The 66826-nt window shown below is 35.7% G+C and overlaps 4 protein-coding genes across 5 annotated transcripts; 2 read left to right on the top strand and 2 right to left on the bottom strand.

Moving 5' to 3' along the window:
* Positions 1-6811: 6811 nt before the first annotated feature.
* LOC116029936 lies at positions 6812-9897 on the top strand. The gene is made up of 7 exons (XM_031271992.1): positions 6812-6930; positions 7639-7730; positions 7761-7985; positions 8739-8878; positions 8975-9055; positions 9382-9457; positions 9543-9897. Exons 2-7 carry the CDS (start codon positions 7649-7651, stop codon positions 9737-9739), a joined length of 801 nt encoding a protein of 266 aa, XP_031127852.1. The 5' UTR covers positions 6812-6930; positions 7639-7648; the 3' UTR covers positions 9740-9897.
* A 91-nt stretch (positions 9898-9988) lies between these two features.
* Positions 9989-13708, bottom strand: LOC116029929 (probable LRR receptor-like serine/threonine-protein kinase At1g34110). Its single transcript, XM_031271981.1, has 4 exons — positions 13192-13708; positions 12200-12460; positions 11044-11904; positions 9989-10513 (listed from the first exon to the last, which is right to left on the bottom strand). Exons 1-4 carry the CDS (start codon positions 13622-13624, stop codon positions 10038-10040), a joined length of 2031 nt encoding a protein of 676 aa, XP_031127841.1. The 5' UTR covers positions 13625-13708; the 3' UTR covers positions 9989-10037.
* Positions 13709-50916: 37208 nt separating this feature from the next.
* On the top strand, positions 50917-55115 carry LOC116029934 (tRNA 2'-phosphotransferase 1-like). Of its 2 annotated transcripts, none has more exons than XM_031271990.1 (9): positions 50917-51206; positions 51550-51852; positions 51958-52062; positions 52839-52986; positions 53372-53461; positions 53878-53932; positions 54033-54155; positions 54609-54665; positions 54761-55115. In XM_031271990.1, exons 2-9 carry the CDS (start codon positions 51659-51661, stop codon positions 54892-54894), a joined length of 906 nt encoding a protein of 301 aa, XP_031127850.1. In that variant the 5' UTR covers positions 50917-51206; positions 51550-51658; the 3' UTR covers positions 54895-55115. The 2 variants fall into 2 exon arrangements, with proteins under 2 accessions (XP_031127850.1, XP_031127848.1); XM_031271988.1 differs by having other exon boundaries at positions 51955-52062.
* Positions 55116-56133: 1018 nt separating this feature from the next.
* Positions 56134-58303, bottom strand: LOC116029931 (UDP-glucuronate 4-epimerase 3-like). Its single transcript, XM_031271984.1, has 2 exons — positions 56503-58303; positions 56134-56379 (listed from the first exon to the last, which is right to left on the bottom strand). The coding sequence occupies exon 1, from the start codon at positions 57860-57862 to the stop codon at positions 56564-56566; it is 1299 nt and encodes a 432-aa protein (XP_031127844.1). The 5' UTR covers positions 57863-58303; the 3' UTR covers positions 56134-56379; positions 56503-56563.
* Positions 58304-66826: the final 8523 nt, after the last annotated feature.

Here is a 66826-nt window from a genome sequence, read left to right as displayed (position 1 = left end):
CCCCCCTCTCTCTCTCTCTCTCCCACTTTACCGTAACCAAACCGATGACTTCACCGGTGACTGATGGCGCGATCACCCCCTCCGTCGCCGCTGCCACGCCGCCGGCGCCCTCACTGTCGGCGGCACACCATTTTCTTTCAATAAAACTTACTGCCTGTAACTATATCTACTGGAGAACTCAGATCATGCCGTTCCTCCGCAGCCAAGGTTTGATTGGCTACATCGACGGCACATTGCCATGTCCTTCTGCCACCCTTCCCTCCGCTGCTCCGACGTCCGCCGCCGCCACGCCGCCTCTCTCTCCTAATCCGGCGCATCTCCCATGGGTGCAGCAAGACCAGGCGATACTCTCGCTCATTGTTTCCTCCCTCACCAATAAGGTTATGTATTTGGCCGTCGGCAAGGAGACCTCCCGTGCCGTTTGGGATTCCATCACGGTCGCTCTTGCGTCGACGTCGCGTACCTGATGCCACAGTCTGCTCGGGCAATTCCAGACACTCCGGCAAGGAAGCTCCACGCCGGCGGAGTATCTAGGTCAAGCCCAAATGCTCGTGGAAGCCTTATCCCTCAACTGGCCGATCACCTCCGGGCCCAGGAGTTCATCCAATCGGATGATTTTGCTGCCGCAGATTCGACGCTCACACAGGGATCACCCTCGGCGTTTTATGCGGTTCGCGGCAGGAACAGCTCCGGAGCGGGTGGTCGCCATTTCTCCACTGGTCGCGGAGGTCGACAGTGGCGGGGTAGAGGCACTGGAACGCTAGGTCGCGGCAGAAGAGGTGGCGCACCGCGATGCCAAATCTGCAGATTGCATGGCCATACCGCGGTGAACTGCTTCAGACGTTATGACGATCGCCCAGCCGCCCAGGCGCATGCGGCATTTTCCGGTGATGCGGTGGCACCAACAACAGCCGAGACGTGTTACCCCGACACTGGCGCGTCCTCCCATGCCACGCCCGAGCACATCTACTGGATCATACCTAGCCTTACACCAGCAATGATGTCCTGAAAGTGGGCAATGGTGCAGGTTTGGACGTTTCTAGTGTGGGTCGCACGATTATTCACTCTAATTCGCACATATTAAAAATGTCAAATATACTCATGTGCTCCATCTCAACTAAAAGACTAAGCTGATAGTTGGACTGCACATATTATATTTATGCTCACAAGTCCAACTACTTAATTGATATTTTGAGCTATATAAATATCATGGAAAAGAGATTATTTTGAAAGGAGATTTGCAATCTTTATCACTCCAAGCAATAATATTCAATTTTCTCTAAGGCTATTCTTATCCCAGCAAGTGAACTCCTTTCAAGATGATGTGGAAGGTAATATGAATTTTTATTTTTATTTTTTTGTTTTATTTTGTTAGCTTATGTGGCTTGCAAGCTTGCTATAATAGCAAGTTTGCAATTGATTTTTATTTTATTTTTTTATTTGTTATTTTATTATTATATTTATAATATAAAAGGCAAGTAAGACTACTTTTGAAAGTGAGAGAGTATTGCAAGGATGTAGACAAAATAGTAGACAATTTACAAATTTGATGATGTGGAATTGAGATCCACTTTTGAGAGTGAGAGAGTATTGCATGGATAAGGATAGCCTAAGCATATACTTTGTTCCCCACTGGTTGCTTTAACCCGTCATGGACTGCTTTCGTTGTAAAACGACTAACAGTGGTATTTAATTTTTGTTATTAAAATAAAAAACAGAAATGCTGAAATGTTTTTATACCAGTTTGACTTCGTAAAATTTCTAATAAATTTGTCAACTTTTGTTTAAAACATTATTTACCATACAAGCCATTTAACATACATTAATTTATTATTAATTTATTATTATTTTTCTAATTTTTTTCTTTCTATCTAATGTATTTAAAATCTTAAATCTAAATTATCTATATTAATTTTAAACATGTATAAATAATAACCAACTTGGTTGGCGTTGCTTTAGACCAATCACTCTCCTTAACGTTGCTTTCAAGGTCATTTCTAAGGTGTTAGTGAACAGAATGAGGTTGATCATGTGCAACCTCATTAGCCCTCACCAGAATAGTTTTTTACCTAGTCGGTCTACTCAAGACAATGTGATCCTAATCCAAGAGGTGGTGCATACCATAAACAGAAAAAGAGGTAAAAAAAGTTACATGATAGTTAAAGTTGATCTTCAAAAAGCGTATGATAGCGTCTCCTGGACTTTCCTTGGAAACTACCTTGATCGATTTTGGTTTTCCAAGGAGGATGATTGACCTCATTTTGTTTTCGCTCCGTGAGAGTGACATTTCCATTCTCTGGAATGGGGGCCGCCTCACACCTTTCTGTCCCGGGCGTGGCCTCAGACAAGGTGACCCCCTTGCCCACTACCTCTTTAACCTGATTATGGAGAGATTGGCGTACGACATTTAATCTAGAGTCAATATGGGTCGGTTGAAACCAACGCACATATCAAAAGGGGGTATTGGCATCTCTCACCTCTTCTTTGCCGATGACCTTATGCTCTTTGGGGAAGCCTCTGAAAGACAAGCTAATATCATGATGAACTGCCTCACCAACTTCACAGCAAGGCCTCGGGTCTTCAGGTAAATCTCTCAAAGTCACTTGTGTTCTGTTCCCTAATGCCAATGCAGGTACGAAGAAGAACATTGGTGATACCCTGAATATTCCCCTTGCCGCCGAACTCGGCTCCTATCTGGGCATTCCGATACTCCAGCAACGGGTGACCAGAAGTACGTTCACAAACGTTCTTAACAAGATGAGAAGAAAATTGGCCACTTGGAAAGCCAGCTCCCTCAGCATAGCAGGGAGAAGAGTCCTGGTTCAGTCCTCCATGGCTACTATCCCAACCTACTCAATGCAGTCGATAGCTCTTCCAGTAAGTATTTGTAATGACATCGATAAGACCTACAGAAATTTTCTGTGGGGGCACAATGAAAGCATACAGAATATACACACCATCAGTTGGTCAGAGATCTGCAAGCCTCGGGCCTCAGGCGGCCTAGGTCTAAGACAGGCCCGGGATTTTACCTTGGCTTTTCTAACCAAACTGGCTTGGCAAGTGTTCTCAAACCAAGATAAACTCTAGGTCCGAGCCCTTCGTGAAAAGTATGTTAAAGAGATGGATTTTCTTCATATTCTGGCTTACTCGAACAGCTCTTGGGGGTGGAGAAGTGTCCTTAAAGGCAGAAATATTCTTTCTGAATGAGCTAGGTGGAAAATCGGCAAGGGAGACTCCATTAATTTCTAGCATGACCGGTGGTTTGGCGATAAGCCTCTTAGTCGCATTGATAACATCATCATACCAGCGAACACGGAGTCCCTCAAAGTTAGAGAGCTTATTACTCAACGTCACTGGGATATGCCGACCTTGACACGACTCCTCCCGGCTGCCCTTGTTGACAGCATTCGAGCAATTCCCATTCCCGCTACAGACAACTAGGAGGACTCGATTTTTTTGCCCCACTCCGATTAAGGTATGGTTTCTGTTGCTTCTACATTTTCCTTTGTTGTAGGTCTTGACGATGAAGACACCTCGCATGAGTGGATTTGGCAGCTTAATTGTGTGGAAAAATTAAAATCTTCCTTTGGAAAATCTCCAAGAATGGCTTGTTGGCCAATAGTGAACGTAAGAGACGTGGGCTGTCTATGGTGGGCAACTGCCCGTGCTGTGGAGCGGAAGAAGAGTCTCTTGATCACATTTTCAGGCAGTGCGATACGGCGGTGGAGTGCTGGCACATCGCCCATCCCCCGGCGAGGCTCTCTTCTACAAATCATCTCCCTCTCACAGATTGGATGGAATTGGCGTGCTCTCACAACCAGACGGCAGGCCAGGACGACAATGTTCCCCTACGTCCTTTGGAATATTTGGTTAGCAAGGAATGGTGTCGTCTTCAACAACATGTGTACTCCAGCTGGCGAAATTGTTAGGCGGGCATCCCGTGGTGCAGATGAGGCGAAAAAATTCCTCGTTAAACAGAAAGGCGGATGAACTTCCAGCTAATATGGGTCATGACGCTCCTTGGGGTACTACCATTTTGGAAGATCCTCCGGATGAACTGTGTGACCTTCTGGTTCGCGATTCTTAAGAGTGTTGCAACTTGTAGACGTCGCTAAATCTTGGGACTTGGGTCCCATCCCCTCACCAAAGAAGCTTGGTTGGCGTTGTATATTTGTAACATATATGATTATATGGTATCTTTTACTTATTCCATCATTTTATTTCATTCAACTCAAAGTGTATTTTTAAAAGAGAAAATACCAATTTTGGTCCTACGAATATTAGCAAAATGACAATTTTGATCCACATGTTTAATTTATATCAATTTTGGCATCACGACTATTGTTTCAATACCAATTTTGGTCCCACGACTACTGTTTCAGTGCCAAAATTCATCGCGCCGGTCACCCATCCGTTTAAAACGTGTCAAAATCTAATATTTTTAAAGGTACTTTCATCCTTTTCAACTCTATATCCCAATTTGAGCATTAATAAAGAGATTTAAACCCTAAGATCGATCACAATTCATAGTTCTCCTCCTCAAATTAAGGTAAAATGAGGAGGAAAACTGCGAATTTTGATCGATCTTAGGACTTAAATCTATTTATTCATGCTCAAATTGGGATATTAAGTTGAAAATAACAAAAATACCATTAGCAATTTTAGATTTTTGCACGTTTTAAACGGATGGGTGACCTGCGCGATGAATTTTGGCACTAAAACAGTAGTTGTGGATGAAAAATTGGTACTAAAATAATAGTTGTGGAACCAAAATTAGTAGAAATTAAACATGTGAATCAAAATTATCATTTTGCTAATAGTCGTGGGACTAAAATTGGTATTTGTTCATTTTTAAAACTTGAATTGACTTTCAAAAACAAAAGTATTATATAAAACATATAAAATAAATTTAAAAAGACCTAACTATTTTTTTTTTTTTAAACAAAAAGACCTAGCTCTAGTTTAAAAATAAATGAAAAAGTGCATTATTCACTTCTAAAGAAATAAATATTTAAAATATTCTATTTTGAGGTGAGGAACAAAAACCTCAATAGTTATTGGATGAGCTGTGTGAACTATGGTCCAAAAGCGATGTCGTTTTCTGTAATTTTTTTTCACACAGTCCACTACAATGTATAATTTTATGATTCATAATGTACATTATTCTAAAACATAATGTCTATTATTCTAAAGTATATTGTACATTATTCTAACTCATAAAATACATTATCTTACTCCAGAATTTTCATTATTCTAATACATAAACTACATTATATTATTCTAACATATAAAATACATTATTATAACTCATAATATATATTATTCTAACTAATAAAATTCAACGACGTCATTTTGGACCCCTCCATAATTTGCTCAAAAACCTCCGTACAAGTTTTTGTTTTTTTTTTGAAAACTCCATACAAGTATTTGATATTTTAAAAGAATGGAAAAATTACATTTTTCGTCCCTAAGTTATAGGGTAATTGTAGAATTTGCCCCTAAGTTTTGGTCATACTCACTTTTCGTCGTTAAGTTATCATTTGCATTACACTTTTCGTCCCTGAGTTGTACTAATTGCAAATTTCGTTCCTAAATTATTATTACGTTGCACTTTTCGTCCCTAACTTAATTGTGCAAACTTCAGTTAACCGAAGTTTCGAACCGAATTAACCGTTAACCAAAATTTTAAAAAAACATTTAACCATTAACCAAACCGAAAAATTTTGGCTAAAAATAGTTAACCGAAAATTTACCGAAGTTTGCACACTTAAGTTAGGGATGAAAAGTGCAACGTAATGATAACTTAGGGACAAAATTTGCGATTAGTATAACTCAGGGACGAAAAGTGCAACGCCAATGATAACTTAGGAACGAAAAGTGAGTATGACCAAAACTTATGGACGAATTCTACCATTACCATATAACTGAGGGACGAAAAGTGCAATTTTTCCTAAAAGAAAAATCAAAATTTAGTTTATTGAGCACGCAAATTTTACTGTGGACCATGTATCAAAACGAAGTCGTTTTGATTAATGAAAATAAACGGCTGAAACGACTCCGGTCCGCGCAGCTGTAGTTCCCTTTCAACACAGTTGCAGTTCCCTTTCAACCCAACTGCAATTCATTTTCAACACAACTACATTTCCCTTAGCTTTCAACACAATTGTAGTTCCTTTTCGAAATAACTACAGTTTCATTCGATATTATACACTCAAATATGTGAAATTGTTGTTCAGTTTCCTTTCAACACAACTGCAGTTCCTTTTCAACACATCTGCAGTTCCCTTTCAACACAACTGCAGTTCTTTTTTGATATAACTACAGTTTCATTATTGGACAATATACACCAAAAATATGAAACTGTTATTCAGTATTAGTTTATATACACCGCAGTTACATTTCAACACAACTACAGTTACAGTTCGATATAACTACAGTTTCATTCGATAATATAAAAACAAATGTGAGACAATATTTTTTTAGATGAATTGTAGTATCAGTTACGGAGCTCCATTACGACTTACGGCGCGGCAACCGTTTCTCTTACTTACTGAAACGACGTCGATTTGTGACCATCATCCACCGCATAACGACTGGATTGAGCATGTTACTTTGCGAACTGAGTAGAAGCATTTAGGTTCCATGCAAATTTTCTGGTTCAAAGAAGCCAAAAATAAAAAATAAAAATAAAAACCAAATTTTAATTAGTTGATTGAGCATGTTACTTCACGAACTGCGTAGAAGCATCTAGCTGGTTCCATGCAAATTTTCTGGTTCAAAGAAAGTTCCCTACAGGTGTCCCTTTTCCTAGTTTTCTTTCGAATTCATTGGTCCACTTTTCCCAGTTATAAATTTGTGTTGATTCTCTTCCCATCTCTTCTTCATCAGCATTCCAAATCCAAGGAAGCTTAGCTTGCTCAGCTAATTAAGGTAATCATTTCATATTCCTACAATCACCTTTGTCTCAATCGTGTGTCATAGTTACTGGATGGATAGGATAACATATTCTCCCAAACCCAACTTTCTGCTAATTCGTTTTCTTTTCATTCTCCGAGACTATTTGATTGGCAAATATACCAGAATTCACATCAAATTGTTGGTTTAAAAGTAAGAAAAGAGGAACCCAGAGAAAAAGTTTTGATCTTTGTGCAAGTTTTTGTGCTTTTATCTAATCTTCATAGCCTGCATATTTATGCCTAGAACCCCAAGCTATATGGGCTTACCACTACGCAACTTTATTTTTTGTTGGGGAGACTCGAATTCGTGACTTTGATATGATCAAATCTTTACTACTGCGCTAAAAACTAGAGTTAGTAGGAAAGGTAAAATTTATTTTTTTAATATTGTCACATATTTTCGAGATACTACTGGATGTTGGACTTGAATTCTTTATCGGCCTTTGCCAACAATCTCTCTCCACCGGGTATTAGACTTGGCTTTTATCGGTTTCCGGCCAATAGTACAGGTGTATGAATGGTATCTTGTAGTTCAGCATAGTTCGTTTTGCGAAAGAGAATTGGTATTGTGCCCCACTTGTTGTTCTACCATAGTGAGCAAGAAAGATTAGATTGGATTTAGTTATTTTTTGGAAGAATTTTCCATTTTGTTTCACTGATTGCTGATAATTTTGGGGGTCAGTGGAAACAATATGCAAAGGGGAAGAAGAGAGCAAGACGGTTCCAGCAGCTTAAGCAATACATTTGGAAAGCTAGGGGAAAAGATTTGCAGCATTTTTGGAAAATCTCTCTCATTTGGGAGCTTTTTTGGATCCAATAGCCCCCCTTCAAAAGCAACCCTTCCTGATGATTTGCCAGAAGCTAGTAGGTCCAATGGGCCAGTCATTGAGGAGCTAGATACTGATGATGATGATGGTGAAGTAGAAAGGAATGGAGAAGGGGATTTTGGGGAAAACAGGCAGAAAATTTGGTCCAGTTCTTGGGCTAACAGAAACCCGGTTGTTGAGCACCCTGAGGATCTAGCAGACGGTAAGTTTTTTTATTTTTTTTGGTTCATGGGATAAACTAATCTAAGTTGTCCATAATGTTGGCTAAGTAAATTTCACTTGTGACCATAGCCGACAAATGATCACAAGGAAGTAACCTAATTTGCTCATAGTGTGGGCTGGGTAAACCCGCCTTGTGACTTTAGTTGGTAAAGAACTACAAGGAGGTAAACCACAAATTATTCTGTGGATCCGAGTCCGCAAAATGGACCTATACACAATTTACCTTTTAAAAATTCACAATTTGTATACTACGAACACACAATGTTAACATATATGTAATTGATTACCTTATTTTGTATTCACAAGTTCCTTTCAAATATTGCAGTCAATTCTAATACTAAAAATACACAATTTAATCTTTTTTAAAAATTTAGTATAGTTGCTATGCATTTTGACTTAGAAACACAATTTACATCCTGAAAGTTCACAATTATTCAAATACTAAAAATAACAACTGGGAGTTTAGGTTGCTCATAGTGTGGGCTAGATAAATCTCTCATTGTGACCCTAGCTGACAAAGGACCACAATTAGGTAAATCAGTCTAAGTTGGATATAGTTGACCGGCTCATACCAAGAAGGTTGGGATTCAAACTCAAAACCTAGTAATTATAAGTTTGTATCTTTAACCAACTTGACATATGATAAATTTTGTTTCAGTGTTATGCAAGTTTGATTTCCTAATCACTGCTTGCCTATTATTGTGAATCACACCGGTTCCTATTCTTTTGATAGAGCACAACGAGCTCAAGAAATTAAGGAAAAATGTATCCTTTGAAGGAACTCAAAGTGTGGGGTACAGAAGAGTAACGTATGGTGGGATACATGGAGCCTATTTAACAGCCACAACAACTCGCCAGACTGGAAGTGATGGTGTAAGAAGCTGCTCTTTTGAATTTCTTTTAATTTAGGGAGTTTCTCTATTGTAGTATTTTCATTTGACCTAATGTTATGCTTGTATGGGAAATCAGAGGGTCTGGGAGGAGACCAAACATGCAGATGTTACAACTGGTGAAGCAACACACACAATCTCCAGAGGAATTCATGATAAGGTATTTGCTTATCTTGTGCTATAATGGCAATTTTAGTCCTACAATTGTAGGCCAATAATCAATTGAATCCTTCAGTTATATGGGTAATAACATTCGGTTCATTGGAATTTGTTGTAGTCACTTTAGCCACATAAACATTTCATGTCGAAATGAATGTACTTATGTACTTGTTAAGAGTCCACATTGAAAAAATAAGAGAGAATATATGAGTTCATAAGATTGGGTTAGACTAGTTAATTGATTGGATTTAATCTTTTTGTGTGGTTTGACCCATGTGCAACAGTACTCAAGTTAGTTGCAACTAAGATGTTTCATCATTTTGGTAGGGGCACACACTCACAAGGAAGCTTAAATCAGATGGCAAGGTGGATACTGTGGAGACTTTGCACAATTTGGAGGAAGGTATTGATTTTGGATACATGACTCTTGTCCCTTATCTTTCATTATAACCATGTGAATGAAGAACTTACTAATATTTTTATTATAGATGAATTAGTTGGTTTTGACCGGGAATGGAAATGTAATGCCAATAAGCATCTACCTGGATGGAATATCAGGCGCAACTACAATGCAGGGTCAACTAGCGATCGGGATTCTCCATTTAGAGAGGGGTTTGGCCTTGATGTCATGGCACGCTCATCTGGGGCGATACAAAAAAAGGTTGTAACAATTAACATTGAATGATATTTCGATAGTTTGGGCTTTGAATGAAGGTGGACATTTGGCTTAGTTAGCCGAGAATGCTGCCGTTAGTGATGTGTTTTCGATATGGCAGTAATGCAAAAGAAAGACCTTGCCTTGAGTGCTTGATTATATGGAATAAACAAGAATTGCATTTCCAATCATACTAGTCTTGATTACACTAAACATTCTACAATTCAAAGCTGTAGTGCATATATTCTCACAGGTAGAGAATAAGCTTCCTTGATATATGTCCTAGCAGAGCTGAAGAAATACCGGGGGTGAAAAGGTACCTACTTCGCTAATCCCTAATATCGTTTATTTCTTGCATTAGTGTTTCAATGCTTGGCCTCTGACTCGGAGATTCATGAATGCAAAGTAGAGCCATCTTTCCTAACTTGGCAGCCTCAGACTCCACGAAGTTCCTTTGCAGTTTTGCATCAATGAACTCTTCATATCTGCCCAATTCCGCCCCTTGATGATTCAAGTGGGTGACCATAATTTTCCCAGAGAGAATCTGAAATATGGTCACACCAAATGCATATATGTCACTCTTTTCAGTGAAGCGGCCGGTGGTTGTATACTCGGGAGCCAGGTAGCCCATCGCAGCACTTCCCTTGAGGGTTGAGAAGACGATGTCGTCTGCTAAAAGTTTGTGCAGGCCAGAATCGGAGAGCAATGGATTGTAGCGATGATCAATAAGTACCTTTTCAGCTGATATGTTTCTGTGAACTAGAGCAGGTTTGTTTCCTTTGTTTCCATGCAAATATTCAATACCTGTTGAACATATAGAGTGAGTATAACAAATCCAACAGAAAATAATATCCATTAAGCACCTTATAATCAAAGGTTGAACCAAAGTCACTCAATTGAGCTATAATGATTCAAACTACACTAAAAGATTGAATCCAAATAATCTAACCCATGACTTTATAAATCTATACGTTGTCTCATATTTTTTCTACCCTTTAAGTAGACAACCACGCCATTTTGAATCTAATCAGTTGACCACTTAAAATTGGATTGGATCCTCCCCTTAAAACGAAAGCTTAATACCACTAACAGACAACGGGTAAACACAAAGTGAACCGAACAGATTCAAATACCATGTTATATAATCTAAGGTTGGCACAAAATCATTCAACTGGACTATAATGCACATGGTCTAAATCACAATAAAAGATTGAGTCCAATCAATTAATTAGTTTAACTCATCACCTTATAAACACTATGTTCCCTTTTATGTTATCTCTAATTACTAATAAAGATCAAGAGACAAGTTGTATATACAATATTGATGCACTAACCTCTTGCAATGCCTTTGATTATAGATACTCTAGTAGACCAGTCCAGAACCCTATCTTTATTGTCCTTTACATCAAGGTACTGCAACAAACTTCCATTTGAGACAAAGTTGTAGATGAGAAAGCACTCTCCCCTGTCCTTTGAACAGCAAAATCCTCTCAACCTCAAGAGGTTTTCATGTTTCAACGAGGTTAATAACTTCAACCCTTTCCTAAACCCAGCCTCGTCGGACTTACAACTGCTCTTGGAAATACATTTAATAGCAACAGAAGAACCATCCCTTAGTATTCCTTTGTAGACAGCAGAGAAACCACTCTTGCCCAACAAATTCGTCTCCGAGAAGTAGTGTGTAGCGGACTCTACTTCATCCAGATTGAACGTAAAGCTTTCAAGTACTTCTTGAGAGAATGCTGCATTCCCATTTCGAGCCTTGGCCAGAGGATCCCATCCATTTGAATACTCGAGATTGATAAGAGGAGATGCACTTCTTCGGGACACTTCCTTGGCTTGGTCAGTACTGAGTCGACTATCTGAAGTATCAATAGTACTTCCGATTTTTTGCTTCCTTCGACGGTACCATGAGAATGTGAGGAGTCCAGTTGCAAAGAATGCAACAATTAGTCCAATGACACCGACAACAACAACAGAGGTTTGCAGTTTTCTTGGCTTGTTCAAAGCATGTGGCTGTACATTTGCTGATTCTGGGATGTCTTTGGTTGGAAGATGATTAGAACCTGGCCCAAATGGTTCAGGTTTGCTAGGGTTTAATGCAGAATTGGTGCAGAGTTTTAAAGAAGAAAACCCGATTCCACATAAACCCGGGTTATTTGTGTACTGGAATCCTTCATTCAGTCTCTTCAAAGCTTCATTCAATCATTTCCAATCAAACAAAGACAAAAAAGGTTGGAGTTAGGTGAGCTTCATTCCAATGACCTAGTAAGGCATACTATATGCAGATTAAGCATCTCAAGTATGTGACACTGGAGATGTTGAGCATATATAATATATAAACATAAATTTGCATTCCAACTATAAGCTTAGACTTTTAGTTGAGATAGAACACAGAGTCAATCCCAAGGTCATTGGCTTATGCATTTAGTTGAGATAGAACACAAGTTTCAATTGGAGAAAAAGAAAACGACGAGATCAAATAATTACCTAGAGGGACATTGCCAGAGAGGGTATTGTTTCTAATATCTAGAACTTGTAGCTTTTGAGCATTGGCAAGTTTAGCTGGAATTGAACCAAAAAGGTGATTAAAGCTCAAATCCAGCCTTGTTAACAGTGTCAAGTCTCCCAAGGTTGCAGGAATTGCTCCAGTCAAGTGATTAGATTGTAGGGCAAGAACAGTAAGATTCTTGAGAGACCCGAGCTGATTAGGGATGTTCCCACTTAACTTGTTGTAGCAGAGCTGCAAAACTGCAGGCACACAAAACCAACCAAATTGTCCAATTAATTTCTTTGACTGGAAAATGCAGAAAAGGTGTAAATAAAAGTTACACTAGTAATTATGTTAATCATACTTTAATAATCAGTAATCAACATGGCCCTAATGCCATACAGTTTGACATTAAAAGTTCATACACACAAGCTATATATCCTCTTAACTTAATACTTCAAAATTGTTGGGCAGAGACCCGTGAAAGGTCAAGTCCAGCAACCGTGGCTAGGGATTGTTGGGCAAGGCCAAAAAGCCAAATCTAAGCACTCTACCTTTTGAAAATGTGGTTGTACAAGGTAATAAAGTTAGGTTTTCATTATTAGTTATAACACGTTTTTGACTAATAATTATAATATGAGCATGATCTTAACAAAAATCAAAAGGTAAAGTTTCTTCAAGCCAAATAGTTGGTTTAGTAGGAAAAGGCAACAATTAAGCCCAGTATTACCTCTCATGTACTAACTTGGTAACATCCCATTTTACCTTCAACCAGCATTATTAGCCCTTTTGCATCATTATATGGGTATCTATTTAGTTACTGAGCCCTTCCCAAAAATGTAACAAAGACAAGGGCAATAAACCCTTATATATTCTACCCTTGAGAATATGCACATATGCAGCCACAGATCTGGGCCCAAAGGTTCCATTTATTCACAAATACATGAACAAGACTGCAACACCTAAATCATTGTATGAGAGAGAGAGAGACCTTGAAGAGTAGTGATGTTAGCAATCTCAGAAGGGATGGAGCCAGAGAGGTGGTTGACATTGAGGTACAAATCCAAGAGGTGAGTCAAGTTAGCTATCTCCCTGGGCACAACCCCATGAAGATGGTTGAAGTGGAGGTAGAGGCCAGACAAGGTGTTGATCTGGGCAATCTCTGGTGGTATCTTCCCATAAAGCCCTTTTCCCTGCAAGGAGATGTTGACCACCTGCCCAAGCTCATTGCAAGCAATGCCTTCAAAGTTGCATGGGTGAGTGGCATTGGGTGACCAAGAAGTGAGAACCAGGTTCTGCGGATCCAAAGCAGACTTGATAGCCATGAGGACAGAGATATCTGTGTCAGGATCCATGAGACAAGGGCTTGGGTGTGCCAGGAGCACTATGGACAACCAGAAGAACAAGTGAGAGAGGGAAGCCATGTCTGTATAGGCTTTCAAGAAAACAGAGTTAAGAGTGTTGTTTTTTACTAGAAAATGTTGAGACAATATTCTTCTCAGTCTTGGTTAGAGGGAACTTATGTGTAGGGGAGGGGAAGGGGGGGTTTGAAGAGGGCATAAATACTTCTCAGTAGACCAAAATGGCACTATAGTCGTGGACTGAAATTAACAGAATCACTATAATTAGTAGATCAAAATGACAATTTTCTCATCTACTTCTCAAAAAAGGTTGAATTCCAATCCAAGGCCTCACATCTTGTCCTATCATAGGATTTGAAATTATATAAATTATGGTGATTCAGTGACTGAATAAATAGGACTAAGAGGGCATAAATACTTCTCCAAAAAGGTTGAATTCCAATCAAGGCCTCACATCTTGTCCTATTATTGGATTTGAAATTATGTAAATTATGGTGATTCAGTGGCTAAATAAATAGGACTAAATGCTTTTGTGCACAAAAATTTAGCTACTTTGGATATAACTTTCACATTGTTACTGTCAAGTTTCAAATTTTGACATCTTCTTTCAAATATTACTTAGGGCATCTCCAATGGAAGAAAAAAGATGGGAGATTATGGGTTGGAGGGGAGAGAGAGAAGCATGTTGCTCCAGAGAGAGTTTTATCTTCGAAGCAACATTAAATGCTGATAGTGTGAATCGTATTTAATGATGTTTACACCCTCTTTTATTATTTAAAAAAATTTTAAAAAAAAAAAAAGAAAAAAGAATTACATTAGTCTCAACTAGGTAAAGAAAATAGAGAAGGGTTGAGGAGAAAATAGGATGGAAGATTATAAATTATCCGGAGATGAATTACAAAATAGAGAATATAAAGAGAGAGGTTAGTGATGTCTTAACTAAATCAGTGAGCAAAATTCATATTGACAAAAAAAAAACATAAAGAGTGTAAAAATGGGAAATGGATAGGAGGCAGAGTTAGAGTAGGAAGAGTGTGACTGTGTAGCAGCGTGGACTGTCAGAAAGAGAGAGAGAGAGAAGACTTGAATTTGAATCTATTATTAACAGGGAAAGCCGGTAGATGGTAGCAAGCTCGCATGAAAAGACGATACATTGGTTTGTTTGTTTTTTTGTGATTTAATGTGGTGTTGCGATTCGTGGAGAGGTTGTTTCTTTCTTTGTCTTTCTCTTTCTAGCCCTTTTCTAGCACTAAAACCAGCGGAAATCCAAATTTAAAAAGATGTCTTTATTGGCAATTTTTGGAAGTGGAGAGTTAACACATGTCACAACTCACATGATTGAATTGTTGTTGGAAATTTGGAATTATTAGAGCGTTTTATATGTTTTAATGGTAACAATTTAAATTAAAAAGATAATTTGATATAAATAAGACAATCTAATGCATATAATCTTAGAGGACGAAAGTTTTTAACTTTTCTGGGAATTTAAAAGATAGGCGATTCTCTGTCCACGAATAATCTCCATGGGGATAGAGATGGGAAGATTTTTTCCCTCAGCGGGGATAGAGACGGAAACATAAAATGGGGTAGAAAGTCAAGAGCGAGGATGGGGTATGCCCCGGGCCCGCCCCGCCTCGTTGACATCTCTACTACACACTACTTGGCAAGTTATTTCTTATTTAAAACAAATAAGAGAAGAAAAAAATACAAAAGGGACATAATTTCATTTGTACTATGCAATGATATAGAAAATTTTCAAATTTAAATCTCAATTCATTAAACACTTGTAAATTATTGAAGAGAAATTTATACATTGTATTATGTGTATGTTGTTCGGTATTTTTTATTTATAAAATTAAAAAAAAAAACTTAATAATGTCCTGAAGCATTAGAGAAATCTCATTATTCAAACTACAATTATGATGTATTATACAGTAATAATTTTTATATAAGGAGATAGTACAATGTTTGTCATACAAGATAGTGAGGAAGGCCAATGGTAGTTATAAATGTGAAAAGAAGTTGGTTGGTGTTCAAGTTTTGAGTTGGTATGTCAACATTAAATGCTAAATTCAAAATATAATATAATATAATGATGGTAAAATTTAAGAGGGGGGTGGGGGTGGGGGGTTAATTTTAAATAGGATTATTTTATAGGAGTGATGGAGTGGAGCCACACAGAGAAAAGTTGTGGGGAGGGAGGGATAGTCATTTTCAAGTCACAGTTAGAATGAGATTGTTTTGCACAGCCACTTTACGGGAAAACATAAATTTGGATTCACACATCTCTCTATCAAATCCAAAAAGTAAAAGGATAGGAGTTGCATCACTTTTTTTATTTACATTTTCAGTACTTCCTTTTTTCCCATGCTCTACTGCATTCTGCATATTTGCCTGCCACTATTCCCACTAAATTCAAAATGAATTTCGATTTAATTTTACATTTTTTCTTCTCAGGGTGGTTTGAAAATCAGAGAAAATGACTTCTGAAAAATATTTTTTGAATTTTTAATGTTAGGATATAATAGGAAAATTCAATCAATAAAAAATATTTTTCGTTGACGGGGAAAAAATGAAGACATTTTGGCAGAAAATGACTTCCGTCAAAATTTGACAAAAGTCATTTTTCGCCAACAACCAAAACATGGTTTCCGCCTGAAACTAGAACAGCCGAAAATCAGTGATGTTTTTTTTAAGTTTCCGGCGGAAATCAATGATTTGTTTTTTAATAAATAAAATTATATTTGTTTTTCAAAATAATAATAATAATAATAATAAATTATATTTAGTATTATTATAAATATTTTTATATTCTAAATAAAATAATTAAAATGTTTAATTATACAATTCTACTCATTTTTCAGAAAATGAACCAAACACAACAAAACAATTTTCCAGAACACAACCAAACACTGAAAAAGAAAATATTTTCTGGAAAATCACTCAGTTTTAAAAAATACATTTTTCAGAAGTCATTTTCCAACTTTCTAAACGGACCATAAGAGCATCCCCAATGGTATAGATTTTGAGGAGTTTTTGCAAGTGTGACTAGTACAGAGAAGATGAGAGTGAAGTGAAAAATCAAAAAAACAAGAAAAAAAACAAAAAAAAAACAAACAAACAAAACAAAATCAGAAAAACAAATTTGAAAAAATTAAATAAATTCTTCGCATTAACGTGCACAGCAGCACGCCACGCACCCGACTGGGCGCTCTGGGTCTGCCTCACGCGCACTAGTGATCTTCTTTGTTTTTCTGGTGGGGCCCACTATTCTTGCAAAAATCAAGGATCTTCTGCAAAAATCTTCAGTCGTTATACGGTGGACCATGGTCACAAACGACGCCGTTTCAGTAAGTGGGAGAAACGGCGGTCGTTAGTAGTAACGGAGCTTCGTAACTGATACTACAGTTCATCTCAAATGATACTGCCTCATATTTGTTTTTATATTATCGAATGAAACTGTAGCTATATCGAAAAGGAACTCCAGTTGTGTTGCACTGATACTGCAGTTGTGTTGAACTGATATTGAATAACAATTTCACATTTTTAGGTACTGCAATTTTATCGAAAAGGAACTGCAGTTGTGTTGAGCTAATAGTGCAGTTGTGTTGAACTGATACTGAATAACAATTTCACATTTTTGGGTACTACAGTTATATCGAAAAGAAACTGCAGTTGTGTTGAACTGATACTGAATAACTGTTTCACATTTTTGGGTACTGTAGTTATATCGAAAAGGAACTGCAGTTGTGTTGAAATGAAACTGCAGTTGTGTTCTCTGAATAACAGTTTCACACTTTTTAGTGTATATTGTTCAATGGAACTGTAGTTATATTGAAAAGGGAACTAATATTGCAGTTGTGTTGAACTGATACTATAGTTGTGTTGAACTGATACTGCAGTTGTGTTGAAAGGGAACTGCAGTTGTGTTGAAAGGGAACTGCAGTTGCGCGAAAGGGAGGCCGTTTCAACTGTTTGTTGTCATTAATCAAAACGACGTCGTTTTGATGCGCGGTCCACAATGCACAATAAAATTTGCAAAAAACCTTGAACACTATTTCTCATATTTCTCTTTCCTCCACCTAAGCTTTAAAACCTGCAAAAACCTTCCAGAATCCACTATTGTGGATGTCCTAAATATTTTTTTTTTTTAATACAACTAACCCTATTACATTGTAGTATCTGTGCATACATACTTTCTCAACCTGTTGAAGTACAAAGAGTTAGTATCGCCTCCACTGATACTCAATCTCGTGAATGTCCTAAATATAGAAAGCATATAATAATATTTTTTAAACAGTTAACAAGTATTTAATTTCATCTACTTGTTTTTACTATTAAAAAACACAACCACTTGAGTTATCCAAACTTTCACGTTCTCCTTATTATTTGATGTTAATATTCCTAAATAGATTAATCAATACAAGTACAAGATCTAACAAAGCTCTAAACAACAAATAAAGCACAAGAGATTTGTATTTTTGCTAAAGATGCTATACAGATTGTCTAATTATAATACGATGTCAAGAACCTTGTTTCTAAATACATAACCCTTTAGGTGTGTTTAATTCGCAGAATATGAGATTATCCTAATTAAGTAATAGGATTATGTTGATATTAACGAGAACAATAAACATTAATAATAGCAAAAAATAAATAAGACAAGATTTACGTGGTTCGATAATTATTTACGTCCATGGAAGGAAAGTTATTTTTTAATGAAAAAATAGTCAAATAAGTCTCTAAACATTACTTGAAAAGTTAATTAGGCCCCTAAACATTTAAAAAGTGCAATTAAGCCATTTAACATGTTAAATTTGGACAAAGAAGCCCAAAAACCAGTAAATGACCTACTATTGCAGGTCATTAACTGTTCAGAGGAAATCCTGGCGATTGGCGACGACAAAACCGTCGTTGGTCGCCAAACTTCGGCGGCGAAAGGCGACTAAATGGTTGCCTTCCGCCGAATGGTCGCCGAATTTTCCCTTGGACACAAGTCATTTACCAGTTTTTGGGCTTCTTTCCTCCCATTTAACATGTTAAAGAGTCTAATTGCACTTTTTAAATATTTAAGGGTCTAATTGACTTTATAGGGAATGTTAGGGCTTATTTGACCCGTTTTCCCTTTTTTAATTAATTGTGATGGTGATAATGATATAACATCCACGTGGCGTTTGATTCAAAGAATAAAAATAAAGGAAATAGAATAGCATTCTAACCAAACAATAAATTCAAACAATGTAATTAATATTTCAACTTTTTTTTTAACATGAATGGAATAAGAAAGGAACAAAATATGAATATTATTCTAATGTTTGATTTGCAAGGGGAATAAACATTTGATTATAAGAGAAATCATATTCTTGTGTTTGATTGGATATGATCAAAGAATAGAAAAGAAATAACATTTAAATAACTAAAATATCATTATTCAAAATAAAGCACATACAAATATATAGATACTCACTCATCATAAAATAACAAAATTTAAAACATAATAAAAAATAATATTATTTCAAAATCAATTCTAAATAAAAAGACAATGAAAAAAATACTACTTAAAAAATAAATAATATATTTTACACGAACTAGGTTTCTCTAGTTCGTGTACTACATGCGTGTGTGTCACACATGCATGTATACATACACAAAATTTGGAGAATATATATATATATAGAAAATTAATCAAATGCAGCATGTGCATTACATGCGGTCGTGTGGCCCAAGATATGCCGCTGGATGGCGGTGATTTGACGATGGAGGTTATATATTAGGATTTAGGAAGTTTAATCCGCGTAACTTAAGTGGGGCCTTTATGGTAATTGTAAGTGAGAAGGTAATTTTAGAGTACAGAATGCACCAACAAACGTATTATTAAAACACACCATTCAACATACTAAAATGCACTAGTTCTTAGATTAAAACACACCACTTAACCACCACACACCAAATGCCTTAGATTAAAACACACCACTTAACCACCACACACCAAATGCAACTACTCTAAACACACCACTTAACCACCACACACCAAATGCAACTACTCTCGTAAAACCACTTAACCACCACACACCAAATGCAACTACTCTCGTAAAATTCACCACCATGTGTATTAAAACGCACCATTCTACGTTATAAAATGCACCACTGGACAAATTAAAACACACCATTCCCCACCATACCGAAATACACCACTCAATTCAAATGCACCAACAAAATTAAAACACACCATTATACGTTATAAAATGCACCACTGGACAAATTAAAACACACCATTCCCCACCATACCGAAACACACCATTCCCCACCATACCGAAACACACCACTCAATTCAAATGCACCAACAAAATTAAAATACACCATTCTACGTTATAAAATGCACCACTTGACAAATTAAAACACACCATTCCCCACCATACCGCACCACTTGACAAATTAAAACACACCATTCCCCACCATACCGAAACACTTGACAAATTAAAACACACCATTCCCCACCATACCGAAATACACCACTCAATTCAAATGCACCAACAACACCATACCGAAATACACCACTCAATTCAAATGCACCAACAAAATTAAAACACAATACACCACTCAATTCAAATGCACCAACAAAATTAAAACACACTACACCACTCAATTCAAATGCACCAACAAAATTAAAACACACATTATACGTTATAAAATGCACTAGTTCTCAGATTAAAACACACCACTTAACCACCACACACCAAATACACATACTATTGCGAATTACAGCAATATTATCTCAAATATGAACCAGATTAATGTTGATAATGCACAGAGTATTGCGAATTACTCCATTCTCGTTTCTCTGTTGGAGTCGACCTATGCGTTTTGTTCAGAACGGAGCGCTCGTTGCTGGTGATGGAGTCCTTTCTACGCTCGTCTAGTGTTTGTTGCTCAGTGCTCGTCGACTTCAAGTCTCCGTCGTCGTCTGATCTGATCTGGTTTTGAAATTTTAGTGAATTGTCAACATTATCCTTCCCGTTCGAGTAGCTAAAGATCGGCGCCTGTATTGTTTGGATTAATATGAAGTCTTAGATCATGGGATCTAATGGTGCAAATATGGTCACACAGCCGCACGGGGGAGACTGGCCGCATCTGATGGGGACTCTATATATATATATATATATATATATATATACACACACACACACGAACGTATGGAATTGAAAAAATAGAAAAGAATAAAAATAGAAAGTATATACATACACACATATGAAACTGTAAAAAACAAAAACAAAAACAATAATAATAATAATAAACGAAACAAAAATAGAAACATATTATCATACCTAGTGATGATAGAAAGCTGACAAATTAATCATATGAGCTTGATAAAAGCATGGAAATATATGTATTATATGAAGGGGTTTTGAGGGTACTTTTGAAAAAAAAAATGAAAAGAAAGAAGAAGCTATTTTGAATGATGTTAGGAATAGCTAATACCAAATGGTGTCTTGAGGATGGCTATTCCCATTGAGGGTTTGTTTTGGGGAACGGGGGCGGGGATGGGGGAATTTCACACTGATTAAAATTAAAACCCAGGGTATAGTATATATATAACATTGTCTTCAATATAATTCTTCATGCATATATATATATATATATATATATATATATATATATATCTTATATATTTATTATTTCTTATAAAATTATGCAGAATTTTCAAGGAATTTTCTTATTTAGAAATAAGGTGCAAATTGGCCACTGACGCTTGACGCACGCACAGTGCACGCATGACGCACGCACAACGCATGCATGATGCAGGCACGCAAAACAAAGACACTATCAAATTTATTGTATTAAGACACTATCAAAAAAATGTTCATAATGCAAAGAAAACATATCATAAACCCAAAATAGCAAGGAATTTTGCTTTGGATATTAAAAAGTGATTGCATGTGAAGTTTTATCAACCAAAGAAAGGAGACATGGAGGACCAATACCTTTCTTTTCTTATTATTTTTTTTTGTTTTTTTTTCAAGGAAAACAAAAATCAATCTGAATACAAGATTTATTATATGGTTATATACTTTGATTTTCTCTCATGAAAACCTCCCATCCATAAATAACATTCATTCTGTAACTAGTTTTTTTGCTTTTTGATTTTGCTTTATGCTGCCACTCATTTAATTTTGGAAAATGGTGTATATTAAATGATTTTGTTTAATAAATTTCCCCTTTTTTGACCGATTAATTGAGGAGAGTATATTTAGCAGGGGTATTTTGGAGATCTGCGAAGTTAATGCACGCCTTATTTTAAGGGTTTTTTACGTTTTGATTTTATTATTCCATGGGTTTTGTTGCACACTTTTGGTTTGCACGCTTTATCTTGTATCGACAGTCTGTGTACGCCGTAGCCCGTAGCCAGTCCTCGACGTCGCCTTTCGCCTTTCGCCTTTCGCTTATCATCCTCTGCCATCAAAGACAGTCGTACTATCCTCCACCCTCGCCGTCTGCCCAAGCCTCGTTCGCATGTCGTTGTCCGACCTAGCATGCTTCGCCGTCGTCGTTTGCCCTACGCACACTAGCAACTTTTGCGGTCGCATCTTCTCCGGTTGTCCTCGCTGTTGCAATGTCGGACTGTCATTCGATCTAGACACGATGCCGGAATGCTCAAGGGGCTGGCGTGGTTCGAGGTAATTGTTGTTGTTGTTGTTTTTTTTTTTTTTTTGTTTTGTTTTACAAGATTGGTTTCAGTTTCTATTTTCGATCAAAAATTAAGTTTTTTGAACTGGGTTTTTCTTTGTTTAGTAGGGTAAAATAGGGCAAGGATTTTAGTTGTGAATGGTAATTTAGCATTGTCAAAGCTGTGAAAATCGGGGATGGGTGCAAAGAGCTTGATACCATCTAGTAAATGTTAGAGCCCGCTGCTAAATCTTTCTCTTGAATTTTCTATTTTGCTTGAACTTTGTGCTTTGACCAATTTCTTGAGAATAATTATAGTTGGTGCTGCTTATATCTATTCATTTATGTGTATATGTGCTAATCAGGTATAAATGTGTTCTATTCTATTTTGTTTCATTAATTAATGTTCTATTAATAGTCTGTGCAGACACAAATATATACAAGGCTGCACAAATGGGTGTTGCACAAGCGATTGGGTTGGAGGGGGGCATCGTGATATAGTAGTAATTTGACTTGTGTGTGCACAGAATAAAGTGTTGCACAACTTATTTGTAGTGGGTGCACAGAATGTCCCACTAGATAGTGCATAGGTGATTAATCCATAATGTTATAAGATTACTAAATGTTTTTGGGGTATTTTAGTACATTAGTAAACATACATATACGCATAGATAATATTGCGTTGTTGCATAGACAATATTCCGCGAAGACAGTACTGCGTTGTTGCATAGTCGGATTGTTTAATAACCATGATACAAAAATTGTTGCACAAATGAAAACAAAAACAACATGTTAGTTGCACAATACAACTCGTGAACATGCACAACTCATGAAGTTGCACAGTAACACACAAAGGGGGGTGCACAAATCAACCCCCAGCCAGCCATAAATGCATAGCTGCACAATACCAAACCTGGAACACATCTATGTAGTTGCACACAAATTTGCAGAAAAAAAAAACCTACATAATTGGCATCTAGCATGGAGTTGCACACATAAAACTCCACGGTGCATAGTTATTTGTAGCGAGTGCACAGAACGTCCCACTGGATAGTGCATAGGTTATTAATCCATAATGTTAATTATAAGATTAATACTCTATCTGTCTCATTTTACCTGTCATATTTACTATTCATTGGTCAAACCAACTCTTTCTTCATTGCTTATTTTCTTTAATAATTTTTAATTATTTTTAAATTTGATTTTTTGTGTTTAATAGTGCATTTAATGTAGTTTCTAAATATATAAATTTTATATACTAATACTAAACTTAATAGTATGAAAAATTGGATTAAAAATAACTTTAGTCAAGCCTCGTTAACCGAATCAGACAAACAAAATGGGACGGAGGTAGTAAATGTTTTTGGGGTATTTTAGTGCATTAGTAAACATACATATACGCACATACAATATTGCGTTATTGCACAGACAATATTTCGCAAACACATTACTAACGTTGTTGCACAGTCGGGTTGTTTAATAACCATGATACAAAATTTGTTGCACAGATAAAAAAAAACAGCACTGTTAGTCGCACAATACAACTCGTGAACATGCACAATTCATGAAGTTGCACAGTAGCTGACAAAGGGGTGCACAAATCAACTCCCAGCTAGCCATACACGCATAGTTGCACAATACCAACCTGGAACACATCTATGTAGTTGCACACAAATTTGTAGAAAAAAAAACCTACATAATTGACATTTACTATGGAGTTGCACATATTAAAACCTCACGGTGCACAGTTCAGAATCCCGCGCGATAAAATTTTTGAAATTCGATTTCCACGGTTAACGAATGATATGTTCCTAAAAACATGCAAATCAAGTATAATTAAATTTAATCCAAATAACTAACCATTCAAAAATTACAAATTAACCCTCAGAATTACAGCAGTAAAAAAAGTTTTTAAAATAATACCATTAAATCTTAGCAATAAGTAATTCCAAGATCAATGGATCAAGATTGTCCACACGAACTAATGAGGGAAGGTGAACTCACGGGAGTAGTGGACAAGCGAACTGGTGCAGTGGACTCAGAATTAGAATTCGGCGCTGATTGGGAGAAAAAATGGTGCAAACTGGACAATATTACCCCTCTTAAATTAATACACTATCTGTCATCCCAATATCTCATTGTCATCTCCATCGCTATTTTTCTCTCGCCTCTGCTTGTATTTGGCGCAGAAGAGAAGCAGAGCAAAGGACGACCAGCAATCTTCAGGGAGAAGGTGAAGCTTTTCTCTAGTTTTCCAGGTAAAATACTCTCTCCCTTCTAAATATCTTGTTTAACTTCATTATTTGGAATGTTTTTTATTTCAATTTGGACCTAGGGTTTTGCAAATTCTGAATTTTTCATTCAATTTTTTAGCTTGAGAATGAGATCTACTTGTTTTTTTTTTTGATCTGTTCTTCAATTTTTTAGCTTGAGAATGGAATTTACTTGTATTTTTTTAATTTTTTATTCATCAATTTTTCGGCTCTGGTTCTTGTTTTTTTTTTTGTGCAGTAGGCTATATGTGGATACTGTGTATATATGTATTATGGATTCTGTGTATTATGTATTCTATGTATTATATATTCTGTGTATATATGTATTATGTATTTTGTGAGAAATCATGTATAAAGAATTAGCAAGAAGAATAAAAACAAAAAAGAAAGATGCAGTAATATATGTTTATATATGTGTGGATTGAGTATATGTTTATAGAAGGCAATTAAGAATTATGCATATATAGCATGTGTGGATGGAGATGCAGTTTATATATGTGTGGATGGAGTATATGTTTATAGAAGGCAGTTAAGAATTATGCATATATAGCATGTGTGGATGGAGATGCAGTAATATGTTTATATGTGTGGATGGAGTATATGTTTATAGAGGCAATTTGAATTGAATAGTTTATTAAACTTGTTATATGGTAAAATTAGAATGTGAATAGGTTGTGTATTTTATGAAATATTCATATGGTAAATTATTATTATTATTATTATTATTATTATTATTATTATTATTTCTACTATACAAGGGCATTTTAGTCATTCTATCACTTATTACAATTCAATTCCCTGTACTTCTATTCCTGCATACCAAACATTGTAATTCCAATTCCTACGTTATTCATTGAATTGCAATTCCCACCGAATTACAATTCTTTTCCCCCCTAATTCCATACTCCCAACTAAACGGGCTGTTAAGGTTTGAGTAATATTGTAAAATATGGTAATACAATTCATATTCGTACTACAATTGTCTCCATTAAAATATGGTAATATAATTCCTAATAAAATATATTTTTCTTTACATTCCTATTCGTAATACAATTGTAGATTAAAATTACTAATCCTAATAATACAGTACATATATTTCCTTGCAACGCAATTTATCTATACTATTAATAAACACAAAATCCATACAATTTCTATTCGTACTACAATTGTATATTAAAAGAGAATTAAGAATTAAGAATACTTAGAAAAATTCAAACCAAAAGTAGTATTTATTTAGACTATCATTTTTAGACCAAGTATTTAGACTATCGATTTTACAAAGTTGTAAACATTTATTTTAGTGACAATTATAATGAATTTCATATATTATATTAGATTCATATACTTTGAGTTACATATTTAAATAAATAAATTCGATATTCAATTACCTATGTATAAACTTCTCCTATATAATTTTGCATTAATATACTTTCAAATATTTATTAAACTTTGCGTAATATTGTAAAATATGGTAATACAATTCCTATTCGTAATACAATTGTACATTAAAATATGGTAATAAAGTTCTATCCTAATAAAATATATATTCTTGCATAAGTTCCTATTCGTAACACAATTCTAGATTAAAATTACTAATCGTAATCATACAGTACATATATTTCCCTACAATGCAATCTATACTATTAATAAAAACAATATCCTCAACTTTAACTTCACGACCAAAACACTCATATTCTATTAAGGTTTGCGTAATATTGTAAAATATGGTAATACGACTCCTATTCGTAATACAATTGTACATTAAAATATGATAATACAATTTCTAATGAAATATATATACTTCCATACGTTCCTATTCGTAATACAATTCTAGATTAAAATTACTTATTGTAATAATATAGTACATATATTTCACTGCAATGCAATCTATACTTCTATACTATTAATAAAAACAATATCCTCAACTTTAACTGCCCGCCCAAAACACTCTTATACTATTCTATACTATTAATAAAAACAATATCCTCAACTTTAACTACCCGCCCAAAACACTTCTATACTATTATGGTTTGCGTAATATTGTAAAATATTGTAATACAATTCCTATTCGTAATACAATTGTACATTAAAATATGGTAATACAATTTTTAATAAAATATATTATTCCATACATTCCTATTCGTAATACAATTCTAGATTAAAATTACTTATCGTAATAATACAGTACATATATTTCTCTGCAATGCAATTTATACTATTAATAAAAACAATATGCTCAACTTTAACTACCCGCCCAAAACACTCATATACTATTATGGTTTGCATAATATTGTAAAATATGGTAATACAATTCCTATTCGTAATACAATTGTACATTAAAATATGGTAATACAATTCCTAATAAAATATATTATTCCATAAGTTCCTATTAGTAATATAATTTTAGATTAAAATTACTAATCGTAATAATACAGTACATATATTTCTCTGCAATGCAATCTATACTATCTATACTATTAATAAAAACAATATCCTCAACTTTACCTTCCCGTATAAAACACTCCTATACTATTAAGGTTTGCGTAATATTGTAAAATATGGTTATACAATTCCTCATGCCCAAAACACTCATATACTATTAAGGTTTGGATAAAAAAAAAAAAAAAGCCCTATGGTTGATGTTACGAAAATTTGGCATAATTTAACCCGCAAAGCCAACCAATTTTTTGAACGACATTCGTGTCAGCACACACGAGTCAAGCCTTTTGAAGTTCATTTTGGGATATATGATTTGCACCCCTTTCCCCCTGCGCGCGAGAGAGAGCCTCTATGCTATACAATTCAATATGCCTTAAAAAGACTCTTGTATAAGTAGTTGTGCAAACCCACTTCTCAAACCAATGTGGGACAAAAGCTACTTGAAAGCTTTTTCTCTCCATTTTTATAACTCAAATGGGTCAACTTTGAGGACCAATTTCTCATTCACCCATTATCCGTTTTGAGCGTACAGTATATCAATCTTTTCATCTAGCTATGAATAACCCGAATATACTTTGACCCGACCCAAATCAAAAGTGTACCCCACATATATTTGTACCACAATATAGCCACTAAAATGTCATTTTATGCTATTTTTTCAACAGTTATTTGTCTAGAGAATATCAACGCTCTACGGTCAACTAACAATCACTCAACTGATTATCCTATTACTCCTAGATGAATTTTTCTCTAATATAGTTATACTTACTGAATATCAAAATATAAGTGTACCTCAAGATCTTGCAATAATTAACCAACAAGTAATTATTTTAATAATATATAATGCAATGCAAATTATCTACATATTGCATTTATACACTTTTTTTTTTGCGAATATTTATACACTTATTTTAGAACATTGAATTTTGTGATATTTGGTGCATGCACGGAAGACTCATACTATAGTTTATTTTTCGATTCTTATATGTTATAAATCATAATATCATAAGAAACGGATATTTTGATGAAATATGAAGCATGAGTAGTTCCCCAATCAACGGTTATGGACATCGCATTTCAATAGTTTGGATGGACACATTCCAAAAAGCCATACACTCCATTTGGTAATCTAGAGTGAAGTTTGGATTAACAGTTTAATTAGATATATGATTCATACATTCTGATATATTTTTGTTTATTGCCTGATGCCAGTATGATGATTTGAATTTTAAGAGCATAGAAACAAGCTTGAAACATGCTTATATGCTTGAATGATCTTACCTCAAAGTTACTACCCGCTATCACACAATGCTTTATGTTGTATGTTATACTCAAGGTTACTAACTTCTCACAATAGTCAGAGACTTGCTTTATATGTATGAAATATTGACAAAAAAAAATTGGGCTTTAGATGTGAGTTTTACTTATATATACTTGGGAATCTAAAACATTTTGAAATTTAGTAATTGGTAAAATTAATGTGTTTTACAATTTGACTATCAAAACTAATTTTATGGAAAAAATCACAGAATATTACATGTAGATTATAAAATTAAAATTTCAGTGTCAATATTGTTATGACTTAATGCTTTGATTACATTAAAAGTGATTTTTTAAAATTTCAAGCTCAAGATATGGCACGCTTGACGAGTTGTAGCTGGAAGGTCAGTGATTCGCTCGCCGACTTTAGATGTCGTTGATCAAATTAATCAGTACATGTGCGACATGAATATTGCAAAATGAAGAACATATTTAAGTAGTAACTCTTTGTGTAAGGCAGAACCAGACGGTGAAAGTCTATTAGAAGTACACACTCCTAAATTCTTAAAAAATAGTTTGAGATTGTATGGTTTTCTTAATCATTCATTGACATTAATTAAATGCCGGTGCACCTGTTATGTTATTGCGGAAGATACCATCCTCTTAGTCTTTATAACGGTACGCGACTCATCATCACAAGATTGACAGATCACATTGTTGAAGCAAGAATAGTTAATGGGACACATGAAGGAACCAAAGTTCTTATCCCTCGAATGTCTCTCACTCTTTCTGATACGAGATTGCCCTTCAAGTTCCAATATAAATAATTCTCATTGATGCTTGCATATGCCATGACTATCAACAAAAGCCAGGGCCGAACACTAACTCACGTTGGGTTATTGCTGAAAAAATCAATTTTTAATCACGGTCAATTATACATGGCTTTGTCCCGGGTCACCCATCCTGATAGCCTGAAAGTGTTAATTAGTTCTAGACGAGGATGGACAAGATTGTGTTGCTACTACCGATGTTGTCTACAAAGAGGTTTTCAATAATGTGTAAATACAACAGGTGATATTATGTCTTTTTTTTCAAGATGGAAAAATTGCTATATATCTACACAAAAATATATCTTCCATACATATGAGTTACAATAGCAATTGATTCTCAAAATTGAGTTACTAGAGAACGAGCATATTTGCCTAATTTATAAAAATCCTAAACAATGATATATAAAATCTCTAAAATTTCAGCACCGCATGCGTACATCTACACATTAGCTATTAATTAAGCAATTATTTGCTGGAATTCAAACAATGATAATATCAAAAAACATAATCGATCCAAAACATATCTTCAATTGTACTATATAATATTTGATGTTATAATTTATATAATTATATATCGATCCAAATATTATTAATATATTATAACAAAACCATTTCGTGCATCGCACGGGTGAAAATACTAGTATATATAATGTCTATAAATTATTACCGTTGAAGAATATAAGAAAATATATGGTAGATATGATGCATGTTCATGGCAACAATAGTTGAAAAAGATAATGAAAATTATAATGGTAGGGGTACTTTTTACCAAAACATTGTATATTACAACTCTTATACTATAATGTATAAAAAAATGTAATGAAAAAATAAACAAAAATAAAAAATATAACTTCCATTCACACTTATTAGTTTTTAGATTAGATAAAACCGCACTAAATTAAAGTTGTACTTTTCTAATTGTGAATCTTGATCCAAAATGACATTTAGATTATGTACTTGCAGAGTTGCAGTAAATAACATATTTATAACTACACGATTGAATTTCAAAAAAAGAGGACTCCCTGACATGCACATCTGGCTATTTGCCAAAAGAATGAATATGGCAAATTCTGCTAACGAAATTGACGCCCTGATCTTAGATGAAATACCATACCCATATGTTGATGCCGAATACTATAACATTAAAGGTTAGTGCACATGTTATGTTATTGTGAAACATAGACCACTCTCTTGGTCTTTGCAACGGTACCGTCTCATCGTCACAAGATTGGTAGATCACATTGTCGAAGCAAGAATAGTTAATGGGACATATGAAAGAACCAAAAATTTTATCTACTGAATGTCTCTCACTCCTTCTGATACGAGATTTCCCTTCAAGTTCCAGCGTAAACAATTCTCATTGATGCTCGCATATGCCATGACTATTAATAAAGGCCAAGGCCAAACACTAACTCATGTTGGGTTATTGTTGAAAAAACCAATGTTTAATCACTGTCAATTGTACATAGCTTTTTCCCGAGTCACCCATTTTGATGGCCTAAAGGTGTTAGCTCTAGATGGGGATGGACAAGATTCTGTTACTATTACCAATGTCCTCTACAAAGAGGTTTTCAATAATCTGTAATTCGAACCATTGATATTATGTTTTTTTTTCAAAGAACATATTTGCCCAAGTTATACAAATCCTAAACACTGATATATAAAATCTCCACAATTTCAGCATTGGATGCTTACATCTACACATTAGCTATTAATTCAACATTTATTTGGTCGAATTCAAGCAAGGATAGCATCACAAAACATAATCGATCCAAACCATCTTTTCAATCGCACTATATAATATTTGATGTTATAATTTATATAATTATATATCGATCCAAATATTCTTAAAGGGAAAATTGTAAAAAATGCCCCTCTATAATATGCCACTTATCAATGTGGCTCCTGAATTATTAGGAGTGTAAATGTTGCCCCTCAATTATCATAACGTTACACATACTGCCCCTCCCGTAACGGATCCGTTAGTGTGTTCCGTTATGTGAGGATAAAAAAGTAATTTCATTATTTATTATTATTTTTTTCTTTTTTTCCCTTTGTTTTCTAGATTGCCATTCCCTTTAGATTACGTATAATCCCTTTCTTTTTATTTCCTTTTTATTCTGCTATTGAAAACAGAGGGAAACGACATTGGCATAGATTGTTCGAAGACTTCAACGGACTCCTGCGACGGCAACGACAGAGAGCTACTGTCTGAAGATGATAGATTCCTCTCCTACTGAAGACGATCAATGACATATTGGAACCGTTCGACATTCAATTCTCCCTGTTCAAAACCCTAACCCTACTCGAAAAAGACAGTTAATACAGAGCAAATTGGAACAAATTCGAAGCTTGGAGTATACAATAATGACTAGTCGAAGGCTATCTGGACTAACTGCTACACCCAAATGTAAGTACTAAATTGAATTGGTTTGTTGTTGTCTGACTTGTCATAAATGGTAGTAGTTTAATAGTTGAGCCTCTTAATAGTGTGTTGTTGTTTGAATTCTCCACATGTGTGTAGGTCCCAACATTGTGTGAAGTATGCTTTTCTTTTTCTACCCAGATTAGTACAATAGTTTTTTTTTTGTTTTTGTTTTTTACATAGATTAAAGCTACATGTGGTCCCCAATACTGTGTGTTGTCAAAAACATATCGGTTTAGTAAAATTGAGCTTTGTTGTTGTGGTCCCAAGTAGTTTGACTTGAAATTAATGTAGTTATTCTTCCATTTATTTACTGCCAGATGATGAGCCAGATATGTACACTCTGAAACTGTATTATGGTGGTGAATTAGTGCTAAAACCTAGAGTTCAATATAAGAATGGTAGAATTGAGTATTTTGACAACTTCTCTGCTGAAGAAGGTAGCATTTTAGAGCTAAGAAAAATGGTGAAAAGCTTAAAGTTCAGTGATAAGAAGATTCATTTTTGGTTTAAATTTGGTTCTAAGAGTTATCCAAAAGTTAGACAGATTAAAACAGATGCTGAATTGTTGAGTATCATGTATGAAATTCCCAAAAATAAAGAGGTTGAAATGTTAGTAGAACATGTAATAGAGGATCAGTGGGACTATGAAGTAGAGGTTGAGGGATATATTTCTGATAAGTTGTGGGTGGAATCTGAAACTAATTCTCCTTTAGAAGATTGGGAATTTGAAGTTGGTGACAATGTGAATGTGAATGCTTTTGTTGATGCTACTGTGAACGCTTCTGTTGATGCTACTGTGGATGCTAATGTCAATGCTACTGGAGTTGGGGTGTCTAAAATCAGGAAAAACAAAGAAAATGTGATAGATTATGATAAAGAAAAAGATTTTGTCCATTCTGAAGATGAGTTGAGGAGTTTGTGTTCATTTGACTCAGACTTAGACCTATCAAAACCATCAAATGTTTTTCATGAAAAGGATCTTGAAAAAGAAGGATTCCAGTTTGTTGTTGGAATGATATTTAATAGTAATGATGAGTTTAAATCGGCGGTAAAATGTAACCAAGCACTTAGGAAAAGAGAGATCAAATTTACTAAGATTGAACCTGCTAGAATTACTGTTGTATGTAAAGATGTGAACTGTAAATGGAAGATGTATGCTTCAAAGAGTAATTCTAACAGCCTACTGAGCATTAAAAGTTATAACCCAGACCATACATGTGCTGTTCAAAATGATATTAAGAATGTGAATGCTGGATTTCTTGCTAAGTACTATCAAGATGAGTTCAAAAGTGCTGATGATTCATGGAATAGAATTCAGTTTCAACAACAAGTGAAGAAGAAATTTAATTCTGTAATAAGTAAACACCAATCATGGAGGGCAAAGAGATTGGCACACAAGGAAAATAATGGGGATGATCACAAACAATTTGAACTGCTTTGGGACTACTGTGAAGAGTTGACGAAAAGCAACCCAGGAACCACTGCAAAAATGAAGGCTGATGGGGATTTCACAATCAGTGAAGGTCAAGGTTTATGAGGTTATATATTTGTTATGCAGCATGTAAAGAGGGATTTCTAGCAGGTTGTAGGCCTTTCATTGGGTTGGATGGGTGCCATTTAAAGGGATGTCAAAAGGGAGGCCAATTACTAACTACAGTTGGTGTTGATGCCAATAATGCAATGTTTCCAATTGCATTTGCCATTGTGGAAGGGGAACTTAAAGAGACATGGGCATGGTTTTTGGAGTTGTTAGACCAAGATTTGAACATTTCAGAAAATCCAAATGCTTGGACCATCATCTCAGACAAGCAAAAAAGGGTTGTTGCCTGCTGTGGAGGAACAACTATCAGGGGTAGAACATAGGTTTTGTGTGAGACATATGCATGCTAATTTTGTTAAAGATGGATTCCCTGGGCAGTTATTAAAGCATAAATTGTGGGCAATTTATAGAGCCACTACAGTACCTGAATACTTGACTAAAATGGAAGAGTTGAGGAAGCTCAATCCCAAAGCAGCTGATTGGGTTTCTGCCAGCGAATCGCACCATTGCTGCAGGGCTTTCTTTAGCTCTTTTCCCAACTGTGATATTCTTTTAAACAACCTGTGTGAATCATGGAATAGCTCAATCTTACAGTTTAGGGAGAATGGAATTATGACAATGTGTGAAAACATAAGGGTTTACCTAATGGTGAGGATGCAACAAAACAGAGACAACATGAAGAAACACCCTTTGAAGATCTGTCCCAAGATTATGAAGTTGGTAGAAGAGGCCAAAGACAAGTCCAATGACTGCACTGCATATAGGTCAAAGGATGATGTTTATGAAGTAGAGGATTGCTATGGAAGGAAATATAAAGTAGATTTAAGCCAATATCATTGCTCCTGTAGAAGATGGGATCTCACAGGTATGCCATTACTTAGTTTTCTACTTTTATTAACACATTATGATTATAAAGTACAACATTGTAGCCATTATATTTACACATAATGAATATACTTTCTACAGGTATCCCTTGCAGCCACAACATTGCAGCTATTAGGAGGAAATGTTGCATTCCTGAAGAATATGTTAACAACTGTTACACTGTGGAGTCTTACCTGAGATCTTATGAACCCGCTATTTTACCGGTTACTTCTTCAGAGTTATGGCACAAGACAGGTTTCCCACCCCCACTGCCACCAAAATATAAAGCACAACCAGGAAGGCCAAAAAGAAAAAGAAGAATGGGACTGACAGAATCAGCTACAGATCAAGCTGGAAACAAGGGAAAAGTTGGTGAATCAAAACGGTGTACTGTGTGTGGAATGAAAGGGCATAACAAAAGAAGGTGTAAGGCAAAAGACAAGCAGGTTAGATGCACATAAAACTGTTTAAAAAGTATGTTACTTAAACCAAATTACAAACATGTTTAATCTGATATTTTTTTTTGCAAATAAAACTGTGCAGGCAATTGAGGAAGAGGCAGATGTAGCAGAAGGAATAGAAGAGGAAGCAGAACTAACCATGGGAGTAGAAGAAGCAGAGCCAGAAGTAGAACTACAAGATGTTATTGTTGAAACTCAAGTGGCACCATCTGTATTACATGAAATGGTAAGATGAAATAGAGGATGTTATTACTGAAACTCCCTTGAATGCAAACATTTTTTGCTAAATGCCTACAAAATGTGCAGGACATGATGAATTCTCAACCCAGTCAGAATGTTGGAAATTAGGTGCCTCAAGTGTCATCTTTCATTTCATCACTCATGGAACAACTTCCAGCACCAGACAATGTCATTAGGAAGGGGGGAAAAGAATTTGTGACTTTATCAACTCTACAGAAGAAGAAGATGAAGGTGTCCAAGCATAACAAAAAAAAAAAAGCAGTCTTAAATTAGATGACTTTGCTAGTACTTTTGTATTTTGTGCTTAAATTAGATGAATGCACATCTTTTGATGAATTATGTCAAACTTTAGCAGTGTTTTGTGATTAGTTTAGATGAATGCACTGCTTTTGATGAATTATGCCAAATTGTGGTAGTTTTTTGTGATTAAAATAGATGAATTATGCCAAATTGTAGCAGGTTGTGCTTTTAATGAATTATGCCAAACTTTGACAGGATTATGTACTTTTGTATTTGGCAGTATCAACTCAACTTATGTATTTTCTGATTTTAATGAATTATGGCAGTACCCTTTGTGGCTTTTTGCTTTTGTACTTTGACTTTTTGCTTTTGCACTCTTGTCCCTTATGTGCATATGGACAACACATTATGCTTTATAACAAGAATTTTTTAAACAAGATTATTAGACAACATGAACAAGAAATAATAATATGCAAATCACCATAAACAACTTCAGTTTTTTCATTCAAATACAAAATAACTTACACCATCATCACCTACTACACTTTGATTTTGATCTAGTCTATATTTTGTAGCAAACAACCTCTAAGTTGATACAAAATACAAATACCACTTCATTTCAACTGTAAAACACCATCATGTGCAAAAAAAGATTCCCATATCCCTTTCCAAATTAAGGGAAGTATTAATCCTACACTTAATCCCCCCCAAAAAAGCATACTTCTCCCTCTTTGGTTATTCAAAGCAAATTCCAACCTACTAATCTTTACAGTCAGATGCTGCACCTCAACCTCTTTCTTTTCCATCTCAAGTTTCTGGATTTCATTTGATGCTTATCCAATCGTTTAAGTAGTCCCCTGATCAAATGTGATACTCGTTCAGTCACATCGAAATCTAGCCACTGAAAAAAATGACAACTGCCATGCCCCTGCAATTATCCCAACACACTTTATTTAGGGTTTATTCATAATTATTTAAAAATGAACATTTGCAATCAGAATTACTTACACCATATCTTTGACATGCTAGATATCTCTTTCCTGGATTCGCATAGCTCCAAGACATTTTGACGGGTGCCGGAAGACCACAATGACAACGTATCTCCTCCATTGGTGAACATGAAAAGCTTTGGCTTCCCCCAGACATATCTTTAGGATTTCATTAATTAGGGTTGTTTAAGGAGAAGAGAAGAAGAAAATAGGAAGAAGGGCAAACCTAGTTGACGATGGCCAGAGAACAGGAACGGAGAATAGAGGCTCCGGTCTTCAATCGTATTCTGTCGTAGCAGGAGCTAGGGTGTTCAATCAGAAAACTCAAATGAGGAGGGGAAAGGGAAAATATAAAAAGAAAAAGGAAAAACAAGTGAATTACATATTTACCCCAACATAACGGTGTACACTAATAGGGAATCACAGGTCCGTTACGGGGAGGGGCAGTATGTGTAACGTTATGATAATTGAGGGGCAACATTTACACTCCTAATAATTCAGGAGCCACATTGATAAGTGGCATATTATAGAGGGGCATTTTTTACAATTTTCCCTATTCTTAAATTATTATAGCAAATCAATTCCGTGCATCGAATGGATGAAAATACTAGGTTTTGTTAAAAGTGAAAATATTGTAATAAGCTTACTAATGTTGTGAAATACTCTACTTGTCCCTAATTCCTTATAACATTTGTTTTTTGCACGATTTTTAATGCACCAAAACAAATGTTTCTATTTTTTTTTTAAATTTTACCGTCAAAAGTATGTGTCAGTTGTATAATTGTCGTTGTGATGGAATAAACAATTGTCGCAAGTTCTGTCATTGACAAGGTATAGTTAGCAGTGAATGGAAAGCATGGGTGGAGAATGAAGATTCTCCCGGATGTCGTTCTCAAAGGATGACAAATTGAAGTTAATTAAGTGCAATGCTTTCAAATGGAGAGTTTCAATAAGAGATAACTAAGTGCAAGGAGAACATGTGTAAGCATGTGAAAGAGAGCAAATGTATAAAGAGAGCAAGGAAATAATTTGTTAAAGCAATTAACAAAGCAATTAAAGCGAGGAGTTGGATTCAATCACTAGAGCTTATGCATGCATTAGGCTATGGTGGATTTGATGTAATGCAAATCATGTCTAGACTTAAGGGAGACAAAGGCACCATCACTAAGTTGCGTAGAACTTGAACTCTTAGGTCCTCAATCGGCTAAGGCATTTTATCAAACACTTGGTCTACCACTCCTTCCGGACCTAGCCCTCTCTGATCGTAGGGCGGGAATGTAAATGAGTAAGACTACATGGAAGCACAATCTCTTGTCACTACCACTCTCTCAAACTCCTCACTCATCACGGCTGTACATGAGCAAAGGATCGATACTAAACATCATCCACACAAAAGCAATTAAGAAACAATTGCAAGAATCTCATCTCTTCAACATTAAAAGATCAAGCATGCTGATAAGCCTCCAAGATACCCATAATTTGAGTACATATTAGGGTGTTTTGCCACGTTTTTAGTATCCTTACATGATAAATTGTGATCAAATATGCTTTAAATTCATTAACCAACACGCAAAGCTACTTTTAGCATATATTGAGTCAATTCAGGAGTCCCGGGAGCCAATAGGAACAAAAATCGAGCTTAAGGAACGAACCAGGCAAAACCAGAGCCCCGAAGGACTCGAGAAGACCTCCATACGCATGGTGGTGTGCGTGGCCACGATCCAGTAGCCATCCACGCACGGCCACACGCGTGTGGAGTGGCGTGGAGACTGCAATGCACGAACTTTTCCCTAGGGCTACTTTTCGGAGACTATTTAAACTCCTTTGATAGATTTTCAGAGGAGGACCTTCTTTTCCCAATTTTAGTTTTTCCTTTCCCAATTTTGGGATTCACTTTAGATAATTTCTAGGAGTAGTTTTAGATAATTCTCATTGTAGAAGACAACAAGCTTGGATTGAAGGATCACTTCAACTCTAGGTGATTTCTATTACATTTCTAATCTATTTTACTATTTTGTTCTTAGATTGAATTGGCTATTATCTTGAATTTCTTATCATGAGTGGCTAGTTTAATCTAGGGATTTGGATTGTGTGAAGATATGTTGCTAGTGTGATGATCTTATATCTATTTTTGGATCTAAATGCTTTGATTGTTGGATTATCTATTCTTGTCTATTGATTGTTGTTTTGATGATATCTTGTTTGGATTTAGCCAATCTAGATGAGAGATTGAGCTCTTGACTCTTTCATGTCTTTGATTAGAGTTAGGATTGAAGCTTTGTAATAATCATAGATCCTATAGACTTTTTAAGAATAGTAGGAAAGTGTGTAGCTAAAGTGTTTGAGAAAATGTCTCTTAGAACTTTGGATGCTTGAAGGCATTCCTAAGTCCAAGAAGCCTTAGTACACAAAGGTGGAAAAGGACTAAGAACACACACTCTTGAATAGCCAACATCTTTGTCTTGTTTATCCAATACCTTAGACACACTAGGATGCAACATAGACGAGCACTATCCAATCCCTACCTCTTTACATACATTTCAATCTTATTTACTTTACCCCCTTTTCCTCTCACAAACCTTATGAATCCTTTCACTCACAAATCGTCATTCACCACTCTCAAATCTATTGCATGACTCAATCACGTGAACACTCAAACACTTGACACACCTCCACGTCCTTCCTTCGAGACCGACACTCGGGGAGTCATTGACTTTCCGTTTTGACACACACATATCTTTTGACGATTCAACCACTACCCACAAAACTGCATCTTCACATGCATAATTTCTAGATCATCAAATCCAACTCCTAGGGATTCTAGCTACAATTCACCATGTAATTGTATAGCAATTGCAAGAAATCAAATCTAGCAAGTATGAAAATGGAATGGAGATGAGGTAGAAGATGAATACCAAACTTGAATTCACAATTGCAATCTTCAAATACACAAATTGGAGTGTAGCTAGTTGAATCTAGTCTAGAGAGAGAAAAAACCTAATCTAAAAGCTCTTGGAAAGATGAAAAGAAAAGTAGATAGTCAATCCTGCCAGAAGCCTTTGTTTAAAATGTTGATTTTCTACCTAGATTCCCGTCCACGAGTGGTCCACTTTCGTGGACAGGTTCGTGGGACTTTTTGTTTCCTGTCCACAACCCATCCACGAACGTAGACAGCTTCGTGGACGGAGCACAATCCGAATTTGCCTTTTTGATCTTCATCAAAGTTGTAACCCATTAAGTTTCCATTCCAAAGCCACTTGAATCACCTTATTTGGACACTTCTAGCTCAAGATATGCTCAAATTATCGAACTGTCGCCGAAGTGCTCTGAAAATTACAGCTTTTGCTATTCTCCACAAATGCAACCAAAATTAGTCCTTGTTCCTATCTTTTATCAAAATAAGTTATTCTAAGCATGTAATAGGCTCAAAGGATTCCATTTATAGCACACTATGTCTCTCAAATACCCCATGGAAGGAAGCATCTTTGGCACTTATCAATCGGCAACCTCAAATGTCAAATCTCTCTTTGCACCAAACATCGCAACATAATTAATTTCTGTTGCCAATTCCATTGCCATATCACAACAAATATGTAGGGTTTCACATTTTCTATCGCCATTGTATCAACATATTTGGCGACAGAATTGATTTCGTCGTCTCATTCTGTGGCGAAAATAAACTTCATTTAAAAAATTAAATATTGTCGCGACGAAATAAACAATGCTTGTAAGTTCTGTAGCTAACCTCACAATGTAACTAAACTCCACATTACTCAATACTCAAATTCCTTAATTAAACATGAAAGCCACAAAACCTCTTTATCTACCTCAGTCACATCCACGTATTCTGCCTTAGTTGTAGACGAAGCTATAACGGACTGGACTGACAACCTCCAAAGAATAGAACCACCACTAAGAGTAAAGACATGCCCCATAGTAAAACATTTGTTATTCATATCACCAACATAATTCAATGATTCAACATGTAAATAGCATACCAAGTACATCATGCAAACATTCACATGGAAAATTTACTTATACACTATAAATGACAGGCCAATAAATTATTTATGTCATTCTCCCATCAGCAAATTCAAAATCTCAATTCGACATTGTCAGTGCAACGAGAAAACTAATTTTCATGCCTGAAATCTTATCTTCAAAATTTTCTAGGCAAGATCAACAATCACATGCTTGTATTAGAGTTATAGATTGTTGGAAGGAGGATTGAGGAAAGTGAGGGAATAAAACTAGATCATCTGACATCTTTAGGCATGTAATCACTTTCTTATAAGTCTTTAACTTTTCATCTCTAAGACTTCTCTCTTAGACTTTTATCTTTATTAGACCTATTTCCAAAACTGAATGCATACATACATACAGACATACATACATACATACACACACACACATACACACACACACACACACACATATGGTTGCAGTAGGCGCTAGTCGGACGGTAGACTAACGCCTAGCGCCTAGGCGGCGACATATTAAGAAAAAAAAGTGCATGTGTGTGGGTGTATGTCATATATATATATATTACTTCTCTTATTTATATTAAATAAATTTAAATATATATAAATCTAATTAAAAAAAATTAACAAGACCGACTCGTTTGAGTTAGCTTGGCTAACTCTCCTGAGTTGGACAAGTTAACTTGGTCGAATTCGGACGAGTCGGCCGAGTTAGGAGCTAGGCGGTCGGCCACCTAGACAGCCGCCTAGGGAGCAATTCGCCTCAGCCTAGGAGCGCCTAGTCCCCAGGAGAGAACCTATGGTTTAATCCAGCTATCCATTAGACAAGATCTGATAACTACGATTTTATATTTTTAAACCTTTTTTTTCTTAATTTAAGTGGCGGGGGTATGGGTATAATTTTGTTCAGTTTTTCTTTGCATGGAGTTTCCAAATACGCTATGTTCCTTGATTTCAGGCCATTTTAAGGATTTTTCTTGTCATTTTTCTTCGTTCTTCTTTTGGTTTTTTTCGGCGCTAGTAATGACTGCTCAACATGGCTTTATGTTTCTTTTCTGTATGTTTTTTTGGTTCGTAAGTGTATGCTTTTGATTAGGTTTGTTTATAAATATGTTATTTAGGATGGGATGCATCGTAGGATGTTGAGTTGTGTATTGGGGCGCTAAGTCTGGTGCATCATGAGACTATGAGTTATACATTGATTAGGTATTACTGCTAGTGTGATGTTATGCATCATTGGATTATATTGTACACCTTTGTGTGTTTTCAAAGTAAAAGTTCTGCATTGCTAGTAGTTAATATGTACATTCTGTGAGGTAATGTTGTGCATTTTGTGTTAGTATATGATGGGCAATTTTGTGGGGTTTAGGGTTTAGGGGTTTAAAGTGTGCACTTACAAAATGTTGTAGGCTTTTGTGCACTCAAAGTAAAAGTTATGCATTGTTAATAGTAAATGTGTGCATTCTGTGGGACAATGTTGTGCATTCTATGTTAGTATGACGGTGGTTAATTTTGTGTGCATTGCAGTGGTGGTTGTGGATTGTAGTTGTAGTATTTGTGCATTAGTGTTATAGTACTAGCGCATCGTTGTTGTAGTTGTGGTGCATCCTAGTGTTAGTTGTTGTGAATTATACTGTTGTTAGAGTTTTTTTTGTCATATGGAATTTTATTTTTTGACTTTTGGGTGTGGGTATTAATATTATTAATTAAAAATACTTGTTTGTTTCAATCAATATTGTTAGAGAAGAAATAGGTTAGGGAATTGTAGTGTGGAAAGAATGTTTTCTTTTCTTTTTTTTTTACTCGGTTGGCTTTGCTTAGAAAATTAATTTGTCCTTGAACAAATATTCTTTACTATTTTATTCTCATAACTAGTGTTTTACTCGGGTGATGCACGAAAAAAATTATATTATTATGAATTTAAATACAAATTTTTAAAAAATGAATTTATGCCCTAATATAATCTGCTGGTCAAAATTGCTGATTGCCAAATAACGTCCACTGTGAGAATATAATTTAGAGCAAACTGGAGGGCTATATTGGAAATAAGCGCCTTAAAACTCTGAAGGGCAAAGCTCTGCAATTTTGAAACCCTCCCGTTCTTCTTCTTCAGTTCTTCTATTGTATATACTAGTATTTGCCCCCGTGGGATGTACGACATAAAATTTAAGTAATTTTATTGTTGATAATGCTTTTAAAATGATAAAATCAAACATTAATCATGGAAATTCATTCTGAAATGTATTTTTCTTTAGAAATACTAAATTGGTTGTTATATTGAACACATTACATACTATTAGCATATATTATAAAGCATTGTGTTATTAGATATCACATGAGATAGTTATGAACATATATTACATCGTAACAGAGTCGGTAATACTAAAAAAAAAAAGAAGATATCACATGAAGTTTGCAAATTTTATATTTAAATAATTCAAACTATATACAACAAATTAGCAAATCAAACTATATACAACAAATAAAGGATTCTTTATTTTTTCCATTTGAAAAATATAAATGATGTTCCAAAATTTCAACTTGAAATTTCAAAATTAGAATAGTATGTACTCATGTCCTTTTGCAACCATTTAATGAAATTGGATGTTGTAAGAAACATTAAAGTTTCTTATATACAAAAACATCAATGATTATTATGTGAATATGTGGTATCAAAATGATCTACAAAATAACATTTTTAAGCTATAAGTTTAGTTTATAATTATTTGGATATTACTTTAGATATAAATATATACAAAAAATTAAAAAATTTATTCTATTTTTATTGTTAACACATTCAAAATATGTTCAAATATTATAATTATTAGTATGACACTTATGTGATACACATACTAGAAATTTAAAATATTAAATTATACAATATTAAAATTTTTATATAAAAATGTGATATGAGTTTATTCATTTTCACACACACACACACACACACACACACACACATATATATATATATATAATCTTGTAATTTAATAATTATGTTGATTTGATATTTAATAATTATTAATATAGATATTAAAGGTATATTCTTATATACTTGAGTGCGTGTGTATATATGTTTAAAATAATAGCTATAATAATAAATTTAATTAAAATAATATATATAATAATAATAATTTATAAGAAAATATACAAACACAACACTACAAATATAAAATCACAAATTATAAAGTTCAAATATCATATTCATATTCATATTTAATTATATATATATATTTACTATCTACTATACTAATAAGAGCAGAGTTATGCCTAAAATAGGTAGAAAAAATGGCGGTCAAATTATTTAATCAAATGGATGGTTCAGATTAATTATTTAATCGAATAGATGGTTCAGATAAATTATTTAATCGAATAGATGGTTAAGATAATTCAGATTAATATTATTAATAGAGATTACCTAATTTAACCTTACTTTTATGATTATCCATTAAGTTTTCCGTTAAATATTCTCTTCTCCGTTAATATTCCGTTAACTTTTAAGTTACCCATTAATTTCTATAAGAAATGTCTTAGGTTCGAACCCCATCTCAATCAAATTTGATATAATTAAGTTTCCCACTCTATTTTACTCTTATTAAATTAAATAAATTAGTAGCTACAACAAAAAATGATGCATATGTATTTCTTTAATTTAGAATTATGTGTCTACAATACCTTTATTTGAAAAATTATTCATTATAAAAAAATTAAATTAAATAAGAGAAATAATTTCATTAGTTATATTGTCTTTATTTTCTCTCATGCAAAGATTCTTTACATTCAAATTTATCAATTGATATTCATTACATTGTCCATTATCTTATTTTTACAATATCTTGTAATTAAATATCAAAGTTATAGTACAAAATAATGTTATATATTTATTTACCGAGTATTTTATTAATACAACGAAAAAAAATTTAAAATAATTTGAAGCTAATTATATTAACTACTTGGGGATTGGTTGACAAAAAGAGTACTCAAATAATAACCCAACAAATTGAAGCGGAATCACTCTATTTTACTCTTATTCAATTAAATAAATTAATAGTTACACCAAAAAATGATACATATGTATTTCTTTAATACCTTGAAAAAAATAAAAAAGAATAGTTTGAAACCAATCATATTAACTACTTGGGGGATTTGTTGACAATGAAAGTACTCAAATAACCTATTACACAGCAAATTGAAGCGAAAAACTACATTTTAATATCTTTAGAATACATAATATTTTAAATTTTCAAATTTTTATTAATTTATTTAATCTTTTTTCTTAAACTAGGGATTTCTTTATCCAGAATAACTCATTCAACAATAATGGTTAAACCAAATGAACTCCAAGCAGAACATCTAAAGGAAAGTCCATAGCTCCTATATCATAATCTCATTGCATGACGTTGTCATCTATGCTACCAACAATAACCGAATTGCAAATAACACACTACCAACAAAAAGGAAGAGAACAAATAGTAAAGATGAAGACAATGACAATGTTACTCAAAAGAGAATTAAGAATACTTAGAAAAATTTAAATTAAAAGTAGTATTTATTTAGACTATCATTTTTAGACTATCGATTTTACAAGTGATATGGAATAAATTGCCACGCATGTGTATACCCATATGCGTAAAGTATGAAGTAAAATGCCAGAATTTAGGTTAAACCATCTCCTGTCTTTATTAATCTCGAGTCCTCTAGAGAGAAGAGAGAGCTACGCTTCTTAGAGTGTTTTTAGAGAGAAGGAGAGAAATGGCCAAAAGTCCTCCACCTAAAGGGCTAGGGCCCTTTTTATAGGCTAGTACCCGTATAATATACTGAACATACGTATAGAGTACACAGGACCGTATACTCGGGGTATAATCCCTATCAACAAGGTTGCTGATGGGTAAATACCCCCAGGGACTACTGTAGAAATGTAATGTATAGTCCGTGTATTGTTATACCCTTAAAAGGTTGGGTGTCGCTTAGAAATTGTTAAGGGTCAAATGTAATATTATATTCCTGAAGGGTCAGGTCCTATTTCTATATAAAGGACCTGACCTTCCATTGTATTGGCATCCTGAAATGCATGGATCTCTTTGATCCTTTCATCATGTCCATCCCTCACTCTCTTTCTTCTTGGCTATTCTTCTCCAGGAAGAAGCCATGGCTTCCTTTCCCCTTTACTCCATACACTACATCATACACAATCAAACACACGTGGTGTAAATCCGTACCCCCGTTTACATTTACACCATCATTGGCGCCGTCTGTGGGAATGCGACAAAATGCCGTGTTCCTCTAATCAACCGGATGGTATTCACCATCCTCATCACCATTAACAATAACTTCATCGACCAGTTCCACCGGAGTCGCTGACAACTGCGCCGATTTCTACCCGGCCGGAGTCGTTGCTGCCACCACTGGAGAGCTCCATGATGCCGCCGCTCCATCACCACGGCCCCCTCCACCGCAGCCACGATGTCTCTCTCTCCCTCCCTCGCTGGAGCAAAATGCCGAAGTCACCATAGCTTCCGCCGTCATCCTTCGCGCAGCTATCACCACCATAGCATCAGTAGAACTCCGGTAGCCGTTGCCGGATTTGGATTTCGTTGGCAAGCTCATTTCCTCCGGCCACCTTCGCCACCCTCTCGGCCATTGCTCCAAACCGCCACCCTCTCGAACATTGCTCCAAACCACCAGGATCTATAATCCTTTTTTATTGTTTTCCCTGGTAGTGGAACATGTAAAAAAAAAAAAAAGGAGAAAATTATGGGGGGTGTCGGTCAAAAAGAAGCAATAGAATGGGGGGAAATGTTGTTGTCAGAAGTGGAAAAATAAAGAAATAAAAAGAAGACAAAAGAATTGGTGGCAAAAAGTCAAAAAGCAAGGAGGAAATGGTAGAAGCATTTACTGGGGATAATAAAAAAAAATGGTGGGAGGAAAGAGAGAGTGACAAAAACAAAAGATAAAAAAAAAAAAAAAGGTGGCGGAAATTAAAAAAAAAAAATGGTGGAGGAAAATGGCAACTCACTTTCATAACAACAACTGATTAACGTTGGAGACGCACGCCACAACCACCGCGACTGCCATAGAAGTGCTCCACCATGCCGCCATGCCACCAGCAAAGCTTCCGTCTCCACTGTCGTCTCTCTCTCACTTGCTCATGGTCACCACCACCCGTCGCGAATGTCGCCTCCAAGCTCAGAAAATACGTTGGCTCAAGGAACACCCGATCCAACAAACCGCCGGAAAGAGATGCGGTCGTCGGTGACGTCTCTTTCTCTCCGGCAAAGAAGACAGCGAAGAAGAAGATGATGAAGCTGGTTTCTTCTTTCTTCTTCTTAATCCATATAATATTATTATGTATTATTATTATTATAATGTAAAAAAAAAAATGTATGGGCCTATGGGGTAGCACGGCTACCCCATGTGATTTTCATAAAGTGGGGGACTTTGTCCCCCACATTGCATTTTTATATATATTAAAAAAAAAAAAGGGGCAAAAGTAGCAACAGCCAAAAGCTGCTGCTACTTTGCATAAAGTGGGGGACTTTGTCCCCCACGTTACTTTTTTAAGTAAAATATATATATATATATATATATATTATAATATTTTATAGGTTATAATATAATTATATAATTGATTATGTTTATTTGAATGATTATGTTAATCATTAACAATATTTTTAGAATTTTTAAGTTCACAGGTTCTCTATCAGATTGATCAGAATGCTGTGGAGTATTTACAAGAACCTAGTAGCATATGTTGCTTGAGAAATTGAAGATGCTCCAGCAATTATTCAGGAGGCCAGCTTCTTCAACATGCTGCTCGGAAATAAAACTACAATGTTCCTAGATTTGTCTAGAGATTGAAAATTGTAGCCGTTGCAAATTCTATAGGGCCATTGTATTAAAAAGAAAAAAAAAAGAAAAAAAAACTGCACGAAACTTTCGTTTGGGGTTTGTTCAGCCTGCACGAAACTTTCGTTTGGGGTTCTGTTCAACCTGCACGAATTTTCGTTTGGGATTGTGTTCAACCTGCACGAGTCTTCGTTTGGGGTTTGTTCAAACTGCACGAGTCTTCGTTTGGGGTGCGTTCGACCTGCACGAGTCTTCGTTTGGGGTGCGTTCGACCTGCACGAGTCTTCGTTTGGGGTTGCGTACCTGCACGAGTCTTCGTTTGGGGTGCGTTCGACCTGCACGAGTCTTCGTTTGGGGTTGCNGGCGGAAATTAAAAAAAAAAAATGGTGGAGGAAAATGGCAACTCACTTTCATAACAACAACTGATTAACGTTGGAGACGCACGCCACAACCACCGCGACTGCCATAGAAGTGCTCCACCATGCCGCCATGCCACCAGCAAAGCTTCCGTCTCCACTGTCGTCTCTCTCTCACTTGCTCATGGTCACCACCACCCGTCGCGAATGTCGCCTCCAAGCTCAGAAAATACGTTGGCTCAAGGAACACCCGATCCAACAAACCGCCGGAAAGAGATGCGGTCGTCGGTGACGTCTCTTTCTCTCCGGCAAAGAAGACAGCGAAGAAGAAGATGATGAAGCTGGTTTCTTCTTTCTTCTTCTTAATCCATATAATATTATTATGTATTATTATTATTATAATGTAAAAAAAAAAATGTATGGGCCTATGGGGTAGCACGGCTACCCCATGTGATTTTCATAAAGTGGGGGACTTTGTCCCCCACATTGCATTTTTATATATATTAAAAAAAAAAAAGGGGCAAAAGTAGCAACAGCCAAAAGCTGCTGCTACTTTGCATAAAGTGGGGGACTTTGTCCCCCACGTTACTTTTTTAAGTAAAATATATATATATATATATATATATTATAATATTTTATAGGTTATAATATAATTATATAATTGATTATGTTTATTTGAATGATTATGTTAATCATTAACAATATTTTTAGAATTTTTAAGTTCACAGGTTCTCTATCAGATTGATCAGAATGCTGTGGAGTATTTACAAGAACCTAGTAGCATATGTTGCTTGAGAAATTGAAGATGCTCCAGCAATTATTCAGGAGGCCAGCTTCTTCAACATGCTGCTCGGAAATAAAACTACAATGTTCCTAGATTTGTCTAGAGATTGAAAATTGTAGCCGTTGCAAATTCTATAGGGCCATTGTATTAAAAAGAAAAAAAAAAGAAAAAAAAACTGCACGAAACTTTCGTTTGGGGTTTGTTCAGCCTGCACGAAACTTTCGTTTGGGGTTCTGTTCAACCTGCACGAATTTTCGTTTGGGATTGTGTTCAACCTGCACGAGTCTTCGTTTGGGGTTTGTTCAAACTGCACGAGTCTTCGTTTGGGGTGCGTTCGACCTGCACGAGTCTTCGTTTGGGGTGCGTTCGACCTGCACGAGTCTTCGTTTGGGGTTGCGTTCGACCTGCACGAGTCTTCGTTTGGGGTTGCATCCGACCTGCACGAATCTTCGTTTGGGGTTTTGTTCAACCTGCACGAAACTTTCGTTTGGGGTTTTGTTCAACCTGCACAAATTTTTCGTTTGGGTTTTTTTTGTTTGACCTGCATGCATATTTGCATTTTTTATCTCAACTTTTTGCAGGAAGCTATTTACTCCATACCCGTGAAAATGAAGTTCTGAAAAGCTCACTGGACAATGGATATGAAGAATTACTCGAGATTCAACCTAGAAAAGCTAATCAAGCTGCATAAAACCAATACAGCCCCTTTTATAGTCTTTAAATGATTACGCCTTTTTTGTTGTACTCTTTTTCCCTTAGCTAGGTTTTTTCCCATAGGGTTTTTTCTTAGTCTAAGGTTTTTAACGAGGCAACCAGCGTAAATCACGCCCTCATGCTCAACTCAGACTTGAGGGGTTCATCACAGACTATTAAGGCATTCAGACCGGGAGACTTTGCTTGTAACAAGTTGGCCGCCCGGAGCACATTTTACTTCTCGAACCTGACGACTCTCGCAGATTCAAGAAGTGGGGGACTTGTGATGGGTAAATACCCCAGGGACTACTGTAGAAATGTAATGTATAGTCCGTGTATTGTTATACCCTTAAAAGGTTGGGTGTCGCTTAGAAATTGTTAAGGGTCAAATGTAATATTATATTCCTGAAGGGTCAGGTCCTATTTCTATATAAAGGACCTGACCTTCCATTGTATTGGCATCCTGAAATGCATGGATCTCTTTGATCCTTTCATCATGTCCATCCCTCACTCTCTTTCTTCTGGCTCTTCTTCTCCAGGGAGGAAACCATAGCTTTCCTCCCCAAGCATACACACTCCATACACTACATCATACACAATCAAACAACACACGTGGTGTAAATCCGTACCATCGTTTACATTTACACCATCAGTTGCAAACATTTATTTTAGTAATAATTATAATGAATTTTCTATATTATCTTGGATTCATATACTTTGAGTTAGATATTTAAATAAAAAAATTCGACATTCAATTACCCATGTATAAACTTCTCCTATATAATCTTGCATTGATATACTTTNCTGCACGAATTTTCGTTTGGGATTGTGTTCAACCTGCACGAGTCTTCGTTTGGGGTTTGTTCAACCTGCACGAGTCTTCGTTTGGGGTGCGTTCGACCTGCACGAGTCTTCGTTTGGGGTTGCGTACCTGCACGAGTCTTCGTTTGGGGTGCGTTCGACCTGCACGAGTCTTCGTTTGGGGTTGCGTTCGACCTGCACGAGTCTTCGTTTGGGGTTGCATCCGACCTGCACGAATCTTCGTTTGGGGTTTTGTTCAACCTGCACGAAACTTTCGTTTGGGGTTTTGTTCAACCTGCACGAATTTTTCGTTTGGGTTTTTTTTGTTTGACCTGCATGCATATTTGCATTTTTTATCTCAACTTTTTGCAGGAAGCTATTTACTCCATACCCGTGAAAATGAAGTTCTGAAAAGCTCACTGGACAATGGATATGAAGAATTACTCGAGATTCAACCTAGAAAAGCTAATCAAGCTGCATAAAACCAATACAGCCCCTTTTATAGTCTTTAAATGATTACGCCTTTTTTGTTGTACTCTTTTTCCCTTAGCTAGGTTTTTTCCCATAGGGTTTTTTCTTAGTCTAAGGTTTTTAACGAGGCAACCAGCGTAAATCACGCCCTCATGCTCAACTCAGACTTGAGGGGTTCATCACAGACTATTAAGGCATTCAGACCGGGAGACTTTGCTTGTAACAAGTTGGCCGCCCGGAGCACATTTTACTTCTCGAACCTGACGACTCTCGCAGATTCAAGAAGTGGGGGACTTGTGATGGGTAAATACCCCAGGGACTACTGTAGAAATGTAATGTATAGTCCGTGTATTGTTATACCCTTAAAAGGTTGGGTGTCGCTTAGAAATTGTTAAGGGTCAAATGTAATATTATATTCCTGAAGGGTCAGGTCCTATTTCTATATAAAGGACCTGACCTTCCATTGTATTGGCATCCTGAAATGCATGGATCTCTTTGATCCTTTCATCATGTCCATCCCTCACTCTCTTTCTTCTGGCTCTTCTTCTCCAGGGAGGAAACCATAGCTTTCCTCCCCAAGCATACACACTCCATACACTACATCATACACAATCAAACAACACACGTGGTGTAAATCCGTACCATCGTTTACATTTACACCATCAGTTGCAAACATTTATTTTAGTAATAATTATAATGAATTTTCTATATTATCTTGGATTCATATACTTTGAGTTAGATATTTAAATAAAAAAATTCGACATTCAACTACCCATGTATAAACTTCTCCTATATAATCTTGCATTGATATACTTTCAAATATTTATTTAAATATAAATATTAGGCACTAACCCATTCGCGCAATGCGCGTATAAAACTAGTATATATATATATATATATATATATATATATATATATATATATATATGTATATAAAATTTTAGTTAACATTTTGGTTAATTCGTTTAACATTTTCGTCAATAGACTAATTTTTCACTAAAACTTGTACACCTTTAAGAACAATAAATAATAAATTCGAATAAAATCAAATTATTCTAAAATATTACAAATAATTAAATTCTCATATATTTATTTAAATTTAAACCTTTAAAGATGGTTCAAAAAATAATTTAAACACAAATTATTACTAAATACTCCCAGAACCAACATAATTTATCCTATTTTTTAAAACAAATTTTTATACACACAAAACACACCCAGAACAACCTAACCCCCGCCATCACCGTCTCTCTCAGCCTCTCACTTCTCTCATCGTCGCTGTCTTGCAGCCTCGGCGTCACCGCTTCTCCTCCTTCGGCGGCTCCAACACTCTGGCTCGGCGCTCACAACGTCTGTCTCTATCTCGCAGCTTGTCCGGTTCCGATTCTTCGCCCTAGGCGCCTTAGGTTCTCTACCCTCAGCGCCTTCAAGTTCGAATAACATCTCTCAGCATACCTGTGAAGCAACCCATCGATCGCTTTATTGTAAGGTACGTGTTAGGGTTTGGGTTTCACCTTTCAATTTCCGTTCCATCGCTCTTTTCTCCCTTCATCTATGTATTCTTCTCCCAGTTCAGCAAATTTGTTTTCCAATGTCAGAAATTAGCAAATTTGTTTTCCAATGCCAGAAATTAGTAGGTAAATGCTAGTGTTTCAAATGCCATATCTTATATTTGAATGATCTGTGTGCATTTCTACTTAACAATAAATCACGTTTTTGGGATATCGAAAAAACAACAATAGCTGATGATTGATTGTTTCTTTGTTAGGATTTGGTAATAGTATGTAAATGTGTGGACTATTTAATACAGAATATGTAAATGTTATCTACAGATATAGGGCCCAAAACGACATCACTTTGTATGGGCTGGAAAATGCTTCATGGCTTTATTGTATAGAGAGATTGCTTTACCGCCATAACCCAGCATCCTCAGGTTCCCTTATGTTGGCCGCTTCTTTACTGAACAACACTGGATTTCGAATTCTTCGAAGCTGCCTCGTTGCTCTTCCCCAATTTCCTTGCGCTTCCTCTACACCATCCTCTCTGCTATCTGCCTTTCGTGCATCAACTTCAATGGATTCATACAAAAATTCACCCTCTTCTTCTTTCTCTGCTTTTGCACATTCAAATCGCAGGTAACTTCAATGACAATTTTATGTAAATGCAACGCATTGTTTTTTCTGTTATTATTATTATTATTATTATTATTATTATTATTTTATTATATGAATTTACAGCAGCGGTGGTAGAGGAAGAGGATTGGATACAAAGGATAAGAGGGAAAGGTCGAGAGGTGGAGGTGGTGGCTCTGGAAAAGATAAAATTGATGCTCTTGGTCGATTATTGTATGCTCTATTCTTACCTTTTGCATGCTATGTATATTAGTAGTTTTTTGCACTTTTGGTGCTATGAGTATTGTGGCACTATCCACAACTTTTCGCCCTATGAAGGGAAATTTTCCGGTGAAAAATTGTCAAGATTTCACAGGAAGGACCATTTGCGCAAAGAAATACGTTTTGAAAGTTGTAGATAAACATTGTTAGTGTCACTATACTCGTGGGACCAAAAGTGCGAAAAACTCCTTTGTATATCTCCGCAAAAGTATTTGAAGTGCTGATGATAATGATAGTAGGACTGATTTACTCTTAAAACTGTCCACTGGAACTGGTCATTGCCTTCAATGAGAAGTCAGTGGAAATTAGTTTTTAAAAAATGAACCAAAAAAAACATAAAAGATTTAGTCTTGATCTAACTCAAGCAATTTTTGATTGTTTGGCATGAAATTTGAACCTTTTCTAAAGGGGATTAGGGTATGGAACAAGTTAGAAGTTGTATTCCACATTTTCCAAGGGGAAGGAAGGTGAAAAATTAAAAAATTATACTCTTTGCTTGTAGACTAGCATTGAAATTTCTCAGGTTCTGTCTAAAATGCTTTACATTCATAATCTTTGTCAAGGTTGTGTTTGCTTGGATTCCAACGATTGGAAGTGGATAATCTGTAAAGGACCACTATGTTTGAACACATTCTCTTTTCTTTGCACTTAAGCACCTAAGTACTTGCTAATTAACACAAGCAGGTTGCCAACATCTTAATTTGTTTGTTTGTTGGCAATTACCTCAGAACAAGAATTTTGCGTCATATGACTTCCGAGCTAAATTTGAATATGAGGAGTGATGGATTTGTCAAGGTCCAAGATCTATTGAAACTAGATTTAAAAACTTTTGCGAATATACCATTGAGGTTGCACACAGTTGACGATATCAAAGAGGTTAGTTCTAGAATCAGTTTCTCCATTTATTGTTGTCTAGTGTTTTTGTATAAACCCATGGAGTGATATGCAAAGATTAATTTGCTTGTTTTTTTTTGTGTCAATAACTTCTATCACGGACTCTAATCCATTTTTACATTTTGAAAAATTCTATTCTTTTTCATTTACTAGCAATGATGTGTGACTAAGTAGTTGACAGTTTTATTGAAAATATAACACTATTGCAATTCTAGCACAAAAAATTTCATAATTGTACTTTTTTTTTTTCTCCTTTGTCTCATTTACTATGAAATATTTTGTTCAGAGCCTCATAAATTGCTTGTTGGTGGTGGCTTTAATTTTTGCAAAATAATTGAAACTTCTTTTTGCTCTTTGTATGTTTTAGGCAGTCAGGAAGGACAACAAGCAAAGGTTTAGCTTGTTGGAGGAAAACGGAGAGCTTTGGGTACGTGCAAACCAAGGGCACACAGTAACGGTAATCCATCTGTCAAAAGAGTAGTATTATTTATATAGTAGTTTCTGATAGAACAAGCTGTCTTCATTCTCCTGGACCTATTTCCTCTACCAGAAAATGGTCAATAATTAAAAAAAAAAAAATCATAGCCTTAAAGGTATCATTGGATATTGCCAACACATTGGCAATGTTTGAAACATTTATTCCAGTTTTCAACATGTTGGGAAATTGTTTGCCATTGCATTCCCATTCTACTTCATAAGTTCACAGTATCTTTTTTACTCCAACGAATTATAACACAATGATGCCATGATGGTGGTGTCAGTAATTATGGGTATATGCAATTTTAAATTCTTATTCCCTCTGGTGTGCATTTAAATTAATGTTTTATGCAAGATTGAGTTACCCTTCTCCTCTGCTGGATTGACATGTAATAGACGGTTGAAACAGAAAGCTTGTTGAAACCAATCCTTTCAGCTGAAGAAGTTCCAGGTAAAGATATGTTTGCAATGTGCTAGGATTTAGGAAGCTTCACACTCTTATGCTGTGTAGTAGTCCATTTTTATTATGGTTGTTTGTGTGTATGATGCAGTGTGCGTGCATGGGACCTACAAGAAGAATTTGGAACTGATTTTGGAGCAAGGCCTCAAACGCATGAAAAGGTTACATGTTCACTTCTCATGTGGCATACCAACAGATGGTGAAGTAATTAGTGGTAAGATGATAGGATTTTTAAGAGTGTATGGGGTTGCAACTGATAACTTCAATTGATAATAAAACTTTAAGGGTTTAAATCATGTTCATGATACAGGTGATGGGGGCATTGATTCTTTGGGCTGAAAAAGATTGAGAAAGTATAGAACATATATTAACTTGTAAAGAATCATGAGTGTTTAAAAAATCATGTTCATGATACAGGCTGAAAATTTTTTAGTAAAGAAGACAGTACTTTGGTGAATGGTTATAAGAAGCCTTGATTTGAAGTTTGCCTTAGCAATTCATTAAATTGTGACCACCCACCTATATACACTTCTGTCCTAATGTTTTCTAATATGTACTTTTCTTAAGGGCCATCTTTCTTGACTTCTAGGTGGCAGCTACCTTAATGGTGTTAAATTAGGTGTGACTATATTCTCAATGATGAGGGCCATGTTTCTTATTCTTGCAGGAATGAGGCGAGATGTCAATATCCTAATCTTTCTGGATGTCAAAAAAGCTCTACAAGGTAAAATTTTGTATTACTACTAACTACGCAATTAAGGTTGGACCACTTGGCAATCCTATGAATCTAATACCTTGTTATGATTTCTCTTACTTCAGAAGGAATGAAGCTTTACATCTCTGATAATAAGGTCATATTGACAGAGGGTTTTGATGGTGTAGTGCCGGTGAAGTACTTCAAGAAAGTAGAATCATGGCCAGATAGAAAATCGATCTCATTTCCAGTTGATTAACCTTGGATTCCTCTTCTTTTTTAAGTTTGACTTTTTATCTTTTACTGTTTATTGAAGTTGAGACATTCAATCAAGAGTCACAAGTTTAGACAACTATAGTAAAAGGTCTTTGACATCTGTTCTCAACAATGATGTTTGTCATACTTGTATAAAAAGCCTGCCTTGTATACTGCTTTAGACCAATTACATAAACCATATAGAAGAAATGTAGAGTTTGGTAACTGGCATTTTCAAGACAACAAAGGATTAACTACATAATGTAAAAAACTAATCTATGGGTAATCAACAAACAAAATAAACATTCATCGGGGATAATCCCAACCAAGATAGTTAAAGATACAAACTTGTAATCACAAGGTAATGAGTTCAAATTTCAGCTTTATTGGTTTAAGCCGATCAACTATAGACAACTTAAGTTAGTTTACTTGTTGTCCTTTGTTGGCTAATGTCATAATGTGGGATTTACTAGCGTACATCCTTGTTGTCGCTAAGCTCAGCAGAGGTGTGTTTTACCCAATGCACATCTTCAGATAGTGACTGCGCGTTTTTCTTATTACCTCTCTCACAGAAAAGAAAAAATGAGTAAACATTCATCCAGTCTCAGAAACCCTATATTAGGGAAGCTACCCAATCAGGGTGACATGATATACCAGATCCATATAATCACAAAACTGAATTAGGAAGTCAAAATACTACACAATATCTTGGAGAAAAAACCTCAAAACTTAAAACATCAGGACATTTTTCAGAAGCCAATCTTAATTTCAGCCATATACAAATCAGATTTACTCCATCTCTTGATATTTATTTTTACATTCTACCAAAAGCTAAAGTTTAATAAATACTTACAAAAAGAAAAAAGAACTATTATAGGCACAAACAAAATGGTTATAGTGAAAAAAAATGATATGTGCTTATACTCCTTTCTGTTTCTGCAAACTTCAGTTACACTTCGGATCGAATTCCATCTAAGATTCTCTCCTAAAATAGTCACATTCATTCCAAAACAATCAACTTTAGCAGAAACAGTAGGAAATCAAATTAATCTTTGGTTACCAAATCCATAAATTCTTGCACATCTACTGAGATTGACCAGATAGGTTCATATATCAGAAAGATAAAGTAGTTTTGGCAATAATAAGGTGGAATAACAAATATCATGGTACAGAAAAGGTGGATTACAAGCATAAGAACAAAAGATGCACTCCATGCTAAGAATAGCAATCAAAACAATTCATGTGAAAGCCGAAAATTATTGTACTATATAATATGCCTCTTTATTTGAGTTTGACAATGATTACACATGTTTTAATCAGCAACTGGCCTGAGTAAAAAAAAAATAATTGTACAATGAATTAAGCTACAACACTTACACTCACAGAGTACTAAAACTTGGTCCCTGGTTCCATTTGACATTTGATAAACAGATGAGATGCCCCCCCAGCAAACATAAGTTTCTTCATGGTGAGAATTGAAGCACTCCTTCTATGGCAGGCGTGATTAAGATAAACAAAAACAAGATATAGGAGCAATGAAATGGAAATCGAATAGGCTAAAAACAATAATAAGAATGAAAATTAAATGAGCAAAAATTGAATCTTGTCCTACCACACACACACAATCAACGAAGAATGGCACGAATGTATGTATGTATATATGTATGTATGTATCACTGGTCGCTCTTCTTTCCATCGCCATAGTAACTAAGGTACCACCGAACGAATTTCTTTAAACCTGTCTGCAAATCGGTAGTAGGCTCATACCCAAACTCCCTCTGTGCATAGCTGATATTCGCGTGTGTATACTGCACATCCCCGTTTCTTGGAAGCTTCATTATTTGCCTCTTCGCCTTCACCTTTAGCAACCTCTCAAGAATGCTCACAAGATCAGAAACGGGCACGGGGGACTTATTCCCCAGATTAAACACCCGCAACTGAGCAGGCCCCTTCTTCTTCCCACCACTACCAGTACTCTTCTCAGCAGTATCCAATGCCCCCAAACACCCCTTCACTATGTCATCAATGTAGGTGAAATCCCTTGCAACAGTCCCGTGATCCGGGGCCTCAAATATGGGAATTGACTTCCCTTTCAAGATATCCCTAGTGAAAAAGAAGTAAGCCATGTCTGGTCTCCCCCAGGGTCCATAAACAGTGAAAAACCTTAATCCAGTTAAGGAAAGGCCATAGATATGGTTATAAGTATGGGCAATTTCCTCCCCAGCTTTCTTAGTAGCAGCATAGAGACTAGCAGGCTGGTCTGTCCTATCCTCCTCTGAGAATGGGACCTTAGTGTTCAACCCATAAACAGAACTAGAAGAAGCCCAGACTATAGCCGGCTGGGGATTAACACCCTTGCAAACCTCAAGAAGACTAACAAATCCTGCAATGTTGCTATGTACATAGGAGCCGGGATTTTCCATAGCATACCGCACCCCAGCTTGAGCGGCCAAATGCATTACGTGGGTGAACTGAACAATCTCGAAAAGCTTCTTCAAAAGCTCCACATCGTTAATGTCGGCTTCCACAATGTACACCCCTGTGCGCTCTAGAAGGGCTTGGCGGGCTCTTTTCAATGAAGGGTCATAGTAATCGTTGAAATTATCAAGGCCCAAGACGCCATCTCCGCGTCTCTTGAGGGCAGCTGAGACGTGGGTGCCAACGAAGCCAGCAGCCCCAGTAAGCAAAACAGAGATGCCATTTCTTGACCTAACCTTTGCAGAGGACCTAACCCTCTTCTCCCAAGCTGGGCCGCTGTAGGAGCTGGTCCTCAGAGACCTCCTAGAGAGATCTGAAGAAGAAGAAGAAGAAGAAGAAGAAGGTGATCTGAAGAAGAAAAAATAAATCAACCCCAGAAAAACAAAGGACCAGAAAGTGAGCTTGGCCACGGAAGAATGGAGCCTAGACCTATTGTACTTGAACTTCCCAGGGGTTGATGGAATGTTGTCAATGTGCTTCATCTGGGACATCATATATAATTATTCGCAATCTTTGAGATTTGGGTAACGCCCACTTCTGCCCTTTCTCTCAATCTAAAAACTTTCCCTGAAATTTCTGGGCAAACTAGGGCAAGGGGGATAGGTAAAAGAAACAAAAGACACCCAAAAAATCCTATCTTTTTCTTATATTCTTGTGATTTCCATGAATGAATGGTTGATGGAGATGAGGAAATGGAAGCAATGATGGGGGCTAGAGGAGGGTGTATGAAACTTTTGGGTGCTTTATTTGTGGGAATCTTCTGGTTTCTTGGAGGGACTGGTTAACGGTTGTTGTTGGTGGAATTCGGTGGTGGTTTTTGCTTTGTGGGGTTTTCTTTCTTTTGGTTCTACAGACTAAAACACAAAGGGAAGGAATGGGTGATTGGGGAGAAAAAGAAGGGAGTGGGAGAGAGAGATTTGAGGAGTGGACTAATGGGTGGGAGAAACTAGTTTGAAGAATTTGGAATTTTTTTAACAAAATAACAATAATATCAACATGTACAAAGATTAAGAATTGAGTCAAAACAGATTTCCAAAATATTATTTTATGGCCTCAAATATCAAATTAGTTTATTTTTTGATAACCAAGTTAGTTAGACTGTTGACTTGGTAACCATAAGATTACATGTTTGACTCCCAACGGAAGTGGCCTATTAACTTCTTTAGTTTGAGTCGATCAAATATGTGTAACCTAAGCTAGTGTACCTTTTTTTAGTTTGAGTCGGTCAGCTATTTGTAACCTAAGCTGGTTTACTTTCTTGTGATCCTATGCCGGCTAGCATCACAAGATGAGGTTTACATAGTGCACACCATTGAATAGAGGCTATGGGTACCTCTTTGATGACGAGCTTGTATGTTACTCACTCTATTCCATTTTATTTGTCCTACTTACTATTCATTGGTCAAACCAACTATTTCTTCTTTATTATTATCGTTAGTATTTTTACTTATTTTTAAATTTGGTTTTTGTGTGTGTGTGTGTGTGTATGTTTAATAGTACTATTAGTGTAGTTTCTAAATATATAAATTTTGTATATTAATACTAAACCTAATATTATGAAAAATTGGATTAAAAACATCTTCAATCAAGCCTCGTTAACCGAACCAGACACATAAAATGGGACGAAGAGAGTATACTAAAGGTTACGACTTTGAGTCTCACAGCTTAGAGTCTCAGACATTCATATTTTGCTCCTGAGACTTAGCGTAGTTAGTTCGTCGTTTGATTTAAAGGTCCTGACTATAAGACACACTGCGAGGGTTCGAATCCCATTGCAAACATGTAGGGGAAAAAAGCTCACTGGTGCTGGAAGATTTAGATTGGATCCCTTGTGTGCACATGAAGACTAGGATATGGCGGTGAGCGAATTGCATGAATCGTTATTTACTTCCACAGTGGCTCTAGGGGCAGGTCCTGTGGGCTTAGGATTAGTCTTGCGAAGTTAGGATCACCTAAGTTTTAAAATAAAATAACCGAGTCAAAACATATTTCCATATTATTTTATGTGTCCTCAAATATCAAATTAGTTTATTTTTTGGACAACCAAATTGGTCAGACTTTTGACTTAGTAATCTTAAGGTTACAAATTCGACTCTCAATGGAAGTGGCCTATTGGCCTCTTTAATTTGAGTCGATCAGTTATGGATAACTTAAATTGGTTTACTTCATTGTGGTATTATCACCTATGCCTATTACGGTCACAGCACGAGATTTATCTAGTGTATATTCTTGAATAGTAGCTGTAAGTTTTTCTTGTAAAGCAAAGTAAAAATAAGTTTATTTTGTTAAAAAAGAAAATTCAACTCTACTAAGAAAAAAAATGCAATTTTTCTTGTATTATAATATATTTTTTAAACAGTAATAACAAATGAATAGCATTGCCCTTTTCTTGGTACATGAGTACGTGATTATCCTTTAAGTAGAAGCCAGTCAAAGGATTTTATTGAATACTTTTTATTAAATTTAAAATAAAGAAATCCAGGCCATGTGTTTTAAAGGAGCTGAGAATAGGAAATTTTTGGGGGTTGGAGTATTTTTGAAATCAAATTTTTATGAAATATATCCCTAGGATCACTCAAATATAAATTAGCGTATAATAATGATAAATGCACAATTTGGTTTGCATTTATATTAATTATTATATGAAAGACATTAAATGTTACATAGCATGGTGGCAGGTATGCAAGTAGGCCAAGTACTATTATCTAAGGATGTTCGCACAAGCTTAATTCATTGGTTAATAGGTAATATTTAAAAAAAGAGATTAAGACTCAAACCTCAATAGCAACAGTGTAGACTTGTAGAGATTATGCCCAAAGTTGACAGATTCTTATGTGCACCCTGTCTACTGAGTTATTACGTTACTGTGATTTATATCTTCCTAAATACTCTATCGAGTTGGGGATTCAAACTTGTTGGGAGAAGCATTGAATGGAGGTAAGAGTTAATGCAAAGAGCATTAAAGGAAACAAAGCCATGTGAGAGTCACATTTTGTTTGTGGAATTGAGTAAACGGAGTTTGGGAGCAAGGCAAAAACATCTTTCTCTTTCTCAAGGAGGACCCTTTCATGCGACATTTTATGTCCCAAGTTGGTAGGTGCATTGTATGACTGGACTGTATGACTCCATCTACTAAGCATCACAAATATTTGTTTCAAAGTCACAAATGTCAATAGTTGACAGCTGTTTGCACTAATTCCTAATGTAGGTTATTTTAACACATAATGTACATTATCTTATCTCAAAATTTTTATTATTCTAACACATAAAATACATTATTCTAACACAACATTCTTACCCTAAAAATTTCATTATTCTAACACATAATGTACATTATTCTAACTTATAATTTACATTATTCTAACTCATAAAATTCAGCGATTTTATTTTGGACCGTGGTCCACACAACCATAATGGGATGAAAATGAGAAAACTCATGAACAAATAGAGAAAATTTGCGTTGTTAAGGTCAAGCCGAACCCATAATTTTTTTTTGAAAGATAGAACGTTCTTGATCCTTCCTTTTACTTACTAGTATTTTTCTAGAACCATAAATGAGTTGTTTCCCCCTAATAAAGCGAACTGAGCTTCCGGTCGGCTATTCTTGACGAAGGAAGGAATAGAGTAAAGGGCTGATCAATGCTTGTTCCGTTGCTTGTTGCATGAGTTTTCTTGGTCTGACGTAAACTCACATGTTTCTTACATATTCTTCCATCGGATAGTTACGTAAGCTCACATGTTATGTCCGTAAGCTGGACGCTGCAACGAAACTAAAGAGGTAGCAAGGCTGACTGTAATTGCAAGAATATGTTTACTTTCTTTCATTTTTGTTATGGAGAGAGTGAAAGTCATTTTGTTTAGTACGAGATCGCTTCACACCTCGCGGTGCTTACACCTCTCGCCTATCGAAGTTCTGTTTAAAAACCTTGTCCGAGAACTTGTATAGAGAAGGATTTCCCACGGCACAGCAGTTCTTCTTTACCAACTTAGCTACCAGACGTTGTTATTGGCATAACAATCGGTACACCATAAGTTGGCCCAACCTAGTCATCTCGTACTAGGGTTAGCTCATCGCAGTTCTCCCTTTAACACCAACGGTAGATAGGAATCGAATTGTGTCACGACATTCTAAACCCAACTCGTGTACCACTTGAATCAGTGAACAACCGAACCCTTGGGACCTTCTTCAACCCAGGATGTGATGAGCTGGCATCGAGGTGCCAAACGACTCCGTCGCTAAAAACTGTTGGGAGTCATCAGATTGTTATCCTCAGCGTACCTTTGATTCGTTGAGCGAGAGCCCTTCCACACGGGACTCCTGGATCACTCTGGCCGACTTTCGTCAACTAGCCAGTCTCACAGTTTGGTAGACTTATACCATTATGCTCACGAGCAGAATCTTAGCTTGAGCCTACCTTCGCACACCTCCGTTACTCTTTAAGAGGCATCTACCCCATATAAACTACCCACCTCGCAGTGTCCCGCCTCTCCCGAATGATCGGTGCGGCGGTTAGGCATCCTTAGACAAAACAGTGATATATCAGGATTGGTCCGCATCTTCACGGAGAATTCAATTTCATCGGGTCTATGTGGGAGACAACGGGGCAGTCGTTACACCATTCATATAGGTCACTACTTATGCGACAATGAATTTCGCTACCTTAGGACTGTTAGAGTTACTACCGCCATTTACCGAGGCTTCCATTCAAAGCTTATAACATTTCTCCTTCCGAGCTTCGAGCACCGGGCATGTGTCAGACTCTATACATTGTGTTACCACTTAGCGGAGTCCCGTGTTTTTAATAAACAATCGCCACCCTTGCTATGTGCTGCTTTCCTAAGCAAAAGATTGGAGGGAACCCCTTCTCCCAAAGTTACGGGGTCATTTTGCCAAGCTCCTTCGACATGGTTCTCTCAAGCGCCCTAGTTTACTCTATTTGTTCACCTGTGTTGGTTTGGGGTACGGTCAGTTCACCAGGGGGATTGCCCTCCCAATTCGAAGTTTTTTCTTGAAAGTTTAAACCTTGTTGACTATGACAACAGTCGCGACTATAAACAGACTCGTGACTATGGCAGGGTAGTACGCTCTACTCTCTCGCGACCCCTATTCTAATAAAAAAAAACTAAAGGTCCTTACTAAAGATAGGTCGCCAAACTGGACGAGAGTTTCGCCTTTTGAAGCGCTACTGGCACTTCAAAAAGCAACTTTCAAGGTCTCATCGCTTCAGTGAATCACTTGAGCCCTTATACATTTTCAGTGCCATGGAGTTAGACCTGTGTGCTATTACACTTTCTTTAAAGGATGGCTGCTTCCAAGCCCACCTCTTGGTTGTCATCGCTCGATCACTTTCTTTTCCACTAAGTGATTGCTTAGGGACCTTAGCACCCAAAAAAGTCTATCTGTACAAACGATCTAGGCATGTATTTGGAGTTTCCCTAGGGTTGGTAAGGCGAAATGGGGCCACCCTAGCCCATTGAGTGCTCTACCTCGGGCCATCGACATCATACGCTTTACTAAAATAGATTTTGCGTAAAACTAACTATACCCGATCTTGGTTGGCCTTTCACCTCTAGCCACAAGTCATCCCCGTATTTTGCCACATACGTGGGTTCGACCCTCCAAGCTCTGTTAGAGCTCTCTTCAACCTGCTGATGGCTAGATTTATTGGTTTCAGGTCAAATATGAAGAACTAGAAGATTCCACCTCTAGAAAGCTCCTACACCTAATGGCTTAAGCCGCTGTTCCCATTTCCTCGCTGACCCATCATGCAAAAGGTACGCCCGTTAGAGTGCCTACACTTTACATAAATTAAAGGCTCTAAGTTCCACTCATTCGACTGATTGTTCGCATCAGATCTTAGGTTCTCTATTGCACTCCCTAAATAAGGTTCTTTTCACATTTCCCTCACGATACTTGTATGCTATCGGTCATTGAGAAATACTTAGGCTTAGAGGGTGGTACCCATGGTTGCAGCAGGCGCTAGGCGCTAGTCGGGCGGTAGACTAGCGCCTAGCGCCTAAGCGGTCTAGGCGGCGCCTAGGCGGTACCTAGGTGGTTCTAGGTGATTATCTATAAAAACAAAAAATTAATTCATGTGTATGGGTGTATATCATATATTATATTATATATATTAATTATTATATATATATATCTCTTACTTCTCTTACTTATATAAATAAATAAATTTAAATATATATAAATATAATAATAAAATTAACAAGGCCGACTCGCTTGAGTTAACTCGGCTAACTTTGCCGAGTTGGGCGAGTTAACTCGGTCAAATTCGGCCCAGTCGGCCGAGTTAGGCGCTAGGCGGCCTCCTAGGCGGCCGGCCACCTAGGCGGACGCCTAGGGAGCAATTCGCCTCGGTCTAGGAGCGCCTAGCGCCTAAGCGACCTAGGCGGGGATTTTTGCAACAGTGGTGGTACCCCTTTCTCGCGTAAAAGTGATCAGAATTCGAACACACTGCGTTTTACTAGGGAGGACCAGAATTTGAACACAGCTGTGTGGACCACGATCCACACAATGATTTGCCCACAAATGTGGTGGTCAATCGAATAAGTAGAGTATGGTTTTCATATCATCAATTGATCTAAAAAAATAAGTTAAATTTGTTCAATTAGACAAAAATAACTAGTAGTGCCAGTTAATTACCCGTTATCCTATCTACATATATAACTTTTTTTATTTGTTTTTAATTTAATTTTTAAAATTTTAAATTCAATTACTATTTTTTTTTTCTTTGTCTCCGGCACCATAGACAAAGATCTCTTCGTCTTAAATTGGAGATGAAGAAAAGCTCTTGGTCTCTAGTGCCGGAGATGGAGAGAATATATTTTTTAATATTTATTTTTTGTTTAATTTTTGAAAGAAAAATTTGTCTAGCTTAACCAAATGTTTTTTTTAAATTAATTTTTAAAATTTTAAATGCTCCGTTAGCATTTTCACAAATTTGACTTATTTGAGGGGCAATTTCACCTTTTTTATTTATTTTATTTTATTGAGTTGGATGTTGTATTTTATATAGTTAAGTGGTTAATTTAACCCTTATTTTAAAATAATAGTGTAAATTTATATAAAAAAATCATCTAGGTTCATAAAAATGGTACAAATTAATAAATTATTACTTAAATATATTATTTTCTATTTATTTTTGTATAAATAAAATTGATATATAAAAAATATATCATTAAAAATATCTTGTTAAGATGATTTAAGTGATACCTTTATTAATATATTTTTGCAATATGTTGTTTCAATAGTTGTGTGATAAACTTATTATAGTGATTTTATGAATTTGGAGTAGTGACGTTAATGAACTTGTACTGGTGACTTTATAAACATATAGTAGTGACTTTATTAATATGCAATACAGCAATAGTGACTTTATATATGAACTTGACATATTGACTTTAAACCTATGATAGTGATTTTATAAACATGAAATAGTGACTTTATGAATCTACACTAATTACTTAATGAATTTCTATTAGTATAGTGATTTTATAAATCTACAGTAGTGACTTTACGAACATGTAATTTATTACAAATTTTGAAAAGAATCAATATAGGTGTTATTTAAAAGATTCCAATTAGAGTTTTTTTAGTGATATACTCCGTAACTTTTATACATTAATTTTATTTGTATAAAAAAAGAAAACAAAAGAATAAATTTAAGTTGAAAAATAAAAAGATTTAGGGAGAGAAATTAGGTATGACTTGGGTTCATGTTGTTACAATATTCATCCTAGCTAGTCCATGTTGCCTATGTTAGGTTTGATTTGTGGAATGATTTTTGCAGGAATATGAATATTGTTTCATAGAGATTATATTAGAATAGGCCAAAAATATAATAGAATAAAAATTCAATTCATTTAATTTATTTGGTTGAATAATGTTTAAGGAATTGAAATATATAGTAAACATAAAAATAAAAAAACATAAAATACTCGTATTTTGAATGTTATATATCTTAATGTGTGTGCATGCATTTTTTTTTTAAAAATTAAATGGAGAGAGTTTAAGTAGTTCAAATAAAAGAAGTCTTAAAATCTTATGAATAATTTAATAATAAGGCTTCCTACTATTTGCCTTGCATAAGGAATAATTAATTTCGGATAATAAAATGTAAAACCTATTAACAAATGACAAAAATATTACTCCGTACTAGCTAGTAGATCGATTTATTCTCAAGAATGTTATCAAACTCATTTCGTGAACAAAATGCACTGTTATATATAAGAACATGCATGGAGATCTAGTCGAATCTCCTTCATTATTGGTATATCTTTAATGATTATCGAGCTAAGAAGATACTTATTAGGACTTTGTATTCTAGACACACTAATTCTTTCTCCTCTCTTATGCTCGTTGGGACTCTTTTTATAATTATAAATACATATCTTCATGTAATTTAAACACAATTTATTGATCAATAATAAGATCATCCCTAGAACTACTGTTCCTGGTATTAGTAGACCAAACGAGCATTGGCTACAAACCTTACCAAGAAAAAAAGAAAAAGAAAAAAAACCATCGCTGCCGCCACCAACCCCCCATCGCCAGCTGGTGGTATAGCCCTAATAAATGCCTTACAAACAGGCTATCGCTTTATCTCCATTAAACTTATTTCCTTAAACTATATGTTTTGGAAGACTCAACTTGTTCCCTTTCTTCGCGGTCAAAATCTCAATGGATATATTGATGACATGTTGTCGTGTCCGGCTTCATTTGTTAAGGTTCCGGATGAGTGTTCCGTTGTAGCCGATCTTGCGATAAAAAATTTGGTCCGTCAAGATTCTTTTTTTTTTTTTTTTTTTTCTGTGCTCATCTCGTCTTTGTCCGATGAAGTTTGTATGTTGCAGTGGTATATGCCATGTTCCGTGCCTTATGGCATACTATTGTAGTCGGCTTTGTGTCTTTTTCTCGGGCACGATATCTGAGTCTCCACAGTCGACTGTAGTCTTTGTGCCAGGAGAATTTCACTACGAGTGAGTATCCGGGGCCAAGCTCTTGCAGAAGCCGGCCGACTAATTTGTTTGAATGAACATAATCTCTATTTTTTCAAAGGCCTCTGCCCTATGATCTCCTCATTGACCACTAAAGAACCTATGACAATTAATCAACTCAACGACTACCATTTTATTCGTGACAAAGTGGCATAAAAGAAACTATGTACAAGTAATTAAACTACATATTTATAATAAGACCAACTGATATATACATCTTTACGAAGCCACTAACCACAACAAGCTAAGGTTAAATGATCTAAAGGACAAACTCAATAAATCTCAATAACATCTCAACTATTATATTGTTCTCATCATACTAACATCTCAATAAATCTATATTGATAACTACTTAACATGTCATTTTTCTGTAATAAAACAACTATTTTTTTTTTCTTTTTTAAAACTTAAAAGCTCAAGATTGAGTTAACAGTAGATAGATTATTAGT

The sequence above is a fragment of the Ipomoea triloba genome, chromosome 9 (assembly GCF_003576645.1).
Source record: "Ipomoea triloba cultivar NCNSP0323 chromosome 9, ASM357664v1".
In the NCBI taxonomy this organism is placed as follows: Eukaryota; Viridiplantae; Streptophyta; class Magnoliopsida; order Solanales; family Convolvulaceae; genus Ipomoea; species Ipomoea triloba.
Note: the sequence above shows the minus strand (reverse complement) of the source record. Positions and strands in the feature narration are given on the sequence as shown.

Coding starts and splice junctions, on each gene's coding strand:
- LOC116029936 (XM_031271992.1), top strand. CDS start 7,649: ATGCAAAGGGGAAGAAGAGAGCAAGACGGTTCCAGCAGCTTAAGCAAT. Junction 7,731..7,760: donor AGGGGAAAAGATTTGCAGCA/TTTTTGGAAAAT, acceptor CATTTGGGAGCT/TTTTTGGATCCAATAGCCCC. Junction 7,986..8,738: donor CCCTGAGGATCTAGCAGACG/GTAAGTTTTTTT, acceptor TTCTTTTGATAG/AGCACAACGAGCTCAAGAAA.
- LOC116029929 (XM_031271981.1), bottom strand. CDS start 13,624: ATGGCTTCCCTCTCTCACTTGTTCTTCTGGTTGTCCATAGTGCTCCTG. Junction 12,461..13,191: donor TAACATCACTACTCTTCAAG/GTCTCTCTCTCT, acceptor GTGTGCCTGCAG/TTTTGCAGCTCTGCTACAAC. Junction 10,514..11,043: donor AATCAAAGGCATTGCAAGAG/GTTAGTGCATCA, acceptor TATGTTCAACAG/GTATTGAATATTTGCATGGA.
- LOC116029934 (XM_031271988.1), top strand. CDS start 51,659: ATGTTGGCCGCTTCTTTACTGAACAACACTGGATTTCGAATTCTTCGA. Junction 52,063..52,838: donor GATGCTCTTGGTCGATTATT/GTATGCTCTATT, acceptor CAATTACCTCAG/AACAAGAATTTTGCGTCATA. Junction 54,156..54,608: donor AGATGGTGAAGTAATTAGTG/GTAAGATGATAG, acceptor TTATTCTTGCAG/GAATGAGGCGAGATGTCAAT.
- LOC116029931 (XM_031271984.1), bottom strand. CDS start 57,862: ATGATGTCCCAGATGAAGCACATTGACAACATTCCATCAACCCCTGGG.